Source organism: Nothobranchius furzeri, chromosome 12 (assembly GCF_043380555.1).
Source record: "Nothobranchius furzeri strain GRZ-AD chromosome 12, NfurGRZ-RIMD1, whole genome shotgun sequence".
Lineage (NCBI taxonomy): Eukaryota > Metazoa > Chordata > Actinopteri > Cyprinodontiformes > Nothobranchiidae > Nothobranchius > Nothobranchius furzeri.
In genome coordinates, this window is record NC_091752.1 from 55,935,915 (window position 1) to 56,003,454 (window position 67,540).

General features: G+C 43.4%; 2 protein-coding genes and 1 long non-coding RNA gene across 5 annotated transcripts; all 3 read right to left on the minus strand.

The window, feature by feature from the left end:
* Nucleotides 1-12,613: 12,613 nt before the first annotated feature.
* On the minus strand, nucleotides 12,614-47,083 carry tbc1d16 (TBC1 domain family, member 16). 2 transcript variants are annotated; one of them, XM_015945667.3, is made up of 13 exons: nucleotides 46,902-47,083; nucleotides 38,071-38,283; nucleotides 37,534-37,696; nucleotides 34,565-34,873; nucleotides 26,988-27,182; nucleotides 26,764-26,911; nucleotides 26,515-26,679; nucleotides 25,948-26,096; nucleotides 21,244-21,378; nucleotides 19,938-20,124; nucleotides 17,605-17,784; nucleotides 13,601-13,747; nucleotides 12,614-13,095 (listed from the first exon to the last, which is right to left on the minus strand). In XM_015945667.3, exons 2-13 carry the CDS (start codon nucleotides 38,249-38,251, stop codon nucleotides 12,808-12,810), a joined length of 2,247 nt encoding a protein of 748 aa, XP_015801153.3. In that variant the 5' UTR covers nucleotides 38,252-38,283; nucleotides 46,902-47,083; the 3' UTR covers nucleotides 12,614-12,807. The 2 variants fall into 2 exon arrangements, with proteins under 2 accessions (XP_015801153.3, XP_054606530.2); XM_054750555.2 differs by lacking the exon at nucleotides 46,902-47,083 and having other exon boundaries at nucleotides 34,565-34,844; nucleotides 38,071-38,210.
* A 2,293-nt stretch (nucleotides 47,084-49,376) lies between these two features.
* On the minus strand, nucleotides 49,377-57,019 carry gaa (alpha glucosidase). Of its 2 annotated transcripts, none has more exons than XM_054750554.2 (19): nucleotides 56,262-57,019; nucleotides 55,728-55,879; nucleotides 55,459-55,624; nucleotides 55,286-55,382; nucleotides 54,832-54,951; nucleotides 54,563-54,681; nucleotides 54,142-54,273; nucleotides 53,862-53,972; nucleotides 53,653-53,766; nucleotides 53,427-53,511; nucleotides 53,202-53,319; nucleotides 52,660-52,793; nucleotides 51,550-51,701; nucleotides 51,218-51,339; nucleotides 50,999-51,140; nucleotides 50,817-50,915; nucleotides 50,503-50,667; nucleotides 50,283-50,435; nucleotides 49,377-49,731 (listed from the first exon to the last, which is right to left on the minus strand). In XM_054750554.2, the coding sequence occupies exons 1-19, from the start codon at nucleotides 56,790-56,792 to the stop codon at nucleotides 49,666-49,668; spliced, it is 2,778 nt and encodes a 925-aa protein (XP_054606529.2). In that variant the 5' UTR covers nucleotides 56,793-57,019; the 3' UTR covers nucleotides 49,377-49,665. The 2 variants fall into 2 exon arrangements, with proteins under 2 accessions (XP_054606529.2, XP_015801151.3); XM_015945665.3 differs by having other exon boundaries at nucleotides 51,218-51,366.
* A 1,863-nt stretch (nucleotides 57,020-58,882) lies between these two features.
* Nucleotides 58,883-59,675, minus strand: LOC139062174 (uncharacterized). Its single transcript, XR_011515757.1, has 2 exons — nucleotides 59,575-59,675; nucleotides 58,883-59,490 (listed from the first exon to the last, which is right to left on the minus strand). It is a non-coding gene; the product is annotated as an uncharacterized lncRNA (long non-coding RNA).
* Nucleotides 59,676-67,540: the final 7,865 nt, after the last annotated feature.

Consider the following 67,540-nt stretch of genomic DNA (forward strand, 5'->3'; position numbering starts at 1 on the left):
ATTTAAATAAAATTAAGTTTTTTTATTTAGCGCCAAATCACGACAAGAGTCGTCTCAAAGCACCTCAAACAGTAAACAGTCCAATTCAGTTCGTTAAGCCAATCAGAAAAAAAGTTTCCTATATAAGGAACCCAGCAGATTTCATCGAGTCACTGACTGGTGTCAGAGTCTTTACAGCAATCCTCATACCAAGCAAGCATGCAGCGACAGTGGAGAGGAAGAAGATGTATCTGTTTAGTCCATTTTACTCCAGCTAACATGACAGGAATTTCTCTCACAAAGCTTCAAATGTTTAATGTTACTGTAAAAGCTGCCGGAAACGCATTTCGTAGCATCAAGTCAAACTGGTTCATAATGCAGGAAACGATCAAACTGAGTGGCAAGCACATTTTGAACAATGGTGTTGTTGCATTTGCTCTTGAAAACCGTTTGCAGTTACTACACTTAAAAACCAAGCACTGCCTGAAAGGAAAAGATAGAAACCCACTCTATTGAATGAAAGTCTAAATTATTATAGGTTGTAGTTTTGTAGCTTTGGTCCTATTGCTGATGGGGACTTCCTCCTTCAACTACAAGTTTGTTTGTTTTTCTAAAAGCCTAACGCGTACCCTTATTTTGAAATACCAAGTTGTTAATGGAACAGACCAGAACTAAGAAAATGTTTAGAAACCCTAGTGATTCAGCTCATGAGCCATTCATCCTCTTCTTCATCCCTGGGGCTGTGAGGATCATGAACTCCCACTAGGAATGCTCGTTGCTGTCTTTTTTACTGATTTCTGATATACTGATATTCATCCATCCAAGCATTCATTTTCTTCCGCTTATTCAGAGTCGGTTTGCGGCGGCAGCAGCCTAAGCTGAGACGCCCAGATTTCCCACTCTCCGGCCACTTGGGCCAGCTCTCCTGAGGGCATCCCAAGGCATTCCCTGGCCGGGCGAGAGACAGAGTCCCTCCAGCGTGTCCTGGATCTTCCTTGGGTCTCCTCCAGGTTGGACGTGCCCAGAAAACCTCACCAGAGAGGCGTCCAGAAGGTATCCTAATCAGATGCCCGAGCCACTTCAACTGATTCCTCTTGATGTAGAGGAGCAGCGGATCTACTCTGAGCCCCTCCCAGATGACCGAGCTTCTCCTCCTATCTCTAAGGGAGACCCCAGCCCCGCTGCAGAAGAAACTCATTTTGACCGCTTGTATTCATTCTTTCGGTCACTTCCCAAAGCTTGTGACCGTAGGTGAGGGTGGGAACGTAAATCGACCGGCAAATCGAGAGCTTTGTTTTCCAGCTCAGCTCTATTTTCACCACAACAGACCAGTACAACGCCAGCACCACTACAGATGCAGCATCAATCCGAATATAGATCTTGTGCTCTATCTTTCCTTCACTCGTGAACAAGACCCAGAGATTCGTTAAACTCCACCACTTGAGGCAGGACCTCATCCCTGACTCGGAGAAGGCATTCTACCCTTTTTCCGACTCAAGACCACGGTCTCAGATTTAGAGGAGCTGATTCTCATCCCAGCCGATTCACGCTCGGCTGCAAACCGCTCTGGTGAAAAGTCATTTGGGGACTTAATAGACCGTATCAGAGGGCCTGGTACCCCATACTCCCCAAGTACCCCCAAAAGGGCCTACCAAGGGACGCGGTCAAACGTGGACTTACCCAAGTCGACAAACACATGTAGATTGGTTGGGCGAACTCCCACACACCCTCCATGACCCCCTAAGGGTATAGAGCTGGTTCTGGGGCCTCCCCTATTTATCCTATATATCCAGGGCCGGATTATCATTGCAGGGGCCCCTGGGCACAATGTGCTTAGGGGCACATTGCATCACCATAATCCATTGCTGCGTTATGGTGAAGCCATTTACATGCATGCCTCTCCACAGTGTCTACAGGCACTAGATACAGTACAATATGGAGCTTTGAGGTTCACTACAAATCTTAAACATTGACTCATCAATGCACATTGTACTATTGTGTTGGTCTGCTTTGTATCATCATAGATCAATTCAATTTTCAATTCAGTTCTATTCAGTTTATTTATATAGCGCCAAATCACAACAAGAGTCGTCTCAAGGCACTTCACACAGTAAACATTCCAGTACAGGTCAGTTCATTAGGCCAATCAGTAAAAAGTTTCCTATATAAGGAACCCAGCCGATTGCATAGAGTCGCTGACTAGTGTCAGTGACTTTACAGCAATTCTCATACTAAGCAAGCATTTAGCGACAGTGGAGAGGAAAACTCCCTTTTAACAGGAAGAAACCTCCAGAGGATCCTGGCTCAGTATAAGCAGCCATCCACTATGAGTCACTGGGGATCGAGAAGGCAGAGTGGACACACACACACACACACACACACACACACACACACACACACACACACACACACACACACACACACACACACACACACACACACACACACACACACACACACACACACACACACACACACACACCAAGTAGTGTTTCTATAGTTACATTGTGATTTCTTAGTAAATATTCTATTTGGTGAGAGATAAACTTTATTGTATTTATCCTACTGAATCTATAATTAAACGGGTAAACTAGTAGTAGCACATTCAATGTCAAAGAGTGTAAATGTTATTATCAGGAGAGGGAGAATGTTTGAGTGGTTAGCAACAGTGTTCAAGCCTATGGCCCCCTCCATGAGGCCACCACAGCTCAGCAGAACATTGTTGTTGCTTCTTCTGGGGAGAAAAACACTTAGAGAAAAAATAAAGTTAACAGCTGAAATAGCAGGAAATAATACAGTTAGGGAGAAAAGTGGTAGAAGAAAGTGTGGAAAGCTGTCAGTATGTCCTCCAGCAGTCTAGCAGCATAACTACAGAGATAACCTAGCCTTTTAAATGGAGGCATGTTGGAGGCAGGGCAAAGGAGAGCCATCTCCCACTACTCCTCCACTTGTCCGGATCTGGGCTAACATCATATTTTAATCATAACAGAAACCACTGGTATGTTTTGATCTATAAAACTATTCTTGGTTCCTTTCCACTCTACTTGCAGAACTACGTTTCTCAAAAGACTACTGGAGGCTACTTTGCGTCCACATGACTTGCTCCTTTTAAATGGACCAAGGGTTTGCACTGAGTTGGTGGAAAAGCATTTAGACACTCTGCTCCTTATTCATGGAATCAGCTCCAAAACCAGCAACATTTGAAAGATCTGGTCCCACTGAATGAGTTTACATGGGTTTTAAATGTTTTAGATATTGAGACATCTGGATGAACGTAAATGACATGATTCATGATATCTGTTATTGACTCTGCTGTTTTGCTGATTATCTTAATGTTTTTTTGTTTTTATGATGTGGTGATTGTTTTCTGTAAGTATGTCGATCATCGTTGCTGGGTGAGCTGCTGCCTGTCTTGGCCAGGACACTCTTGTTGGGTTTTCTTTCCTGGCTAAATAAAGGTTACAAACATACAAGACGTGCCGGTGGGATTGAGGAGGTGCTCGAAGCACTCCGCACACCAATGAACCGATATTCCTGTCCCCTAATTTCCAACAGTATATAAAATTCGATCCCTTAAATAATTTGTCTTCGTTTTGACATAATATTCCTTCTTTTAGTAGACAACTGTGGTATTAAAGATACTTTTTCATACCTGCTGACAGTTTCAACTGAGATTTCAGTCTTCCTCAGACTCAGACTGTCAGCCGACTTTCTGTCGTCGTGTCATTCATCAGTGCTCCCAGACCAGCTGGTTCTTGTTTTAGTTGTTTGTTAGCTGTCTAGCTTCATATTGCTACATGCTGTGAGGACAGCGTACGTTCACCACACAGGGCAAATTTCTATTTCACAAGCTGTGCAAAATAAACTAAGAAATCTCAAAAGCTTTACCTCAGATCTGTCATATTTTGACATTTTGAGAGAGGAGTAGCTGAATACTTTGATGAGTAATATGTGAAAGTTGTGTCATTAAAAGACTGAATGCTGATACAAAAATTTTCCCTTATTACATTTTAATGCTAATATCAGCCAATATTAATGGTAGACCGATAACAACCCTAAAGCCCATGTACACCGACGTTACACGTTTAGAAGCAGATGCAGTCAGGTTTTGTTGATTATCTTAAAAACAAGTCAGACATCAAGGTGCAGGATTGGGTTCACAATATTTTATAAATAAATTTGGCACATAATAAAAGGTATTTGTGTTTGGTTGATTACTTCTTTGCTGTAAAGATACTTCTTAACAATATTTGGCAGTGTGAGCGTCCTGTCACAGTGACCCGATTGATCATGCGCCCTAGCTACTTGGCCAAGGGGATGTCCCTTTGGCTGACTGGTTAGTGCGCGTGACTCTCACCCGGGAGTCTGGAGATCGAATCCCGTCCGGGCCCTCGTTACTCCACCTTGCCACAAATAGATTTACCTGTCATGTGAGGTTAAACATGACATGTTTATACATAAGCATGTGGGTAGTACACCAAACCCCCACAGTGTTAGTTGGGTTGGATGATTCTACTCTGCCACGAGAATAAAGGGGAGAAAACAAAACCTATCCGCCATTTCGACAGTTTGAAGGGTACCTCGGTAGGTTGTGAATGTTTATTTGGCTCCAGCAGCTTGGCTCCTCTTCATGCTGGTCACCATTCTGGTTGCTTTTAGTTGTGGAATTGTCTCAGGCAGCAGGTTTATGTGACAATGATGCAACAGTTTCCAGTCAAGTCCATTTAAGGCCTGATTATAAAGTGGTCTGACTGGTTTTAGTGTTGTCTTACAACAGTAGACTTTGACCATACCATCACATTCAGAGACACCATCAATGCCTTGACCATTTACACAAACATTAAGTCACTTGAAGACTCTTGTGAAATCATTAGCACCAGTCTTCCCAGCGTTCTGCATGAGACAAACAGTAGCTTGTTCCTCGTGTTTCCCATTTGAGTAAATGACAGCGGAGGTGGATCCTGAGAAATTTGATCTGTTTGCGTTGAGAATAAGAAGCTAGACAAGTTTGTTTCTGGTAAGCTCACAAAGATTTAATCATAAACTGCATAAACCACATACTGGACCATACAGTTGTAGTGTTAGATGAATTGGATACTTATCTCAGTATGTATATTTTAACTCTACTTGAGACCAATAAGCTGTAATACTCTATTTAAATATAGAATATCCCCTTGCCTGGTCTTTTGGTGGCTTAAGGATCAGGTCTTTGATATGCAGATGATGTGGTCCTGTTGGCTTCATCAGAACGTGATCTCCAGCGTTCGCTGGAGCAGTTTGCAGCCGAGTGTGAATCGGCTGGGATGAGATTCAGCTCCTCTAAATCCAAGACCATGGTCTTGGATTAGAAAAGGGTGGAATGCCTTCTCCAGGTCAGGGATGAGGTCCTGCCTCAAGTGGAGGAGTTTAAGTATCTTGGGGTCTTGTTCATGAGTGAGGGAAAGATGGATAAGTGGATTGGTGCTGCGTCTGCAGTGATGTGGGCGTTGTACCGATCTGTCGTGGTGAAAAGAAAGCCAAGTCAGAAGGCAAGGCTCTCAATGTACCGGTCGAGCTACGTTCCTACCCTCACCTATGGTCACAAGCTTTGGGTAGTCAGGGATAACTTCCATGCCAGTGCCTTTGGCTAACAATCAACTCACAATCTTGAGTAAATCACATTTCAATTAATTTCAAGTGTCAGTTTGTAGAAGTTTGAGAATGAGCTGATTTTCAGCAAATACTATCAAAACATTGTAAAGTCTCAGACAAGTGACTCCAAATTCAACTTACAACTGTTGTATATTATTCTTTAACCCTTACAAGTGGATCTAATATATTATTTATTAGAGTTTGTGTCTATAATTAGAGCCTAAATGATGCAAGGATTTACCTACATCAGACTGATTAGATCTGCGGTTCCCAAACTTATTTAGCTGCGCACCCCCTTCTATGTCCCGACCATGTCGACGCACCGCTAAACAGTCACTCGCAAAACAGGGTTGAAAAAAATATGATCAACCTTTGTCCCCATCACTTTCATTTTTTAAATAGTAATTAATAAATATTCAATACCATTAGAATTTCCTTTGATTTAATTTTAAATAAATATTTAGAGTGCCCAGGTAGCACATGAAAAATCTAATTTAACGGTTTTCTTAAAGTAGGAACGTTTAACCTGTGGCCAGCGCTCTCTCCTTCTTTCTGCTCTGCGTAAACCTGAGCTGATCACCTACTTGTGCGTAATCAAATGTCTATAGGGGAAAAGATGGAAAAGCTATAGCCATGAGGTTCACTTTTGCCTCAGACCGACTTATTGCTGTTTTATGGTGTGGCTGAATCTGTGATCCGCTGCCACGCGGACTGGAATAACAAATGCTGCAGTAACATGAGTTGTAGTCAGGTTCATGAGGAGTCACTAGCTGGAGCGGACTCGAATTTCATACGTCATCCCAAAATAGAAGCTTATATCTTAATTTGACCTTGAATGAAAAATGTTGTTATAAAACCTCTTGAAAGTTTTCATCACGGAGGAGGCAGCGCTCATTTCTGCCTTCAGTCTAACGGCGCAGCGCAGCGCAATGCCGGAGTTGGCGCAGCATGTGCTTATTGAATCTGTGTGTGTGTGTGTGTGTGTGTGTGTGTGTGTGTGTGTGTGTGTGTGTGTGTGTGTGTGTGTGTGTGTGTGTGCGTGCGTGAGTGCAGCACAGCTCCATGAGCCGCTCCAGTCACCGCGTCTCGTTATTGGCGCTATTTAAACCAATGTTGTAAAATAACTTCTGCCCAGCCCAGATGTGCTCACTTGTGCACCCGTGAGCCGTGGTTCCGCTGGAACGCGTCTGACCTCTGACAGACGCACTCTGAACTTCAGATCTTCAGCGCGCTGTTAATGGCCTGACACGTTTAGAATGCTGTCCCACAGTCAGTGTGCTAACATAATAATATAATAATGCTAAAATGCTCAGATGGGAATCATGTCTTGATTTATTTAGTTACATCCACAATGTTCTGTGTGTGAGGTTTACAATGTCAGAACACCTGCATGAGACAGGTGTTAATTACAATCTGCCAGAATGACTCGCCACCTTCAGATTTCTCCAACATCGTTAAAAATGATCAAATATGGAACATATCTTGCTACTGACAGCGTGCGCAGGCCAGAGCGCTGAAGCTCGGTGCATTATTATGAAGCTAGGGCACATGCGGAGGAGGACACACACACACACACACACACGCGCAAAATATCCTTGTTTTGAATTGCATTTATTGGGCCCACTTACTTTTTCTTAGGCCCACCCACAAATGTTTCTGGCTACGCTAATGGTGACATATGACAGACTTCTCTGAGCTCCGCAGCCATTAGACTTTTCACCTCGTGCACCCTCTAGCGGCAGCTCTCGCACCCCCAGGGGTGCGCGCACCACACTTAGGGAATCCCTGGATTAGATAAATAACCTGAAGGTTGTTGAACGCTAATAATAGTCTATTTTTTAATTTAAATAAATCAAATTTTTGCAGTTTTTTCTGAGTTTTTCCAACACTTATCACATCTAAATATTTCTTTTATTCATCTGGAGGCTTTTTGCAGCAGCTGCTGGTGGCTTTCTTATTGATTTGTCTTCAAGGTTCACCATAGAAGTCCTCCTCACAAGGACAGTTTCCATCCTCTCGAGGGGCTTTCAGCCTGCACTCATTATGAGTCAGTCAAAAAGATTTCTGCTTTTATTTTTCAGTAATTCTTTTGTGCTGCTGGATGAGTGAATTCAAATGATTGTTTTGCTCTGGAGTTTCTGATAAAAGCATTTCTGACACCCGCAGACATCTCTCATATTCACTGAATACATTTTAACCATTTTTATGCAACAATAACAAAGAATTAATTCAGAACATGTTTTTAAATAGAACAAGTGAACATATGTTTTTATTTCGTGAATAAATAATTTGAATTCACCCTATGCCATAGACAATTGTTTTATTATAAGCCTTACTTCCCTGCCTTAACATGCCTCCATTTAAAAGGCTAGGTTATCCAGTTATCTCTGTAGTTATGCTGCTATAGGCTTAGACTGCTGGAGGACCTACTGACCACTTTCTACACTCTACTGCTTTCTTCTACAATTAGCTCTTTAACTGTATTATTTCCTGCTTTTTCAGCTGTTAAATTCATTTTTTCTCTAAGTGTTTTTTCTCCCCAGAAGAAGCTACAATGATGTTCTGCTGAGCTGTGGTAACCTCATGGAGGGGGGCCATCGGCTTGAACACTGTTGGTAACCACAAACATTCTCCCTCTCCTGATAATAACTTTTTGCTTTCTTTGACATTGAATGTGCTACTACTAGTTTATCCGTTAAATCGTTAAATTATAGATTCACTAGAATAAATTCAATAAAGTTTATCTCTCACCAAATAGAATATTTACTAAGAAATCACAATGTAACCATAGAAACACTACTTGGTATATATGTTGTGGTGTGTGTGTGTGTGTGTGTGTGTGTGTGTGTGTGTGTGTGTGTGTGTGTGTGTGTGTGTGTGTGTGTGTGTGTGTGTGTGTGTGTGTGTGTGTGTGTGTGTGTCTACTCTGTCTTCTCGATCCCCAGTGAGTCGTGGAGGATGGCTGCTTATACTGAGCTAGGATCCTCTGGAGGTTTCTACCTGTTAAAAGGGAGTTTTCCTCTCCACTGTCGCTAAATGCTTGCTTAGTATGAGGATTGCTGTAAAGACTCTGACACTAGTCAGTGACTTGATGCAATCTGCTGGGTTCCTTATATAGGAAACTTTTTACTGATTGGCCTAATAAACTGGCCTGTATTGTCATGTTTACTGTGTGAAGTGCCTTGAGACGACTTTTGTCGTGACTTGGCGCTATATAAATAAACTTGAATTGAATTGAATTGTTGCTCATAAAAGTCTCTTAATCATGTTTGGTGTGTTCTTGCTGTGTAGAAATTCTAATTCCATCTTTTAGTTCTTTTTAAAACACAGACGGATTTTATTTTTATTTACCTGCAACGTTTCGTTTGTGGCTGCAAACTTCGTCAGGCTGACGCTGATGGTGGCGTCACTTCCTTCTCCGTTTATCCACGGGCAGCAGAGGGCGACAACGCCCTCTGCTGCCCGCTCTCCCCTCTCCGACGATGCAGTCCCATGCGCGATCCAGCGTGTAAACTCCATCGTCCCTGTTCATGGTCCCACATCCACGTCTCCTTATCTCTATAGCTTCTTTTATCCATCTTTTGTATTTCTGTTGTTCGGTGTTTATGATCCTTGTGTTGTCCCAGTCCATTATATGGGTTTCTCTTGTGCAGTGATCTGTTACGGCTGACTTCTTTATTGTGCTTTCTGCTTCTTCTTTTGCTGCTCTTGTGTGTTTTCAACTTGCTTCTTTCTCGCACTCCTTTCTATGTTCTATTGTTCGTGTGTTGAGTTGGCGTCTGGTTTCTCCTATGTATGTTTTATTGCAGAGTTTGCATGGGATTTTGTAAACAACTCCACATTTATGTCCAGCTGGTATCTTGTCTTTTGGGTGTACGAGTCTGTTTCTAACTGTTGTGTATGGTTTTGTTGGTGTGTTTATGTTGTGTTATTTCATTATTGCTCTTATTTTTTCTGCAACATTCACCGGTTTATCGGTCGATCTATGTCCCAATCCTCACCTATGGTCATGAGCTTTGGGTAATGACCGAAAGAACGAGATCGTGAATACAAGCGGCCGAAATGAGTTTCCTCTGTAGGGTGGCCGGGCTCAGCCTTACCCCTTCTTTCCACCGGAGCCGTCAGCAGCGCGAGTTGGCCGCGTCTCAGGAGCAGCATGTCGCGGCCATTACGCGCCGGTTCTATTTTCTACGTGCTACGCCTCTGAATCGGGTCAAGTTCAACATGTTTGGGGAAGGAAAGACAGGAAATCGGACGCGGAAACGGAGCGAAGCTTCCCAAGATTTTCAGAATAAAGAAACGAACTGCCTTGCGGTTGCTTTACTTAAAAAAAAAGTTACTAACTGTGCGGCCCCGTGAGAAGTTATCACCTAGCTAGCGGCCTCCTTTGTTTTTCAGGTCCGTATTGGCGATTATGAAACGGACAGACGATAAAACACAAACCTTTTGGAGCCATGTTGTAGTTTTCTCCTGCTTGTTGTTGTGTTTACTGACAAAGTCACTCGTGTGACTTCGTGCTCTGTCAGTGACAGCTGCTCCCCTGCTGCTACGCGTCTCATGGGAAGGGCCGAGCAGCAGCTTACGCGAGCAAGACGTGCTGCTGCAGTAACGTGCTGCTGACGGCTTCAGTAGAAAGGGGTTAGAGATAGGGTGAGGAGATCGGACATTTGGGAGGGACTCGGAGTAGAACCGCTGCTCCTCCAGATCGAAAGGAGTCAGTTGAGGTGGTTTGGGCATCTGGTCAGGATGCCTCCTGAACGCCTCCCTGGGGAGGTATTTCGGGCATGTCCTGCCGGCAGGAGGCCCCCGGGTCGACCCAAGACACGTTGGAGAGGTTACATCTCCAATCTGGTTCGGGAACGCCTTGGGGTCCTGCCGGAGAAGCTGGTGGAGGTGGCTTGGGAGAGGACGGGCTGGATCTCCCTAGCTGGGATGCTGCCCCCGCGACCCGGATAAGCGGAGGAAGACGACAGTTGTGTTTTATAATGCCCATCCTTTTTCTTCCTCCTCTGAATAATAATAAATAATAACTTTTTGAGCCATCAACGTGGTTGTTAGTATTGTTTTTATTAATTCCAGCAGTAAGAATATTTTTGCTGTGACGTGTGCAGCCATACATCAACACATTATAGAAAACAGCAACATTATACATTCATGACCACAACTCACAACAACCCCTTTAAAAAGGAGTAAATAAGGATTGTGAATGGCTGCTTTCGTGTAAACAATGTGATTTTAAATAAGTTCACGAGGTCATACTCATACACTGAAATGTCACTACTGTATTTTTCTAACTTGAGCCGTCTCACCTTCATGTCATCGAACGCTCAAATGGACGTAGCGGAAGAAGCAAGGATGTAGAAAAGTCATCTGCAAAGAGCTGACCGAATCAATCAGTGCTACAGATTCTGGTGTTACAGCAACTTGCAGATTTTACTTTCCTCAGAAGCTCTCAGAGGGGAAAAAACCTGAGTGGATACCATCTAAAAAAGATTGTTCAGATCTTTATGAACCTTTAAAATCTCACCTGATTATTAGCTCTATGAACAACCTCAGTTTGAAGAAATAGAGATTTGTTCTGTTTGGACTAATAGGCTAAGTACTAGTTCTAGTGAAGCAAAGTTGTCCTAAAATGATTCAGTATCAAACACTGCATAGCAATTCCTGATAGTCCTACAATGTTACCCTAGGAAAAAAAATATGCCAAAAGCATTAGCTAGATGCTAATTTCAGATGGAAAAACTAAGCTAGCCATAAAATGCTCAGTTAAAAGGAAAAAAGGTAGAAAACTTTTGACATTGGATTTGTTTTAAGACTACAAAAATGCACCTTGTAACTGGTTTTGCTGAAACTAGTCATTAGCTCAGAAATGATCATTATTTCAATAAACTGAGGTTGTTCACAGAGCCACAAAACAGGCAAGATATTAATATTGTTTCCACAAGAACCCACTTTTAAAGACCTGACCGATCTCTTTAAGACCTGAGGCAACATTAATATGTATTTTATGAATCCTAACACATAAATAACAAACTAACTGCTCTACTTTGCTTTCCAGATTCTCCTCTTGATAAAATAAAATAGAAATTAAAGTAAAAAGGGGCTTTAATGGATCTGCAGACACACACACATTTTAAGGTGTTACGGAGTGTGTTTTAGGTAAAAAGAAAGAAGAAAATAAACGATACATTCATGTGGACTCATTTTAGTTCTGAGTGCATTTTCATTCATTTAAAGTCAAAGTGATGTTTAAAAGAAAAAGAACCAAACGCTGCTGCTGGTTCGACAGAAAGTATGACATTTCAAGTCGAACAGAAAGCGATTGATTCCTCCGTCAGGATGAAAACAGAGATGGAGCCTTCTTTGGCGACACATCTGTCTCAAACATCCAACACCTCCGTCACAGAACCGCTCTTGTGCCGATGCAGCGCTCTCACGGTCCAGCAGGGTGTCAGGAAAACACTAACAGAAACTATAAGAACATTTTTAACCATCGGTCAAATTAGAGAAATTATGAGTAGCCCCGTCATGGAGAGACATTCGTGTTTTCAAAAAAAAAAATAAAATAAAAAAATAAAAAACAATGTTCCCTTTATATGTAAAGAACTGCTCATGCAAGTATAATATTGCTAAATATTCATAGAAGCATTCCCTTTCTGAAACCAAATAAAGATGAACAGAAATGTTATGCGTTCTGCTTAACCCTTATGTGTTAACACCAAAACTTTGCACTCCCGCTCAGATATGCAGATGCTCACACGGCTCTGCCACTGTGAGAACACATGAGCGTGTTTTAAAAGTTCAAGTTCAAGTTGTGTGAATGAATCTCCAGTTTCTTTTTGACCCTTCTTCAGAGTCTGAAAGAATTTAGCCCGGGTGACCCTGATGTGACCCCCCCGCCTCCCCTCCCCTCTCACACAGAGATTGTGGACGAGTGCCAAGCCAGCAGCATACTCCAACCTGAAGTAGCTCCAGACCAACACGCTGGCTGGTGATTGCCTGCTCTGCTCTGAGAGAACAGCACCCTCCTCGCCTCCCATTGGTCCGATGGCGAGCCGTCCTCTTCGCGGATTCATGTGATGCTGAAACATCCTGGTGAGGCGGTGTTCGACGCTGCACCACATGAAAAAGTGAAGTGAATCCTCGTTCACGTCGTGAAACCAGAGTTAAAGACAAACAAATGGAAGGGGTCCAATCTCAGGACTGCTTCCGGAAGGTGAAGATGTCCCGCTTTTTGGAGCCTCTCTTGCCGTTTGGTGGAGGTGTGGGGGTGTGGTTGGGTGAGGACGATGGAGAGGGTGAGGAGTTCTGAGGAGTGGAGGTGCCACCATAGGGGCAGCTCTGGGAGTCCGGGTGCTCCCCTGAACACTCTACGGTGGGGATGTAGCGGCTGTCCCACATTCCCGGGCCACAGAGTTTACAAAGGTCGTGCAGGCTGCACGGGATCCTGGGAAGGAGGCGGAACTGGTACAGGAGGCTGCGGGCCTGCAGGGAGCAGAGAGGACGAACCAAAATAAAAGAGAGAGGTCTCAGTGGACGCAAACGTAGCACAGTCGAGCATTACAATAAATCAATAGCTCTGTCTGTTGGCTAAAAGCTAACAAAGAGCAGTCAAGGTCAGAGTCACGGGGAAGTTCAGGACTGCAGCTCGAAAGCATGAATGCTTGCTTCTAAATGCAAGAAATAAAATCTCACACAACAACAAAAGGGCCTAGCTGCACGCTAACAAACATGCACTGCCTGTGGCTGCAGCAGTTCTAACGCAGCATACATAAAGATGAGGGAGCAGGCACTCCAGCAGAAATGGAGGTCATAAATCCTCCGCACGGCATGACAGCATCCCATTTCTGAGCTCAAGGCCTGTGAGGGCCGTTTACAGCACGTCGGTTACTGGGACCAACGCGAGGTTTTGACTAAATGAGAAGAAACAACCGGATGGTAGGAAACTCTAAGATGATTTGGATAAAAACACAGAATTCAAAAGTATTACCTTGCGTAGCACCAGCTCTCCGTTCATGTGCATGGAGAGATTGCTGAAGTGGAGCAGCATTTGGTCTGTGGCGAGCTGCTGCTCCGTCACGTCCTCCCCGTAGAGGACAATGATGGCCACGCACAAGAACAGGTGGAAGTAGTCCGTCTGCAGGTAGACGGGTACATTTTTCATTTACCTAATCTAGCATGAACACACGTAAACTGTTCCTTCTACTCATGCAAACCAACAACTGAAACTACAGGGTTCCCATTTAGGCAGAGGAATTTACAAAAACTAAACAGAAGCAAACAATAACTGCATTTATTTACTCTTGACACCAGAATGAGTGTGTGAACGTATTACTTATAAAATCACGTGGAAGTTGTAACTAGAAACTGCTTTTAAACCGCTCATCCCTTCATCTGTTCTTGGTGCAGGTGTGCTACAATTTATTAGGTTTCTTTAAGACGTGTCTCCACTTCGTGCCTGATTAAGGATCTGGTTCACATGATGCACCTTTAAACAGTTTGCATTGAAACAATTCAGACCACGACATCATAGCCTTCCGCTGAGACCCAGCACCACCCGACACCTCCTCTTCACACAAATATCCGATACCAATCAGAAGTTCAGGCTTACGGCTGATCGGGTACGCGGCAGACAACCGTCTGTGTGCTATCGCCTCCATCAGCAGCTGCAACTGAAGGTCTGAACAAGTAGCTGGTGTCTGAGCAGATGGCTCGAAAGGGAAACACTGATATTTGAGGCAGGAGGTTCGGCTCCTGATGAGTTAGTTAACTGGACTCTGATAAACACACAACAGTGGGATGAGACACATATAGTGCTAAGCATAAATGGGTACACCCCCTTTATAAAGTGCTAATTTAATCAGTAGCTCAGTGAATAAAAGGCTGGGTTTTACTGAACACTTGTTTAACTCCAGAACATTAAATTAAGGTTAATGATATAACTTAAGATCACAAAATCTTCAGTTTTACTCTAATCGGTTGAAGCAAAAATAAATATCCTGCAACAAAAACTACTACATCTAGTATTTAGTATGACCACTGTGATTTTTAAGGACAGTACCACGTCTTCTAGGCATGGAATGAACAAGTTGGCGACATATTTCAACATCTATCTTTTTCCGTTCTTCAGGAATAAAATCTTTTAGAGCCTGGATGCCGGATGGAGAGTAAAGCTATACTTGCCAATTCAGAATTCCCCACAGATGTTGGAAAAGTGCAAAAAGTGATGGCAGCATCTTCTACTTCAGTATCTGTTAGGTAATTTTATTTCCCATCCAGGGTTAGAGTACATTGTTGAGTTCACAATACCATCAATGAAATGCAGCTCCCCAACATAAGGAGCACTCACGCAGCCCCACATAAGGACACTGCCACCACCATGCTTCACTGTAGGCACCATGCATTTCTCTGAAATTCTCACCTTTATGACGCCAAACAATTTTGAAACCATTAGTTCCAACAACAGTGATCTTTATCTCATCACTCTAGAGTAGGTTGCAGTAGCTTTCACCTCTTTCAGCATGGGCCATAGCTAATCCTAGGTGTACTTTTTTTGGACACTGACAGGAGAGGCTTCCTTCGTGGAAGATACCCATGCATGCCATTCCTCAGCAGTGTGTGCCGTGTTGGTGTTACTGGAAACGATCACTCCAGTTTGGCTTTCTACTGCTTAAGCTAACTGCAGTGAACTTGCATGGCGATTTTCTCGCAAAGTTAACGCTCCTGTCGAGATGTTAACTTCCGTGGACGGCCCTCTGAGATGGTTGCACTTCCATCTTTCTTAAATGTTTGGATCAATTTTGCTACAGAATCAGAATCAGAATAAGCTTTATTGCCAGCGCTCCAGAGCATAGGAACTTGACTCCGCAAACACCACCTGACCAAGGTTAAACACACACACATGTGGACAAAAACAGGTACAGGCAGTCACGAGAGCAGCCAGAACGGCGCTCATTTCATTGGATGAAAAGGGTGTTACATGAGGATAATTGGGGTAAAGTAAAAAAGGCATAGCAGAGTTAGACCCAGCAGGGAGTAGCTCTATTATACAAAAAACTCAACATAGAAGCACGAACATCACAGTTACAAAACATCAGACTCCGATTGGGAGGCGGGGTGTGGCGGGATCCTGAATCCTCCAACGGGAGCTGCCAGTACGGCGCTCAGCCAGCTGCAGTCAAACAGGTGGGAGGGAGAAATGAGGGACAGAGAGCACATTGAGTTTCCTGCAGGTTGATGACCTCGAAGCAGAAGTCACAATCTGAAGGCAGGGGGGGAAGGTCGGGTCACAGCATCTGTCAGCATTCCTCCTTTCGTGGGGGTGTGTTGATGGCAGCCTTGGAGGCTGCCTTGACGTCAGATAAGGATAAACAAGACTTTGTTTAGGGCAGGCAGAGATAATTTTCCTCTCTGCCTTGGAGTCTATTAAGTGATCATTCATGTCCACCAGTGAAGCCAATTATACGTTCTAAACATCCCCACACTGTCCGGCGACCCTCTCCAAGATGACATCCATCTTGCGCACTAACACAGGCAACGCCGCGAGGACATTGTCCAGCTTACGGTTCACCTCGAGTAACGTCCCAGTCTGTGAAGTCACCGCATGGGCGGCACATTCCGTGGGTACGGGTCGCACTCCAATCGCTCCCGTCTTCCCAAATTTCCAGAAAATCAGATATCCTCCCACTCCAATCAGAAGAAATCCAGTGATCATCAGGGCGAATATCCACAAATCTTCCACGTCCTCGATGGACAACTGAGAGAGGCACACGATTCGCCAGACCTCCCAAGAATCGAGCGCATATCCCGCTGCGAATGTCCCCTCGGGACAGGTGGGAGCCCCCTTCTCCGTTCTCATCGTAGAAAAAATCTTATCAGTCGCGTTGAATGACCAGTTAATTAAGTCCATTTTCCAAAAAAGAAGTAGTGATTTCAGGAGAAATGCAGAGAAGTGCTCTATAGGCAGACAAGACAGAGAGCCTTGGGGAAGCAGATAAGGGAGCTGAAGAAAAAGCGTCTGTACTCTCTGAGAGCCGGATAAGAAATACAGTATTCTGACTGACGTGTAAAGTTTTGCTGATCTTCTTATAGCCTATTCACCTTTTGTGTAAAGAAATGATTTCCTTTCTCAGATTTTGTGACACTTCTCTTTCACGTGGAACCACTGCTGACAGCATGAAATGGGAAGGGCTTGTCTTTTATGAGTAATGCCCTTATATAGGGCGGGGCAGCAGTAGCTCAACAGGTTGAGCGGGTTGTCCAGTAATCGGAAGGTTGCAGGTTCGATACCGGCTCCGGACAGAGAATTCTGCTGTTGTGTCCTTGGGCAAGACACTCAACCCACCTTGCCTGCTGGTGGTGGTCAGAGGGACTGGTGGCGCCTGTGCTCGGCAGCCTCGCCTCTGTCAGTGCGCCCCAGGGCAGCTGTGGCTACATCGTAGCTCATCACCATCAGTGTGTGAATGTGAGTGTGAATGGATGAATGATACACTGTAGTGTAAAGCGCTTTGGAGTCCTTACTCTGAGAGGCGCTATACAAGTGCGGGTCATTTATCATTTATAGTCACCTGTCTGCTGGACACCTCATTTTTACAGCATGGGTTTGAATGGATTTGTTGGAAAAATCACTTTTTAGTGTTTTCAAGCAATGGCCCACATTTGTGGGAGTATTGGGTAGTTTGGTTCTCATAGAAAATGTTGATTCTGAAAGGAAACTAAAGGTTTTCTGGCAAATGTACTGAGGTGGACTCATTAATGCTGAGCAGCGCATATACCATTTTATTTTATCTATACAACAAAACCTGGAAGATTTCTGCAAACCGCAGAAATGTGAAAGAATGTTACGTTCCTTTTAGCTATTAGCAGGATCAGGTTTTTGCCTCGTGGAAAGTCAGCACAACCTTGGACATTAGCTTCACTGATCGCCTCTGTGAACCTCCACAGAGTGCTGCATTTAAGTTGCGTATGCAAGGGGCCGTCTGGACTGGTCCTGACCTGGTAGTGTGCCCAGCAGGCCTCCCACATGCGCAGGGCCTCGGTGTCGGGGAACTCCCTTTTGAAGCAGAGCAGGATCCAGCGATGACAGAACAGCAGCTGGAGGCCGTCCTCGCCGAGCCACGTCAGGTGCTGGTGGAAGCGCGGCAGCATGAGGCGCAGTAGCTCCCGCAGGTACATCTGGGAGGAAAAGGGGATTTTCTCATGCTCAGACTAAAATAATCAATTGAAGTGTTTTCCTTTTAATTTTAAATAAATTTTCCAGTAATCATCCTAAAAATATCCCAGTAAAGATGGTGGACTGATCTTCTTTCAGTAAGGTATTGAAGAAAGGTGGTTCAACCAATTAGTATTATCTTAGTTTTCAAGAGTTTGTGTTGATTTAAGTGTTGTTTGCATTTTACCTTTGGAAATACGTGTAAACAGATATTCTGGTTTCACTTTTTCAACAGCAGAAACCCTCAAGTCTTGTTATTTCTACACACCAAGACACATCACTTATTTATGACCATTTCTTTGAATGCACGAGTGAGGGACCACATGATGAGGCTCACTGTAGAACCTAAAAACCAACCTTAATCATACTTTTCATACATTTGCAGCGGTCTCCAGTAGGAATGAATGCCATTAAGCAGGGATTCACTGATATTCTGGGCCGATACCGATATTCTATATTAACATGAGTGTTGCCAAGCCATAGCAACCCCAAGATTAGGCTTAGCAACCCCATCTCTTGAACGCCCCTCTCCCTTACCCCCGCGCTCGCTCCGTGCCAACGTGCGCCGGCCTACAGAGTAGCGTGACCAGGCCCTGCCCCGCATTTTTGACAGTCTTCCGTTTCCTGTTTAAATCTTGCATAAACTGCATGGAGAAAACCGTGGCTGGTATCAAACCAGGAGGCGGGACTTTTAACGCAGGTCCGGAGCGTGTGGAGCGCTCCCGAGCCACCAAAACGAATGAGTTGAATGTGCTGTTTAAAAAAATGATGTCGTGATGTTTGTCTTAATCATTTCTCCGTGACACGGTGACGAGTCTGACATGAATCTGAAGAAAATCTAAGAGTCATAAACCATGTTGGTCAAAAGCAGGTGTCCCAGTGATTAGACAGGTTCAATCCACAGATTATAACACAGATGAGGTGCTGGGTTGAGAGGACTGAACAGAAGCCTTGACCTAGTCTAAGACTTCTGAGAAAGTAAGTCAGGATAAACTGGTTAAACCTGCACATTTTTATTGAATTTGACTTACATTTTTAAAAATTTCACTGTTTTAAGATGATTAGCTAAAGTTACTCAGAGCCACTGTAGAAGTGCCTGTACAGCAACTGCTGGTAAAGAATCCTTGAGCCGCCCATGCATATTAATATATATGTTAATAAATGACTAGTATCGATGAATATCGATGTCGATGCTGATTTAACGTGCATCGCCACCTTTAACTCGTTCTCTGGGGAAAAAAGCTCAGATGCACTTATTTGAGGTTGTAGATGTGAGCTGGAGGAGAAAGAAGATGGCAGGATTTGAAGTCTTATTTCCTGATATTTGGACATCTCGTCTCTGATTGGATAACAGCAACATGACTCAACCACTGACTCCATTTGCTCTGCAACACGGATGCTTATTCTTCACAAATAACACAAGCCCGAAGGAGTTCTGCCGTGTGGTGGAGTTGCTAATGCTAACATTAGCTTCTACTAGCTGAGACGTTCTCTGCCGTTTCCTGGACACCAAAACAACATTCTTAAACCCTAACATTTCACCGTCTACCAGAAGGAAATAGGTGTAGAAGATTAGAGACAACAAACAAGAACCTTCTAGAAGTTCCAAAGACTAGATAGAAAAGTCGAGGTGATCGCTCTCCAGGCTGTTGCACCCTGACATTTGGATGAACTTCCTTTAACCTAATGTAGTACGATGGCTTTCACTCAAATCTTTAGTGTTTTTTTTTTCTTTTTTCCAACTTTCTTTTCTTTTTTCCATCTTTAAAGTGTTTTTTATTATATTTTATTTGTTTTATGATATGTTTGTAATTTTATGACTTTCATTTAAAACTGCTTCTAAATAAATTTTCTGATTTTATTTATCTTTCATCTTTTTTATGATATTTTGTTTTTAGGATAGGATAATCGTTGTTGTGATGTTTCTTTTATGTGATAAGTGCTATATGATGAAACTTTATTTACTATTTTCACCTTCAGCCTGCACGATGAACTCAGTGACTGATCGTTTTCAAAAATAATAAGTAAAAAAGAGCTTCTTAGTGAAAGTGCTCTTTAAATAAAATCCATGGACTTTACAGGAAGGGATGTTCCCAGTGTTTCAGGAGCGTCCTACCAGCTGCCGCTCCATGTCTTCATCCCGCGGGGAGCTGATGAAGATGGTGTTCTCCATGAGGCCGACAAAGCACCAAAACGTGTCGCTTTCATCCTGGATCTCCGTGAGCAGCGGCGCGACCAGGTCAGACATGCCCTGGCAGTAACCCATGTCGGGATTAAACACCGCATAGTTGAGCAGAATTCGCCTGAGGCGGGAACAAACACGGGGCTGTTGTAACATCTTGACAGCACTTCTCCTTTCAAGTGGGTTACACTATCAACATTTCACCTTCAGGAACGTTTTCAAATAAAAACCCCAAAAACTCTGAATGAGCCAGAAGGTTTCAGTATTTCTAGTTAAAAAAATAAAAAATAAAACCTCAACAATATCTTAAGCTGTTGCCATGACAACTCCTCTGGTAACCAGGGAGCTAATTAACAATTTCTTTCTTTTTCAGACGTGCACTACTTTGAGAAAACTTCTCTGGCAGTCCTCATGCATTAATAAGTATCGTCTAAACAAAGACAAAACCCAGAGGAGTGTGAATTGCTGTGCGGCAGCAGTGGGATGATTTTTCTGAAGCAGCAGCTTCGGCAGATAAGCACGTGTGTGATGTCGCTGCAGTTGATGTGCGGCGATCGGGGACGATGCCGGCCAGCTTCAGACCTAATTCTAAAATAAATATCAGGAGCCTCCATCAGAGTGGCTAAACTAACATGCTATTTAAATCTTCTCGCCCCTCGTTTAGAAAGCCATTAGCTCTGAGCATGCATCGAAAGTAGTCAGATGGCTTAGTCAGAGTCAATAAAGCATGAAACTCATGCGCAGCTCCCTCAGGGTTCAGAATCTGAAATTAATACTGCAGCTACATCGAGCTGAGAGAGGGGAATGACAAGGATGGACCAAGACAGGAAAACAGATTACAGGTGTGGATAAAAACGATTGGGAGGAAAGAAAAACTCACAACTGTCAATAAATCAGCTCAAATAAATAAAACACTGGAAACTAGCTCATGAAAATGAGACATTGGTTTAAAATGAGGTTAAATAAAATAAAAACAAAGGATTCAAATCTTCTCAAAATGAACAGATGCTAATCTGACCAGATGCAGCAGAACAGAACTGAACCAAGGCTCCTCCAGCATTCTTCTCTTTTCATCCGATGGGTTTAGTAAATAATCTCAACAGGACTCCTCTACTACCTTTATTTATGTTGGATTATTCGATTTTCAGAAACATTTTCATCATTACTGGAATCAGTGCAACAGTTTCATCCACGTCTACAAACCAAAGGGACGTGAGTAAAAGCCCGAGGAGAGTCTGACCTCATGATCTCCACGTTGGGGTTATTCTCTCCTCTAAAGAACTGGTTGCTGCGGTCCGTTCTGACCACGTCTTTGTCCACGGTGAACTGGACCTTCCTCCAGAACTCACTGTGCTCCTCTGGGCTCATGGACAATCTGCAGCACCACACACAGATCACACAGAACTCACACCTCAGTTACGCTTCTTTTCCTGCAGAGTAACCATCTAAAAACATACAAAGTCATTACGAAACGCCACTCCGGTGTAATGTTCAAACTGTGTGGGGGGTGGGCGAGTGATCAGTGGAGAAGAGCTCCCCTGAGAATTAAACCACAACCATAACCCCCCCCCCCCCCCCCCCCCCCCCATCCGCCCTTTTAGATGTTAAGGAGAACATTAACAGTGTTCTCGGAGCAAGGCGCTGATGTACTCGAGTCCTAACAAGCAGAGGGGATTTAATTAACACTGTTTGTTTTCCACAAGGCCCCAGCAGGAATAATGCACACACCTGATGCAACTCCACGCAACTGTTCCCTTTTAGCGCTAGCTGTTTGTTTGGCTGGACCCTCCCCAGCCACCGCCGTGCCTCTCCGTTTCTCAAGAGGACGCCGCTCCCGAGTTTGGATCGTGTTTTTAATCACTTTATGGTTCAGCAACAGTTACACGCGAGCAGTGCCGGCTGACTCCGAGACCCGATCCGTGTCGTTAAAACGATCTAAATCTTTTTAAAGGCCTTGCAGAGAACTCAGCACATTATAGGACATAAGTTTTAAACTCTTTTACCTACAAGAGGAGTTTGTTTCCTAAACGTCCTCATACGGTCTAAAACTGAGACATAAGAGTTTTCTGGATGGTCTGAAGACCACTGGCTGGAATCGGACTGGATTTTGTCACAAAGTCTTTTTTATTTCAAGTATCTTATGAAAAACCTCCAGACTGACGTGGCGACGTGCGCTGGTACAAATGTGATGTTGTTGGGGTTTTATACCTCAAAGGCAAAGAAGTTTATTTATTTATGAATAAAGTTAATCACACTTAAAATTTAGGAAACATCCAAGTTGAACCTGAAACAAACAAACAAACAAATCAGGAAAGGATTTTCTAAAAGAAATTATGTTCAAAACCAACTGAATTCAATTCAAGTTCAATTCTAGTTTATTTATATAACACCAAATCACGACAAGCGTCGTCTCAAAGCACTTCACATAATAAACATTCCAATTCAGGTCAGTTCATTAGTCCAATCAGAAAAAAGTTTCCTATATAAGGAACCCAGCAAATTGCATCAAGTCACTGCGCAAGCATGTAGCGACAGTGGAGAGGAAAACTCCCTTTTAACAGGAAGAAACCTCCAGAGGATCCTGGCTCAGTATAAGCAGCCATCCGCCATGACTCACTGGGGATCGAGAAGACAGAGCACACACACACACACACACACACACACACACACACACACACACACACACACACACACACACACACACACACGCACGCACGCACGCACGCACGCACGCACGCACACACACCAAGTAGTGTTTCTATGGTTACACTGTGATTTCTTAGTAAATATTCTATTTGGTGAGAGATAAACTTTATTGTATTTATCCTAGTGAATCTATAATTCAACAGGTAAACTAGTAGTAGCACATTCAATGTCAAAGAAAGTAAAACGTTCTTATCAGGAGAGGGAGAATGTTTAAGTGGTTAGCAGCAGTGTTCAAGCCGATGGCCCCCTCCATGGGGCTGAAACATGATGGAGTTAAACTACTTTAGAGAGATTCACCCCAACAGTGATGTCGGAGATGGTGGAAAACGAAAATTTTACCTTCTGTAAAAATCACTTCAAACAGCCTCAGGTTGAAGAAACAGAGACTGGTTCTGATCAGACATTTGTCCAAGTGAGACTAAAGCCAAAGCATGTCTTTAAACATCTCTAATCTAATCTAATCTAATCTAATCTAATTTAATCTATTCTAATCACTGAGAATTAATCAATCAATCCATTAATTCTTGGGCCCACACAGCAGTGATGGAATGTAACGAGGTACAAGTACTTCATTACTGTACTTGAGTACACTTGTTTTATATATCTGTACTTCACTTTTATTTGAGGCCTACTTTTTACTCCACTACATTTTCAAAAGTTTCAAAAGCAAAAGTATCTTAATTAGCGTTTTATCCGACCCCCACTCACACCTGGTCTGATGGAGATCTGCAGCACGCCTGCACTGTAGTTCCACAAGAAATAGTACTTTATTTTGTGTTTAGCCCCCTCCCCCAGTCCAACAGCACACTTCTACTCACACTTTAAAGGTTGGCTAAATACTTTTTAGTACAACTGAAAATGCATTCTTTAATACTTTTACTGAAATAAAATAATTAGATACTTCCACTTTTACATAAGTATATTTTTTACCTTTTAAACTACTTTACATTCAGTTTCAAAGTAGCCAAAAGTAGGAATGAGAAAATGTAGCATTTAAAACAATCTAAGGCTACTCAAGCAGACATAAGCAAGAAATAAATATTTCAACATTATCCAGAAAAAAAATGTTGCTGTTGTCGCCAAACGTAAAAATCTTTTTTTTAAAGGCTTGAAAAGCATCCTGTTGAATGTGGCTGCAGCTCTGAACGTGAACAGACCACATCAGCTAAAATAAGTTTTCTTTTCCCCGAGCAAACACAAACAGACTAGACATTCAAGCTGACAAAGTCCGAGAGGAGACTTATCTTTCTGAGCGCTCCTTTTCTGTGGCCGTCTCCAAGTTTAGGTCCTCCACCACCTCTCTTACCTATGGTGTCCCACAAGGTTCTGTGCTGGGGCCTCTACTCTTTCTCCTCTATCTGCTTCCTCTTCAGCACATCCTGAGCTCCTTCAAAGGAATCTCCTATCATCTTTACGCAGATGACATCACACTGTACATCTCCTTTAAGCCCCATGAGATGTCTAAGCTGCAGCTGTTGCACACCTGCTTAGACTCTATCAAAACCTGGATGGCTGGGAGCTTTCTTCAGCTGAATGAAGACTGAGATCCTCATCTGTGCTCCAGACAAGCTGGTTCCCAAAGTCAGAGACTCTCTTGGTCAGCTTGCTTCTCACACCAAACCTTCCGTCAGGAATCTTGGCGTGACCTTTGACCCAGCTCTCACCCTGGATTCTCATGTCAGTTCTCTTGTTTGCTCTTCCTTCTTCCATCTCAGGAACATTGCTAAGCTGAGTCCCATTCTGCCTCGCTCTGAACTTGAGACAGTTCTCCACACCTTCATCTCCTCACGCTTAGACTACTGTAACTCTCTTTTCACGTGTCTGAGCAGAACCTCCCTGAACCGTCTACAGGTGGTTCAGAATGCCTGTGCTCGGCTTCTGACCAAGTCCTCCAAACACACCCACATCACCCCGCTTCTCCTCCAGCTTCACTGGCTGCCAGTCAACTTCAGGGTTCATTTCAAGATCCTGGTTCTGGTCTATAGGGCCTTACATGGACAAGCACCATCTTACATTGGTGATCTTCTTAGCCCCTACACCCCAGCAGGTCCCTGAGGTCCAGTGGTCAAAGCCTACTGGTTGTGCAGCGCACCAGTCTAAAGACCAAAGGTGACAGATCATTTGCTGCTGTGGCCCCCAGACTCTGGAACTCTCTCCCCCTGAGCCTGAGATCAGTGGACTCAGTGGTCTCCTTTAAAAAGCAGCACTTATTAAACGTTCGTAGAAACTGTCCTATATTCCCCCTTGAGACCGAAATTTAGAATGTGTGTATGAACAGTCAGAATACTGATTTATGAAACGCGCGGCGGCCTCTCGTATGCACGTTCCTACGCAATCGTCTGATAATAAATCCCACCTGTGCGTATGCAGGTGCTCGCGTTCGTTCACGTCATTTACAAACAGAAACGCCCTCAATTAACCATATTTGGTCACGCTACGTCCTCAGCACGTGAGGGGGTTCCCTGATTTTTCCCAGGAAAAATCAGAAAATCTTTATTGACAATTAAATCGAAACACTGGCTGCAAAAATAACCAAAAAGTTGAAGAGGTTATAAACTCGGTCAGGACAGAGGAGAGGCTCCTGTCAGGAATAAAGTCATCATGGCTAAGAGGAGGACACGAGGCTAGGAGACGAGGAGCCGATCCGATCGTTCCTAATGATCAACCAGTGGCCTTGGAGGCTGCTCCAGTCCGAGTGTCTTTAAGGAGGACTGTAATTAACCGACTCTGATAAAACCTGAGCTCTACTCAGAACAGTAACAAGCCACGCAGATGGAACCTGTCCAATTATCACGTTCATTACAGTTGGAGCCACAGAACGTGTGAAAATATTCACACACTTAACCTTCTGACGGTGGGGAGGAGATGCATGAAGCTTCCCGAGTCTTTCAGGAGTGTGTGTGTGTGTGTGTGCGCATACCAAAGCTGTGTTTTTTCCCCTCCCTCTGACAGAAGAGTATGATCTGATAAGCGCTGACATGTTTTTCCTCCAGAGACCTTTTATATCACACCCGGCACCTCCCCTTAACACTTCTCTGATTGTGCGTATTGATTGCTCAGCGCCTGGGATGAGAAGCCACAACAGACTCACATATGGTTTAATGTTTGACTGAGCATTTGGCAGCCCGCGCTGCAGCCGCGTGTCAGATTATCTGCAGCCTGACGGAGACGAGGACACCGCTGCGTCTCCGACTCCAAAGGGGCGTTGAATTAACCGCAACATATTTGTGCAGCCCACCTCCCCTGCTGAATGTCATGATAGTGAGCACGCTTCTGCATCCTCCAGGCCTCCCTCTCCTCGGAGGTGGAATCGTAGCTGTAGTAGTGCAGCAGGAAGGGCCACACCTCGCCGCGGATGGACGGGTCGATCCCGCCAAAAAAGATGGCCTGGTGAGGAATGGAAAGAGAGCCGATTAGAGAAAACGTTACGCATCGCTGCACAAAGACACAAAACTTCTTTAATCAGCACGTTCTGCAAAAAACTGAAAACAGAGCTGCTCCGTTCCTCCACTTCAGTCCGGAAACATCTTGGTGACGGTCTAACTGCCACTGAGTCATCACAGGACAGTAAACCAAGAAGTGAGTCAATTCCAGAGGAGTGAAATGACTCAGAGGGGTACTCTAACCAGGACCGACTCTTTCAGTGTTTACACAGAGCTGCGCCGATCGAAACTGAAAACTGCAGCAGCCTTTTCTAAATTACTTGTGGGAGCGATTTGGTACAAAACGTGTGAAAATCTGAAGCTCGGCTCTCCTATAAAGAACAAAAGCAACATATTCACTCCTTCTGGATGTATAAAATCACCTTCCGCAGCTTGTACTCCTCCTCCACCTGGCCGCTGTGGTTGAGGTGACGTAGCCAGGCAGAGACGTCCACCCGTCGGTAGAGCCTCTCCTCCGGGTGGGTCTCAGCTGACGGCAGAGTGGACCTCTGGATGGAAAACTGCATGCAGGACTTTTCGTCCGACACCTGAAAAAAGCAATAAACACAAACATCTGTCCAGAATTTCCATCCAGCAGACAAATGAAGACATAGAGACTAAGACAATTTCACCTGATCTTTCAGCTGCGTTTCCCTGCAGCACTTCCACTGCTGGAAGACCTCGGCCAGCTTATCCAGGCCAGCGTGGTGGAAGTGGAGGATCTTGTACTGACTCTCTCTGCTGGCGATCACAAGCTGCCCGCTGGTGCACGCCTCATCACTGAAACAAAGCCAAGGTGAACAAAGATGGCCATCCCTCCTGGAACCAACAGCAATGCTCAGGGCTCTCTGCTGACCTGAAGAAGAGTCTGAGTGACCTCATGTGACCCAGGTCCACCCTGAAGACTCCACACAGCTGCTCCAGCGCCAGCAGCTTCTGCTGCTCCTCCCAGCGCATGCCTTGTGACTGGCCGCTGCTCTCCGAGTGAGCGTGGCTGTCCAGGCTCGACGCTGAGCTAGCAGAGTGGTTCATGGACTCCTCGCCCATCTCCCTGACAAAAACATACAGAATTGAACTCATTTTAGGTTGGATTTTTTTCATGCCGGGTGCAACATCTAAAACTTTGTACACATTTACATTTAATGCTTCTAGTTCAGTTAAGCTAATGCAGAGAAATGAGTAAAATAACCACGATACCCGTGGACACGGCTCAGGAGTCATCTGGTGTTTGTGTCTCTGTGAGATCCCGCCAAGAGGCAGAAAGGGAGGAATGCATGAAGACTACTGAAGACACACACATGCACGCATACACACACTAAAACATGAACACACACACAAATCACACCGCCGTCCAATTTCCCTTGTCATTCCCTCATGGCAAGCCTGCCATTCCCGGCACTGAAACCTGAGCTGTGGGCTCTTCTGCTGAAGGGGATGCGCGAGCGCACACACGCGCGCACACACACGCACACGCACACACACATACACACACACAAGAATGAACCATAACTAATGACCATGATGCACTCTCAAACACGTCTCTAGACAAGCTAAAGGGGAGAAACAGAAATGTGTTAAAGCCTCCTGACATTTTAGAAGAAGACGTCTGAATAGTTTTTTATTCCCAAATGGCTGTGAAACCAAATCGGAGACATTTAGTTTGAATAAAAGTCGTCTCAAATCAGCAACATAAAAATTGATCCATTAAGGGTTAATTTTTGTAAAACTTCTGTTTTTTTTCTTTAAGAGAAGCACACACACACACACACACACAGGTTGTTAGCTACAAACGAGGTGGGTCTGGCTTGATCTTTTCCACCCTGGATCGGCCGTGTCTGGCTAATCATTTCCCCCGTTAGCAGATGGGAAAATAACAAGGCTGATCAATCCGGGTTGCACGGCTTCCTTATGTTATCTGGTGATTTATGGCTCCATTTCGTACGGCACCACAAACCAGAGGGCTAATGGGGGAATAAGACAGCAACAGAGCACGATCTGCTAGGACAGTTAGGACCAGTCAAACACGGACGGGGGGGTTCTTCACAATCCTGTCAATGTAGGAGTGTTTCCACAAACCCACTTTCCTTCATGCCTGGTGCACGTAAACGGCCAGGAATGGTTAACAAGCCGATTCTTTTCTTTTATTAGTGCACACGACATTTACTGTACAGCTGTAAACACGTTTGTTGTGATCAGAGTTGAGCCGCTGGAGTCCCACCAGGCATGGGTGAGAACACACACACACACACACACACACACACACACACACACACACACACACACACACACACACACACACACACACACACACACGGTTTTCCTCTGGAGGGGCAAAGCAGCCAGGTCATTCTGAGAACCAGGACAGAGTGCTGCGGGCCTCCCAGGACTTCCAGGTCCTTCAGCTAATCCCTAAAAGGAACACGAAGTGAAAGGAGAGCTAAAAACAAAAAAAAAAAAAAGGGGGGGGGGGGGGGGGTCCAGGCACACGCTGGAAAGTGTTCCTAGCTGATTTATAACCCCACAACAGAGAAATGAAGTCGTACTGGATCAATCTGAACATTTTAAAAACAAAAAGACGATAAAATGTCCGAAGAAAGCTGGAATGTTTCCTTTTTTCTCACAAGCTGAAGCTGCAGGATGGATTCTAAACGATTCATTAAACCTTAAAGAAAAGTGACGAGAAGCTAGACAGACACTGCAGTGGATTTATCATCTTTTTTTTTTTTACATCCGTCCTCTCTCCCCTTCTCTGCCCACTTTTCATCCACTCCCCCCCGTTTCCCATACACGGTTCTTTCTCTTTGAATGATTCCAAGTGACATGTTTCCAGTTCCTGGCCCCTTAACAGTGTCAATTAAAGCAAGCGAAAGAGAAAGGGAGATTGAGTGGGTTCCAGGGTTTTGGCTGCTACTCTGCTCTCTTCAGAGCTCTAATCCGGGGAGCTGACATTCAGCCCAGCACAACAACCCTGGGAGCACTGGGAATCAAAGGGCTTCACACAGACTTTAGGAAGAGAAGGGTAAAGAGGGAGGAGATGGGTAACACTCACAGATACAATGCTAAGGGCTAGGGAGGAAAAGATGCAAATTCAAGAGTTTGGATGTGACAGATGTGGGATAGAGTCCTAAAGAGGAAACTGTGGAAACGCAGGAGAGTGAAGTTAGAAGCTGTGCAGCAGAGAGAACCGTCACACGCTGACTGCACTCACAGCAAAGCTGGAATCAGGGAAAAAGGTCAGAAATGCCTAAAACAAACACACACACACACACACACACACACACACACACACACACACTCCGGGCAGCATGTCAGGCCAAATAGCTGCGTGAGGAAACAACCACAAAGGGAATCATAAAATTAAATGGCTCAGAGATCCAAACAGCAACGCAATCTCTGTCCAGATCCGCAGGAGCACGCCGCCGTCTTAAAGCTGTGGGGGACTTGAGGGAATCTGTGGCATTTTATTAAAACTCTAGGGACTGAGAGCTGCTTTAAATAAGTAAACACATTTTTCACGCTGAAGTCATCTACCTGGCTCCACTCCCCAGGGAGCTTCAGCCGTGGAGCAGGAGCCACCATGTGGCCTGCCTCTGAAACAACCTGCAGAAGCAGCTATTCTCTCCTCTCTGGCTCCCCCTGCTGGTGGATCACAGCAACACCCAGAGGAAGGTCTGATGACACGGTTAAAAATTTATGGATCTTTTTTTTTAATCTGAAACATTTATCACACATCTCCTGTATGCAACTAATCACTGACTTAAGTGTTTTTATAGAAACAAAAAGAATAAAAACCCAACACAAACGATAAATAATTAACACCTAACAAAATTTACAGATCATGAAATGTTATACAGGTCCTTCTCAAAAAATTAGCATATTGTGATCAAGTTCATTATTTTCTGTAATGTACTGATAAACATTAGACATTCATATATATTAGATTCATTACACACAACTGAAGTAGTTCAAGCATTTTATTGTTTCTAATATTGATGATTTTGGCATGCAGCTCATGAAAACCCAAAATTCCTATCTCAAAAAATTTGCATATCATGAAAAGGTTCTCTAAACGAGCTATTAACCTAATCATCTGAATCAGCTAATTAACTCTAAACTCCTGCAAAAGATTTCTGAGGCTTTTTAAAACTCGCAGCCTGGTTCATTACTCAAAACCGTAATCATGGGTAAGACTGCCGACCTGACTGCTGTCCAGAAGGCCATCATTGACACCCTCAAGCAAGAGAGTTAGACACAGAAAGACATTTCTGAACGAATATGCTGTTCCTAGAGTGCTGTATCAAGGCACCTCAGTGAGAAGTCTGTGGGAAGGACAAAGTGTGACAGAAAACGCTGCACAATGAGAAGAGGTGACCAGACCCTGAGGAAGATTGTGGAGAAGGACCGATTCCAGAACTTGGGGGACCTGTGGAAGCAGTGGACTGAGTCTGGAGTAGAAACATCCAGAGCCACTGTGTACAGGCGTGTGCAGGAAATGGGCTACAAGTGCCTCATTCCCCAGGTCAAGCCACTTTTGAACCAGAAACAGCGGCAGAAGCGCCTGACCTGGGCTACAGAGAAGCAGCACTGGACTGTTGCTCAGTGGTCCGAAGTACTTTTTTTGGATGAAAGCAAATTTTGCATGTCATTCGGAAATCAAGGTGCCAGAGTCTGGAGGAAGACTCGGCAGAGGGAAATGCCAAAATGCCTGAAGTCCAGTGTCAAGTACCCACAGTCAGTGATGGTCTGGGGTGCCATGTCAGCTGCTGGTGTTGGTCCACTGTGTTTTATCAAGGGCAGGGTCAATGCAGCTAGCTATCAGGAGATTTTGGAGCACTTCATGCTTCCATCTGCTGAAAAGCTTTATGGAGATGAAGATTTCATTTTTCAGCACGACCTGGCACCTGCTCACAGTGCCAAAACCACTGGTAAATGGTTTACTGACCATGGTATTACTGTGCTCAACTGGCCTGCCAACTCTCCTGACCTGAACCCCAGAGAGAATCTGTGGGATATTGTGAAGAAAAAGTTGAGAGACGCAAGACCCAACACTCTGGATGAGCTTAAGGCCGCTATCGACGCATCCTGTGCCTCCATAACACCTCAGCAGTGCCACAGGCTGATTGCCTCCATGCCACGTCGCACTGAAGCAGTCATTTCTGCAAAATAATTCCCGACCAAGTATCGAATGCATAACTGAACATAATTATTTGAAGGTTGATTTTTTGTATTAAAAACACTTTTCTTTTATTGGTCGGATGAAATATGCTAATTTTTTGAGATAGGAATTTTGGGTTTTCATGAGCTGTATGCCAAAATCATCAATATTAGAAACAATAAAAGGCTTGAACTACTTCAGTTGTGTGTAATGAATCTAATATATATGAAAGTCTAATGTTTATCAGTACATTACAGACAATAATGAACTTTATCACAACATGCTAATTTTTTGAGAAGGGCCTGTATTTGTGACTAAATCAGCTTTGAGAGTATCACGGTCTGCTCCTAACAAGTGTCTAAAGTCAGGAAACAACTAACAAACATAGAAATCATCAGATTTTAATGGATCCACTCTTTCACGAGGCAGCTGCTAGAGGCTAGAATAATCTCCCTTGTTATTTAAACCATGAGTCTGTTCTCATCGGAAGACTAAACTCTTCTCTTTTCTTGTTATTAGTCTCTTTTATTGTGTTTTATTGTAGCATAAATGTGCACATCTTGACACTCTTTTCGAAAATTTAAACAGCATTAAACACAGAGGGTTAATACAAAAGCACACCTTTTCCTCTTTAACACGTTCTTCCTTATATCTGCTCTGCAGGTTCATTTTATATCTACAGATTCTCATCCTCATAAAAGTGACTGTATATTTACTGGTTCATGGATTTAAAAAATATATTTAATATTTATTTTAAAGTTGTTATAAGGCTATCTGGTGATTTTCAAGCCGTTGATTGGTCAGTTAATCTTCTCGTCTATAACTAAATTCAGCGAGACCTGGGCTGAATTTAACTTGAGCAAAGAAACAAAAAGCGCCGTTATGTATCAATAAAAAGTGACATTACAGTTTTTATCTGTTATTAGAAGGGGTGGTGCTTAACTCTACACTTCTGCCTCCTCCTTTTCAAACATAACAAAATGATTGATTTATTTATATGTTGTTCAAACACTATGAAAAACACTGGATGAATTTATGTTCAAAAAGAACAACAAAAATCTAAACATTATTAGGTTAACAGTATTATACGTTAGGAAGGGTATTAATACAAAAATATAAAGATTTACTCGTTTCTGATTAGAAATATTGTTGAAAAATCTCAATTTTACCACTTGTGGGTAACTTTATAGTTTTGGAAAAAACAAAACAAGTAAAGAACACAATTTATTCTTGTTGCAGTCCAGTTTTTGAAACCAATTTTTGTCTGATTTTTATTTTGTTCATAAAACCTGAGGGAAAGAGCGAAAGGAGACTCAATGAGTAGAGGAGAAAAAACAGGCGCTGTACTTAAAGCTGCAATCCAGATTTCCATCCCCCCCCCCCCCCCCCCCCCCCCGCACACACACCGTCCAAACGGAGGTGATGAGCGCTGCTCTTGCAGCTGCACACCCTGAAGTGAGGAGAGTCCCAACCCTACCTCCCCACCTAGTGGACACTTATGTTGCGTAATGTCTGAAGTCTGTGTGCATATCTGTCTGAGGTGATTTTTTGCATAGCAAGGCTGCCCTCTCCGTGGAGGGTAACTCTGAAGTGCCTTTCTCCCCTCCCCCTGACTCTATTCTCATGTAAACCCTCTTGATCTATTGCAGTAGCGCGACTCGGGTTGCGAATGACCAAAGTCATCCAATTCCTGTCATGTGTCTATGTATGCATGTTTGATCTTAGAATTGTGTGTACTGAAACAATTGAATTTCCCTCTGGGATTAATAAAATATTTTAGAATTTTTAATTGAAATGAATTGAGTCATCTTAAAATTCCCTTAACTCTGCCTCTGCTCCAGACCTCATCTCCATTTCTTCTCCAGTTGAGAACACACACCCTGGCGCCCTCTGCTGTTACGGGTGTGTAATGACCCCAGACAAATAGCATGTGTGAAAGCTTAGACCCCAATTATAAGACGACCCCACATTTTGAAATTATTTTGAAAGAAAAAAAAACTCGTTCTATATTCGGGTCAATATGGTATGCATGATTTTTCTGAAATACATAAAATCAGATAGTCTTATCATATACTGTAGGAAATAAGTCTCTTTTTTTTTGCTAAGCCCACCCTCTGCCTCTAAAAGCAGCGCCGGTCAGCACTAACCAATAGCGTTAGACTACCGCTTACATACAGGCGTCTATCACAGAGCTGTTGGAGCGTTTAAAGAGCAAGTAACGTCTAAATTAACTTTCTTTTTGCTGATGAACTGTATAAATGAGTGTCTAATAGTGTTTTAAATGTGTGTATTCATTATTTTAGCATTTTGGTGCATTTTCTTTAAAAATTAAAATTTCTGCCTAAATACCACAGTGTAGCGCCACCTTCAGCTTAAAACATAGAGTTTGAGTCATTTTGATTACACTTTAGCCAATGCTAAAGAGAAAGATACTACGTAAACCAGTAGAGTACTACGTAGCAGCTCTGTGTCAAAGTTATAAAAGCACCGAGCGTCTCGGCCACGCCTTGTGACGAGTTGGACATACCTCGGTCGCTGCAGGTTGGCGACCATTCTCAGGGACAAGTAGGTCTTTAAAACATAAAAAATATGAATAACGTGAGCATAATAACTGTAAAACTATGTGCTTTAGCTCTGCTTCGTTGGCTAGAAGAAAGTGTTCATGAATGAGCGGCGTTGATGTGATACGCTTTTCTGCCACTAGATGGTGGCATCAGATAAAAGAAAAAATATGGACAGCTACTTAAGAAGGAGACTAGGCAGTTTTGGCTTGCTTTTAGCACCCCATAGTGTCCGTTTAGTTGAACCAAAAGCAAAACGTATCTCCTTGTACAGCTTTTGTCTATTTAAACCCTTAATCTAACAGCTGAAATGTCTCCCTAGCCTTCATTAGTGTCTACAGCAGTGATCCATCATTAAATTAAACAAATCAGCTCTTAGCGTGATCTAAAACATGCAGGAAACGTGCTGGACCCAGACTGCAGCACCAAGTATGTTTAGCTCCATTTTTTTCTAGGTCCAACAGACTGGACTGGCACTCTGAAGTTGCAAATGAGGTATTCAGGCCACAGTGGGCAGTGACATTTCATTAACCCTGTAAAGGGTCATTTTAACATTTGGGCTGAAGACAATGATTTAAAATATGAAAAATTTGCTAAACATCTCTTTACCTAAACTAAAGACTATGCTTTCTTCTACACAACGTTGGCTAAAACTTTTTTAAGATTCTAAACATAAAATAATGATTTCAGATAATAATGGAGCTCCCTGTTACTGACCTGCTTTCACTGTCCAGGAAGACAGATCCGCTGCTCTCACACAGAGCCTCGCTCACGGGGGACAGACAGAACGGGGACGAGAAGGTGTCCGAGTCCGAACCCATGGTGCTGTCCCGGCTCACTTCATCGGACAGCTCACAGGAGCCCTCGTCCCCCTCGTCCCCCGCTGACAGCAGCTGATGCTGGTGTGAGGAGGGATCCGAACCGCTCTCTCCCACCAGGCTTTGGCTCTCAGCCGAGGTGCTGCTGGTGATGTTCCTCTCCTCATCCTCGTCCTCCTCTGGAGCAACAGGAGGACGTGAGCGTGGCCTAAGGAAGGTGGCTAGGTCAGAACATAATAGCTAAGAGCACCAAACTATAAAACTAATCTGGTGAAGGTTCTCAGTCCTCCAGGTCTTGGTAGTCCTAGTGGGTCTGAATGAAGGCAACTGAATTCCTCAGGTTCCTTGAAGAGTTTCATTTCTCACCTTCTAGCTTTGTGAGGTCTAACTGGAATCGGCAGTCGAGCTTTTAAGCTGTAGAGCGGTTGCTGCTGAAAGCTGGGGTACATTGTTTAAGATTATTTAAGTAATCTCTAAAATGCTTCAGTCTGACTATCTGACCCTGTTCTATGATATAAAGTAGGTAACTTTAGATTCCCTTCAAGTCCTTGCCCTGGCCTCCAAAGTGAAACTAATCTTTCATGTGAGCTTAGAGCTTGAGTTTCATATCCACAAGAGGGCGATGTCAACCAGTGAGAATGCGTCTCAGTCAGCAGCACACCAACGAAGAAGAAGCTAGAGGTTTGCATCAATGTGGCAACCAAAACATTTACCAAAGTTACAGATTCCTCAACTGCCTTCAAGTTCTCAAAGAAAACCTAAATCATTTAAAAGTCTTTATGAAAAACTTGCTGAGATGTTCACGACAGCTGAGTGAATTTCCATTGGAGACGCTAAGATGGAGGGAGCTTCATGACACAAGGGCTCAAAACTAATGAAGTTAGCAAAGTTTCTTCAGATAAACACTAAATAATGCATTGTATTTTAGAGAAATGTAAACAAAAGTGTATTTAAATAAAATAATCAGTCCAGATAACTGCTGTATGCTACGTTTACCATGGGCAAATATGGTGTTAGCTTAAATGCTAACTGGACCTTCACTGAATTAACGTCAGTCTCTAAGGGGGTTTCTCAGTGAACCTCGCTTTGATGTCTTGGCCTTGCCCCGGTTGCCTACGAGATACGTCATCGGGAGCCGCCAAGACGTGTTCCAATGTTCATGTTCTACCGAGGCGTGTGTTCTCCATTTGTTAGCTGTTTAGCTAGCTGAGCAAGGATACATGGGAGGTGTCTTGTAGCCTAGCCTTGGTCAAAAATTACCCAGAATACACCACGGTATTTTCAAAACGATGGCGGATCAGAAGCTGGCAGCTACTTTGGGGACAATTTCCAAGTTTTAAAGTAAGTAAACTAATTTAAAATGTTTTTTTAGACCCAAAGAAGTTATCTATGGTTGGTTAGTTGCTTAGTAGTTGCAGCTTCGGTGGCTAGCGGGTAGTAACTCACTTATATTTTTTATTTAATAAATATATACACAATTTGAAAAGTAAAAGGCTCGTTATATATTTATGTTGAAATTAATATGTATAAAATATAATGTTATCTCCCGTGTCACGTGACGTCACGTGACTGCCATGGAAGCCACGGTCACGTGATGCAAGTCTTTTCCATTTAACTGTTTTCTTTGACCAAGGAAGGACAGTGTCCTTGTTAGCAAGGCGCCTGGCCTCGCAAGACATCGCTTCGCAAGGCCAGGCGCCTTGACATTGAGAAACACCCTAAACTTCAAGCTTACATGGAAAGAGGAGGGAGGCAAATAACGAGGGATTCATCTTTGTGTCTTAGAGCTAAGTGATTAGTGTAGTGTTCAACTTTATGCTACATCTGACTATTGTTGTAGCTCTCTGTTGACTCTGCTTATCCTGGTCATGTGCAGTATAACCCGTGGCTTTCAGCTACTTGGGGTGGGTGGCCTTTCAATTTTCAAAATAGCCTCCTCTGTTTCACGACATCACACTACGGACCACAGCTTCCATGAGATAAAGCTACACGTGATGCTGTAGTAGATGCGTGAATCTGCAGCAGCAGACATAAACCGGTGTTCTCCAGCTCTCCAGCTGTACTTTTCTCGTCAGCCCAGCCAAGAAAGGTGTATGATTGGTCAGTGGTCGTGCACATGTGCAGATTGTCATCGTCTCTCCCGGAAGAACGGTGCAAATGGGCTTTTGTTGCTAATCTGCAGGGAATATCTACAAGAAAGTTCTACAGAATGTGGCAAAGGGTCCTCAAATGTCGCTAGGTGCTTTTTGGGGAAAAAAAGTGTCGAGGGGGTTAAAAAGCTGTTAGAAACAGCGGCAAAGTCGCAACTCTGGGAAGGTGGGAGTTAGAGTGAAACTGTGTGGGGATTAGATCAGAGCTCCTTTATTACAATGGTGAAACCGGACCCCTCACCCCCACCACCAACTCAGTTTTTCCATTTGGGACATGGATGGCTTCCATTACTCCTCTGTCAAACCCTCCATCGTCTGTCCAAAATGGAGCATCTTCATGATCAAAAGTCTGTCCCTTGAGGTGTGGATGGACTTAGTCTTGCCCTGAAGAGGATGCTCTCATGTGCATGTGTATTTGTGATTCAGAAGTCTAGCGGCGTTGTATATGATGTTTAATGCACTGGGCACTGTTAATAGCTAACGGGCGGGGGGTATCAGGTTTCACCATTTCTCACACCTACAATGAAGCTTTTATCCGATTCTGAGACAGTTTCAGTCTAACTTCCAACCTCCTGCCTCCGACCAAAACACCTCAGTCCAACACAACTGGGCCGGACAACATCAAAGACTTCTCAGGAACTGACAAAGCTCCTCAGATGAGAAGCGAAACCAGAGAAGTCCAGCTTCCTTTATTCAGACCTAATGAAACGGGTTGTACCGTCTGCCTCTGCGGCGGGCGTTCCTGCGTACGGGGGAGCTCTCAGGCGTGATGAACCGCAGAGCCTCTTCATCCTGCCTCTGGATGCGGGAATTAGGCACCCAGGTCAGAATCAGCGTGGTGCCAAGGCTCTCATCCTTCTCCACGTGCACACACAAGTAGCCTATAGGGGGTGACAAAAACAGATTCCTGTCAGGAGGAATCGGGAGTTTTCTGTATGAGGAAATCAAAAAGTGTTTCATGTGCAGAGGGAGGCTGCAGCTTTTGGACAAACATGAGATCTGAGGAGAGGTATGGATTTAAGAGGTAGACAGGGGAAAACCTGAAAGTCGAGTTACAACAGAAACATGAACATTCATGTTGATCAGATTCAGCAATAACATGGTGTTGGCTGCTGGTAGTGATCAGGGTTTTGATGCATAAATGGAAGAATGGAGCACAGCCACGGTACACGTGGCCTAACCCTAACCCTCAGTCACAGAGACAACTCCCGTGGCCCGAGCCGTGCGTACAAAGACTGAATCTGTCTAGCCTAACCTGGGTGGTGCTCGGCCAGGCCAGGTAGGGGCTCCGCGGGGTGCACGCAAACATTATTTTTGGAGAAGATGATCTCGCCGTCCAGTCCGGAGCGTAACGACGAGCCTCCTGCTCCAGGGTTTAAGGTCAGGAGGTCGGAGGCTTTAGAGGAGGCGCGCCGAAGGAGCCGACCCAGAGACATCTCCTCAGGAATCGGGACACTGAGCCCATCCTCTGAAAGGAGAAAAAGAAAAGGAATGTTGCACAGCAGACAAGAAAAATTCAAAAAATTGGCTGCAGAGATCCTCAACCTCCCTTCACCTCCTCTGTGTCAGTATTTACTGCAGTGTCCTTCCTGCAGCGCTCCTCCCCACAATCCTCTGCTCTCTGGACTCCTTCAGCATTTCTCTACACCTGCTGTGTATGTGTGTGTGCGTGCGTGCGTGCGTGCGCGCGCGTGCGTGCGTGCGTGTGTGTGTGTGACTGAAATGCTTCCCACCTTTTGCAAACAGCAAATAAAGACAGTGATGTGTGAGCACACACATTCAGAGACACTATGCAAACACACTCCAGTCCATCTGTGTGAAATTCCAAACGGCCATCAGGAGCCAACAGATGCAATCAACTGCTTCAGACAGTGTGCATGTGTGTGTGTGTGTGTGTGTGTGTGTGTGTGTGTGTGTGTGTGTGTGTGTGTGTGTCCATAAGATGTAGACATTCTTCTTTTCAAAGACTTAAATGGATCTCTGCAAACTAAAAGAAAAGAAAACCTTTATTTGCTTTTAGTTTAGTCAAACTTCTTCTGAACGTTCACATCAGCCCTCTTTTGGCTGAACACGCTATCTGAGGAATGCTTTCTCCTCGTGAGGCGGGGGTGGGTGTGTGTGTGTGTGTGGGGGGGGGGGGGGTTGAGAATACCTCTGCTTGATTAAGCAGGCACCCCACTTCCTGCTGCCAGGCCTTGCACAGGAAGTCTGCTGGCATGAAATCTGGACATGGACTCAAACATAAGATGTGGTATGAGTTTGTAGGTCAGAGACTTATCACTGGTATCGATCCATTTTACCCCAGTACTTTGAGCTGAAAATGGTTATTTAATTTCTCCAACGTTACTTTGAACTTTCAGATTCTTCTTTTATTTTAATCAAATAAGAAAAGTGTCCTTCTCGAGACGTTGGAATGAGATCATACAAAAATAGAAAAGCAACTTCATTTAATTAGGAGATGGTCAGCTATTTGACAAAATGACCAATGTGCAACAGTGTTTTTGTCCGACTCAAAATCTTTCTTAGCAGAATATTTCACAAACCACTGAATGGATTTGGAAGAAAATCTCAGAAATTATGTATTACTTGTACACGTGCAATGTACTACAATTTGGAGTCAATCTGAATAAAGATGGCCACCACAGCTTTTCAGCATTGAAGGTCTTGTTAGCTCATGTTACCTTTGAGTAGGGTTGTGCATTGTTTGATTTTGAACGATTCCGGTTCCAGTTCCAATTCCTTGTTTTGATTCCGGTTCCTATAGATGCCCGATTCCGATTCTTTCAAGACATGACATGTTTTACATGAGCTAGCTAGCCACAGGTCCTACTTGATTAAATAATCTGAACTTCAACATGAATTTAAATTCTATGAACCACAACATCACCTTCATTCAGACAAAAACATGTTTTGGAGAAAAAAAGAAAAAGACTTGCAGCACAACCAGTGTGTTTGTTTCTGACCACAACCACAGTCTGGAAGAAGCCTCTGGGATGAGAGGCTAAATGTCTCCAACATATCCAGAAACGTCCAGCTGTTTTCAGCTAAAACTCTCAGGATGATCATGTCCATGACTGAGAACTACACCTCCATGCTGCAGCAGGGTTCAGTCAGAACAGAAAGTGAAACTTAAATTTAGCTGCTGTCAGTAACAATCTAACAGATTTTAAACATTAAAACGCTCAACATAAATAGTTAGAAAGGAAATAAAATTCTTTATTTATTATTATTATAATTATTTATTGTGGCAGAAGCTGTTGTGGTCCACCACAGAGAAGCTGTTCTAGCTTGATGACTTTAATTATTCTACAGGTTATTGTTCAGCCTTCTCTCACACACACACACACACACACACACACACACACACACACACACACACACACACACACACACACACACACACACACACACACACACGAGTGTTGGTGAGCGGCTGCGTCTGACTGCTGACGCTCCGTGTGTGTTTTTATTTCTGCAGTAAGACAAACTCACCTCACACCGTCCAGAGTTTGTTCTTTAAAGCTTCTATTAAATTCACCGTGTTGACGTATTTAACAAGTTTCCTCTACAGCGCATTTTTCGCTGCAGGAGTTAAAGTTTGGCTGCTGCGCGCTGGGTGGGGGGTTGGGGGGGGGGGGGGGGGACTCGGTGCTGCACACAGACAGCTGGTGTGATCAGCTCTGACAAGCATTGATCACAGGGATGTGTATTTTTGAAATTCTGGTGATACGATACATATCACGATACAGGGGAGACGATACGACATATCAAGATATATTGCGATACATTCAGTCAGATGTTGCAAGCAATTTTTTTTTTACTGAATTCATTGTAAGAATGTTCAAAGTCCAAAATGATACGTAACATGTTTAACATGAGGTATCTGAACCATGATGGAGGGATTTGTATTTCAATGGTGGAAACAAAACCTGTTGCACACTGCTGCCAACTAGCAAGTGGCGATTGAATTGCACAAAACGAACAGAAAATACACACACGTTTGCATGTAAATTCTTTCAAGAATTAGATACACGGCTTTTGAATATCGATGTAATAATCGCAGGAAAAAATATCACGATATATTGCCATATCGATATTTTCTTACATCCCTAGTTGATCACAATTTGCAGATCACGTTTATTTTTCACGGAGATCGGCCGCGGATTCCTCTTCCGTCGGCATTCTAGGAATCGAAACTAGGAATCGAAGAAAAGAACTTTAAACGATTGTGGGAAAAACTAACAGTTGGAACTGGTTCCAATCGATGCTGGATGCTCAGTGCCCAACCCTACCTTTGAGAGCAAAGGTAGGCACAGTATATGATCAAATATTAGCGTTGGCACTATTGAGATGTCCCATTCATCCATTTTCAGCCACTTATCCAGAATTGGGTCGCGAGGACAGCAGCCCAAGCCGAGAGGCCCAGAATTCCTACTCCCCAGCTACTTGGGCCAACTCCTCCAGGGTAATCCCAAGGCGTTCCCTGACTAGCCACGAGATGTGGTCCCTCCAGCGTCTCCTGGGTCTTCCCTTGGGTCTTCTCCCGGTTGGACGTCCCTGGAAAACCTCACCAGAGAGGCTTCCAGAAGGCATCCCGACTAGATGCCCGAGCCACCTCAACTGGCTCCTCTTGACGTGGAGGAGCAGCTGGTCTACTCCGAGCCCCTCCCAGATGGCCGAGCTTCTCACTCCATCTCTAAGGGAGAACCCAGCCACCCAGTGGAGAAAACTCATTTTGGCCGCTTGTATCCGCAATCTTTTTTTTTTTTGGTCACTACCCAAAGCTCGTGACCATAGGTGAGGGTAGGGATGATCGGTCATCACCGGTAAATCGAGAGCTTTGACTTCCAGCTCAGCTCTCTTCACCACGACAGATCGGTACAACGCCCACATCACATAATAGCTCTGTGTGTGTGTGTGTGTGTGTGTGTGTGTGTGTGTGTGTGTGTGTGTGTGTGTGTGTGTGTGTGTGTGTGTGTGTGTGTGTGTGTGTGTGTGTGTGTGTGTGTGTCACAAGATTATGAGGACACACACAGCAAATTAATAAAATAATGTGGTTCTGAGTTATCAAAAGCAACACAGCTCAGGTCCGCCTTAGTTTACCTTATAATGGAGGACACCACAGACTTTCCTGTGCGTATTAAACACCGCACACAGCCTCGGGGATTTCCGCATTCCTGAGAAGTACCTCGGATTTATACGTGAACGCTACACTACAAGACCGAACTCACGCCATCCAGCCCAACCAAACCCCGACCGTGCCAGCTCAAAGTCCACAGACTCTGCTTTCTCATTGGAAGACGTGCCGGTGGGATTAAGAAGGTCTTCAAAGTATTTCGCCCACCGATCCACAACATCCTGCATAGAGGTTAGCAGCACACCGTCACCACTGTAAATAGTTTTGGTAGCGCACTGCTTTCCCTTCCTGAAATGCCAAAGATGCCATTTATCTTAAATGCGACTTATTTTTGTCTGCCTGACTTTACAACTAACAGTATCTTAGGCAAGTCTGCTGTTGTGTTAGACTTGGTAGTGCGAGGTTTAAGCGCCTGCCTTTTGTCTCGTTCTGCCATGTGCTGACGTAGGTTCGACTCCTGGTGATGTCTGCAGTAATTTATTTAGCCAGCTGAAGCAGATTTTGTGTTTTGATATTTTAGTTTTATTGATTAGTTTCTGCAAAATATTTTGTGTTACTAAAGCAGTGTTTCTCCTACATAAACTCAGGTGTGGCGCTGCCCAACAGCTGAAAATCCAGCTCCACGCTTATAATTAAAACAGACACTAGGGGGTGCTAATAGCAAGCCAAACATGTAGATTGTTCCTTTAAGTGAACTTGTGGTAACAAACCATTGACACATAAAACATTTTACTGTCACCCAGCTTATGTTACTGACAAGGTTTTTCTGCTCATCCCACCAGGTCCGTATAACCGACATTACCTTGTCTTCTATACAAGGACTTGTCCATCCCCTCCACTCCAGCAGCAGCTGCCGCTGCTTTTGTTCAAACTAGACACAGTTTGACAAAATTAATGCACAATCACAGTTGGCCGGTAAAGTCTTTACGGGTGGTTCGATTCATTTCATTTCTATCTGATACTGTTTATATTGTGCATTATTACTAGGGAAGTGTATTGGCATAAATCTGGCGATACTATAAATATCACAGTAAAGGGAAGACAATATATCGCGTTACTAAAATCTAGACAGTACTTACAATATTTAAGACAGATGCTTCTAAGACAAGTCCAGTGTCAATGCAAGATTTCATTGTTTTTTCAGAGTGAGTGCAGTAAAACTGCTGCCACCTAGTGGACGGAGATTGAAAAACAAACGAAATACAGTAAATGTTAGCATGTCAATTCTTAATAAAAACATTGATACACTGCTATCAAATATTGATTTGGTGTCATAACACCAAATATTGTGATTTTTCTGTGTATCGATATTTCCTTACATCCCTTTAACTTGATACAACTAACTAAGATTTGGTGTGTTAGTAGCATTCAGTCATTTCCAGTCAACTAATGTTGACTTTTCTTTTAAGATTTGAGCAAAATTGGCTAAAACTCCAAGTTTTTCAACATTAAATGGTATTTAGTTTGAACTTCTCAAAAAAGATAGTGGCGGATATGATTTCCTTCAAACAATGCAAGGTATTTGATTTGATTCGACTTATTTGCCGAGTCTGCAAACATAAAAAAGTACATTCAAATATGTGCTTCTCGTTTCCTCCAGAAAAATAAAACCCATTAGGCCAAGAGTGAACATCCGCTTGGAGCAACTTTCACTTGAAAAACACCAAATAAATCTGCTTGTAAGTTAAAACAGTAAATGCAGCAGCTGCGTGTTTTGCATTCCTGCAAGTCTCCACCAAGAGGAACTAGTGACCTTGTGTAAACTTCCTGCACATCATGACAAGCTTGGATGGTAGACATTGTACAGAGCTGCTTTTCTGTAGTGATACCACCTTCTCTGCTGTGCTTGAGTGCAGCGGTTATTTTGGTGTGCATGTGACTGCAGGGTGACTCGGGTCAGTTTCATGTTCAGGCTGGCTGATTAGGAGAAAGTGTTCTCTCTCTGCTTTCCTCACACTTCATCTTCAATCCTGTCAGCGCCTCAGTCTGCCTCTACCACCTTTTTGCGTTTTAAAAAAATGACTCCTTGTTCTTCTTAGACCCGCTCTAGTTCCTCTGTGACTTAAAGAACCACGTTTCCACCAACAAGAAGCTGACGTCATGTAACCGATCACACTAAACCTGTGCTGCTGCGAGTGCAGCAGCCACAAACATGCAGGGTCTCAGCTTCTCACCTCTGGGCTACAATAATGAAGTTGTCATGTTGACATCTGAATAGAGGAGCCAACACTAAACTCTCCTCCCTTTCATCTGGACGCCTGCGGCTTTGGTTGCACAGAAGCCAGATAGTGATGTCTGAGTGAGTTGTCACAAAAGCTTTTGGATGTTTTAGTGCAGAGCTGAGGAGACATACCGCCGTTAATGACATTTAGAACTATGAGAAGTTGTAAAATAGCTTCACTTAGATGTTTAAATACGTTTTATTTTATAAATCAGTGTTGTTAGTATAATGCTTTAAGAGACTAATTACGTTATTTTATGAGCAGTGGCGGTTTTACCATTAGGCATAGGTCAGCAGCCGCCTGGGGCCCCCTTATGTTGGGGGCCCCCCCAGCCCTGACTGCAGGCACCCCTCTGTTAATGCCACAATGGACTATTCCTTTAAGATGCCGGTGCACAAACAGGAAGTGATTGGTAGTCATTCCACTCTAATTCAGTTGGTGGCAGTAATGCACCAAATTGTTGTTTGCCAAGTGCCGTAAGACCACAAATAAGAAGAAGAGAAAGCAGAAAAAGAAGAAGAGAAGCGGGAGCGTTCGTAACAAACTCGAAGCGGTAGTCAAAACATTAAGCATGAAATGGAGTTATCCTAGTGGCTCCAATAAGAGAAAGAAGCAGCTTGCTTTAAAAAAGCTTTTATCTTCACTTCCAAATGTGACGTTTTTCAATGTAAACATCAAAAGGAAGCAGAAAAGGAAAGGCAATGGAAAATGTTTAAAGGGAGGAAAACATAGACCAAAATGGAAAATGGAAAAAAAAGAAAGGCAAAAGCACAGGAGCACTGACAGGAAGAATAAAGCAGAACAAATATTGAAAGCACTCAAAGGGAAAGACAGAAAAAAAAGAGTAGGACTAATAAAAAGTGAAAATAACTCATGTCAGAAGAGGGGAGAGTTTCGCAAATCCAGTTAAAGATAAGATTGTCGAAAATGTAGTGTAAGGGGGCCCCAGTCTGTGTTCGCCCTGGGCCCCCAAATTGCTAAATCCGCCACTGTTTATGAGCATTTTATTGTAGTTGCAAGACAGAAACATCACAACAGTTTGAAAGAATTATATTAGAACTAATTTTCGTACAATAATGATGCACTTGACACGGTTGCTGTTCGTTCTAACTGCAAAACACTCAGACATGTTTTTTTTTAATCGTGCATTTTGTTTCTTCATAAAAAATGCATTTCAGAAATAATTAACTTTACAGAAAATGTGTCAGCTGGGTAAAATGAATGTTGTCAGACCTGCGCCGATTCTGGTTTCTGGGGCTAATACCAATTTCAGCCAATTAGGTTTTATCTCAAAGAACTAGAGTTAACAAAATATTTTTATAAATGTTTCATTTTTTCAAAAGTGTGATTCAGGAAATAAAAACCTCCATATATTATTGTTAGTGTGAATAAGTGCTTAGCAAGCAAGTGTTAATGGATAATGAAGATTTTTTTATGGTGTCTCTACAGCCCAATGATTGGTGTCAAAAATCAGATTTTTGAATTTCAAATGAGTCAATCACCTCTCAAGCTTGTCCAACTGACTACGGGCCGATTCCGTTCAACAGATTCTCTAAATCTGTTGTTTTTAACGAACAAATTTGTGATCGGTGTCCCTGTGAATTTTCTTTTAGAAAACAACTTTAGACTTTTTAGAGTTTCAGATTTCTAAGTCAATTTTTGGTCCACATTTGGTTTCCAAGTTTAAATATTTTGTTGATTAAACTTTTTTCAAATCTATATTATTTTGTCCAATTTTGGTGTAAGAAAATAAAAGTTCTGGTGCTTATATAGGTGAAATATGTTTTACACCGTCAATTTTTAATGAAGAAACTCTGAATGGAAACACCAAAAGTCTTTGACTAGGAATGTAAGAAAAATATCGATATGGCAATATATCGCATAATTTCACCAATACATATCCTTATCTTTGACATTTTCTGAGAATATTTAGAACAGATGCATTAAAAAAATTGGTTGTTGATCAAAATAGGCAGTTCTTACATTTGATTGACTTAATCAGTGATCAACCAATTTGAAAAATTAGACTTTATTGTTTTTGAACCATGGAAACACCAATGCCACGCTGCAATGGACCAGATGTTTCCTGTCCATGAACTCACCATTGCTGTGTGGTCATTCCCCCTGGATGTACCAAACCTTCAATACGGAAGTTTTCCTTAAAAAAAACAAACTTTTCAAGATAATCGAAAACAATATTCTGATAATGATTGTGGTGTAAGTTGCATTCGGCAAATTGAAGCTGTAAAAGAACCAGAAGTCGGTATCAAACCTGAAAACCAGAATCGGTGCATTTTTTAATTAAAACAAAGGGAAACAAATAGGTACGATTATTTAGGCTTATTTCTAACAAGCATTTATCAACAGCTATTTCAAAAGCGTCTCAGAAATTAAGTGAAGTCAACCAAAATAAGAGTAGGGTATCAAACGTGAAGGTGGTCTATGTCCCGAGTCCTGTGGAGGACAAGCCCCAGCAGCGTGGCTGGACCAGGCCTGTTTACTCTGGGTTTCTAGTCCCAACTCTCCACCTTCAACATGCGTATTTGAGTTTAGTTCATGCACCACCACGCCAGAAGGCGCTGGTCATACATAACCGGTGACCCAAGCAGCACTAAGTTATTTCTCCCGTGTTTCCTGACTGACAGCTGGCATTCACCTTTACCAGCAGCTGAATTCAACGAATTGACAGCGTGTGGAGAAACGGGGGCCAAGCCGGGGAGCTCTCACCTTCAGTCCCGCCGCAGAAACCTACAGCCCGCACCGGACAACCATCTCCGCTTGCAGCCGCGGACCGAGCACCATGAGCCGGGCTTGTTCCAGCTGCTACCTCACGGTTTTATCTCAGGTTACCACCAACTCCGCTCTTGTGTTTATCGCAGTGCTCTCCGACTGTACCGCACACCTGGAAGCTGCTGCATGAACGCAGAAATGCACCTACTTCCGTTCTGACCTTTCAAAATAAAGTTACCTACTACGAGCGCGGCAGATTAGAGTTTAGAAGGAGCTGACGCTTTATTTTCTAAAACTAATGTGCTTCCGTTGCTTTAGTCGGACTGTTGTTGTTACTTGACTTCACAGCTCCACACCAACCCTAAATGCAGCTGTTTCCGGCACGTAAAAGGCTTTTCCTCTCAGCTGATTTCATCCTGGAAACACTGAGGTGAGATTTGAACATGACTGCGTAGAAATAAGTCCCACAAGACACAGTCATCACCTACCGATTCCATCATTTAAGCCGAGCCCCTTTCATCATAAGTGACGTCTCAAAGGTCACTGGCAAAGGCTGGAAAGCGGTTGGTCCATCATCAGGACCAGAGCTGGAGTCAGAGCATCGTCACACAACATCACTGCTGTCTCCACCTGCCTGTTCAAAAGATTAAAAAAAAACGATAATGCTAATCTACAGCTAAGATTGTTATTTAGTCATGTAAAAGTATATTCTTAAACTGACATAATAGATAAAAAATGTAATCTTTTTTTTTCCTATTTAAAAACAAAAATGTAACAGATTTTTATCCATTTCAGTTTTATAAGACTAATACAGTGGTGCTCAGTGCTCACTGGTCCTAGAGAGTGCCACTATCCTGCATATTTCAGAGGTTCCTGTTCAATACACCTGGATTTAATCAGTAGTGATTAACAGGCTTCTGCGGAGCTTGATGACCTGATGAACAGATCATTCAAACATTCAGTCAGGTGTGTTGCAGCAGGGAAACTGTTGGACACCACTGTACTAAGATATCTTTTACAATAAATCATTAACAGATGAGTGTATTTTTATTTTGTAGGGTTTGGTAAATTGAGTGCTTTAAGAGCTCCACAGATATATTACTTCTACTTATGACCAATGTGATATAGAATGTCACCCTGCCTGGTCTTTATTGTGCTTTAATCGGAAGATTCTAGGATTCTTTATTTATTAGGGGATTGTACACACTTTGTTTTGATTCAGAAAACAGTCAGGTTTATAAAAGTAAGAATTTATTTGACCAACAATTAAAACATGACAAATTAACTAAGCATTTACTGTGATGGATGGAACTAGATGTGATGTATGAAACCTATGTGTGAATGCAATGTTAGTCAGAACTTCCGTATCTAGGAGAGCTGCGTTCTGGATGTAAAACAATTTGGTTTGCGTTAAGCTATTGAGTTGATTATTATCAAAGCACATTCAGACGCAATCTGTCATGTCTACTTCACCCGTTTTCGGAGACCCTCTTGGTGGATCCGAAGGTCAGAGAGGTCGGATGACCTCTGGCACCGGAGGGCTGTAGAATACCGTGGCACCAACCCTTCAGTCCAGTAATGTCTCGGGTCACGACAGATGGATGGAACCGCACGTCTCTGGTGGACTCTTAAGGAGTCTAAACAGTATCAGCTTGTTCTGCAGGAACTGTTCGCTTTATCAGCTTCGCAGGTGCAAAAAGGTTTTGGCGACGTGTCAAAAGCTTTGGTGGTTAAAGAGGAGTTGCTCCAAGTGGCCGGTCTGGAGCTTTCTCTAGAACTGATGAATCACCAGAGTGATCTGGTTTTAATATTCTCATGTTGATTGTGTAGCCAACCAGAGGTTGACAAGTTTGAGAAATATTACCAAGAATCTCAGAAACACATGCTCTTTGACACCGGAGGCTCTGAACTGGGGTAAAGGCTATTTATGTGTCATGGGTTTAACTTTACCTTACTTTGTTCTTGTGTGAGTGCAAATGATTATGACCTTGTCAAGTAAACATGCAATCAATCAAGAGCACTCGGCTGCTCTTTGAGGGACCTTGAGGAGAGAATATTATTGTTATAATTTCATTATCTCTGTCAGAGCTGCAGGCTCTGAGCTCCAGCTGGTGGGATGGAGGCAGGCTGATTTAAAGGGAACACGTGCAGTCTCGTGTCTCCATTTTGACCAGATGTTGGAGGGTCAAACAGTACCTAAAAACTGGCTATTGCCGGACGTTACAATTTGTTATGCATTCATGTATTTATTTGGTCATTTACAATACATTTCTTTAGCAAATAACCTCCTAAGACCCTGTATCAAATGAAGGTGTTAACTTCCTACTTTCTTTACTTGCATTTCATCTTAATTTTGCACTTATTTATTATCTAACAGAAAATAAACACTAACACCAAACACATGGATTAACATGAATTGCGGGGTGGGGGGGGGAGGGGGGGAGGGTCAGAGCATGATTCAGAACAGATCTGTCTCCGTTGACATTTTTTTTATTTAAATCTTTTTTAGTAGATTTCACAAAACCAAAGCGACGGCTACAAATAATACATAATCACACAAAAAGTGTACAAACTTGCAGGACTAACCCACCAGATACATCAACGTCTTCCTTTTAAATCATATTATTTAGAGCTGATCATTTCAGAGCTTGTTAACTGTGATGATTCCAACGGATCAAAGGAAATCCATTTTAGATTCTTTAGGAAAATACAGTTGACCCCTTCAGCAGCAGCTGACAAGGCCAACAATAACAAAGCTGCATCAGAGAGCCCACTGGACCGTAAACATCTCAGACATGGGTAAGGCCAGGCTGGTCACTGTCAGAACCTAGAAGAGACAACAGATGTTTGTTTTATCTCCCCATTAAACTGATTCCAGTGCTTAACTGGAGCTAGAGTCTACTAAACACCAGTTCTTTGTGTTTGCACTGCTGGAAACTCAGAAAACTCTCCGCTGGGCTAAAGAAAATAACTGCTTCCATTGGGAGCATGAGGCAGGCTAAAGGACAACAAAAAGGTTTTAAATCTCTGAGTTTGTTTCACTTTTACCCTGTCTAATTAGGGTCTAACTGTCTCCCTACCCTCTGGTCCACTCAGAACACAACAGGGGGGGGTCAAACATTTACAGGGAAAGATGATTTGCATAAGTTTATTTATATAATAATCACAGAAAAAATATCACAACAGAAATGAGGTGATGAGGTGGCTCAGTAATAGCTCACTGGTTCTAAACTGAACCAGTTCTAAAATGTCTTCAGTGGAAAAACCCTGAAAGGTGGTTTGGATAGAAGGATGAAAAAGCCTCACAGGTAAAATAGCCTAATCAGGTTGCTGCTTTAAAATAATCAAAGAAAAGGTTTCGACTTTCAGAAAACTCACCTTAGAGTCAGCACAGTATGTAAATTCACTGGCTTCCACCCCGTTTGCCAACACATGGAGAGGTGGTGAGGGCACCCCGAACACCTGAAGTCCCCCCAGAACCAGAGCGTCCAGGTCCCCGTTCAGCCTCTGAGGGTCACTAGAAACCTGGGACTGAGGAAAACAGGTTGATAAATCTCAAACGCATATTTTATCTGAACACGTCTCGTCCCTTACCTACCTCGCCAGCAGTAAATATCAGATAACTATAATTTTCCATTTCAAATGTGTCCAGACTGTCTCCATCATCCCAGAACAAGACCCCCCTGGCTTGACCGCTGGCTGACAGTGCCACCGTCAGGAAGAAAGCGTTCCCGCGTGAAACCGTGGTCGTCAAAGCTGGTTCCTTCACAGGGAAACGATCAAAGACAGCATGACGTCTTTTCAACAGGTTTTAAGTGTAATCTAAAACACTTGATCACAAGACAGCTTGTCAAAACCAAAAGTGAAACAAAACGTTGATGGACTCTCGGAGTCTCTAAAGCTGACACCCACCTGCTGGGGGATGATGTGGCCCTCCCTCACATGTACATTGATGGTTTCCAGAGGTGCTGGCAGGAGGAAATACTCCCCCTTACTGTAGAGGGGCTGGCCCTTGACACAGCGGAGGTGATGCACGAGAATATTTGTGTCAAGTGTTGCTGCAGGGATCCTCAAACATGTTGGATGTTACTCACGTTCTGAAGGCTGTACCAAGTACCGGCTGGCAGGTACGCTTTCACTTCAACCGACCCTTCATCTAAAACTGGACTGATGAGAAGTGAACTCCCCCACAGGAACTGCTGGTCTATAATCCGACAGTTAGCATCAGCGGGAAACCTACAGAAACAGAAAAAAGGGTTAAACGGTGTAAAAGCTAAAGAATAAAAATGAGGCAGAGACAGAAAAAAACGTACTCCGTGAAGAGAGGTGTGGCAACTGTGGCAGCAGAAGTGTGTGCATGATGGAAGAGTGTGTAGAGGTAAGGGAGAAGGGAGTACCGGAGGTTTAACACACTACGCATGGCTGCCTGGGCTGCCTGTCCAAACACAAACGGCTCCTGAGGCTGATTGACAAGACAAGAGAAAACACATGGACGAGGAGAAGAGACATGGCACAGATGGGCTGCTCTGCTTCAGACTCACAGAAATCAAGAGCAGAGCTCTACCTCGTCACAAACGTCTTGACAGATGTTGCTGAAGTTTAAACAAAAATGTGGTCCAAATAAAAAACAGCATGTGAGTCTCACAGCATTGGGTTTGTCGTTGTGGTTCCTCATAAATGGGTAAAAGGCACCAAGCTGCATCCATCGCACACACAGCTCCTCAGTGGTGTTGCCTCCAAAGCCGCAGATGTCCGCTCCCACCAGAGGAACCCCGAACAAGCTGAACTGCAGCACCGCTGAAGGAGGAAACAGTGCAAATGTTCTGAATCTGTGCCAACTTAAAACCAAACATGTAAAACACAGAGGACTGGGTCAAGTTTGTTAATTCAATCTAAAAGATAAAGCTTTAAACTACAGAATGAAATGACAGCATTTTTATATTTAATTTTTTTTTATTAAATCAAGTGAAACTCTTTAAGTCTGCCATGTGGGGTTCCTCAGGGTTCACTCCTTGGACCCGTCTTGTTTTATTTTGCCTATTCTTCCTCCAGATATGATCATTACACAATGTCCTTGATCACTCTTTTCATTTCTATGCTGCTAACTTTTGATTCTACTTAGATCACTGAATAATCAGAGCATCGATCAACGGTCATTGACAGTTTGTAGTTGAATTTGAACACAACAGATACAAGTGAAATGAAGCTTTAGACTCTTCAGTTCAGATACACCCCATAAACCCGGGTGTTATCTGTATATAAGTTTGTTTTCTGTAGCATTATCCTAGAAAATTAAATAGGAACCGCTTTTTCATTTGAAAAATATATAAAAATAATGTAATCTAGTGCAATTAATGATGATTATTCATGCTTAAGACTACTATAACAGCCATGATTGCTTCCAATGAGTCCAAAAACACTGCTTTTAACAAAAGATGAAGCAACATATTGGACACTGTCCAAGTCAAAGATCAACTGGGTTAAATTGTTCAGTATTAACCTAAATATTGAGGATTATTAATTATTTTCATATTTAAGCAGCCCTAGAATTTACACCCCTGTTAGCACTGCACTGATTCTGTTGAATCTTTCAAACACCAGATTTAGACTGGAGTATGTTGGTTTTATGTCCCTCTGTTAAAAAATGTTATTTGCGTGCTTACATTTTATTAGTGTTTATTTTGGGTTCTTTTGAAGTACTTTGGGATTTTAATCTAGTAAAAAAGGTAATTTAGAAATACCTACTCATACTCACCAGGGATGGAGAGTCGAAGCTGCTCCCAGTTGCTCCTGACGTCCCCCGTCCACACTCCAGAGAAACGTCCAATACCAGGAAAAGAGGAGCGAGACAAAACAAAGGGTCTCTTCCTCCGAATCTTCTGGAGAGCACTGACGATCACAGCACACATATTTACACACACACACACACACACACACACACACACACACACACACATATATATATATATATACATATGTGTATATATACATATATATATATATATATATACACATATGTATATACATATATATATATATATATATATATACACACATATATATATATATATATATATATATATACACACATATATATATATATATATATATATATATATATATATATACATATGTGTATATATACATATATATATATATACACACATATATATATATATATATATATATACATACATATATATATATATATATATATATATATATATATATATATATATATATATATATATATATATATATATATATATGTGACCACAGATAATATTCTGGTCTAACCTGTGTGTTGCGTCCGCTTCGGTCAGTCCGTAAAGATTGTGCAGGTTGTAGTGAGTGGACAGCTTCTGCTGGGCTGACATGCAGATCGTTCCTGTGTTCAACTGACCTCCAACTACTCCTGTTAGTGTGACATCAGAAGAAGCTGTAAATTAATGCACTTATATTGAAAAAGTCCAATTAGTAATGCTTTTTTAAACGTCTGTCATTTTCACCCAACACACTTACTGGGAGTGTATGGTGGTCTCTCGAGCTCACTGTCTGGACAGCCGTCCACTGATCCCTGAATGAAACTGGAGGGTTCATTCATGTCCTGATGGGAGCATTTATAAGATGTTTTATGCAATATTTGAAGGTGAAACAGAAAAACACACAATCTAAAAGCCTGTACTTTAGATTTCACTCATAGTTTAGCTAAATAATCAGTTATCTGTGAGTATTTGTGTAAACTCACAATCCACAAACCATCAACAGGAACTTCAGAATAAAAGTCTCTGATGCAGTCCTCCCACCACTGTCTGGTTTCTGGGTTGGTGAAGTCGGGAAATGCTGTTGGGCCAGGCCAAACCTGAGGAAACACCACAGTCATGGGCTTAGGAGCAACCACATCCAGTTTAATCCAGTTAAACACACAGAGTCACCCCTGCCATAAAGTGGCCTAACCTTCCCAATTAGAACCTGCCCGGTGGCGTTTTTAATAAAGACGTCTTGTTTCAGTCCATCTTCAAAAGGAGGATAAGTCCCAAAGGGGCTGGTGCTGCTGATACCCGGGTCCTAAAAGCAACAAACCACAGAAGTCAGACTAATGTGTGTGTTTGCTGCCATCTACTGGACAAGGATGGTTAATGACGGGGTTTATTTTACAGATCATCTAAAGAATAGAAACAAAGAAGCTCTGGTGTTTTGTTTTTTTATTTTGCTTTAGAAAAACGATGTGTCCCACCAGAATTAGGATGTACTTCATGCCTCCTTCATGAAACTCCTGCACCATCTCTGGCAGATCTCCGAATCGCACACGGTCAAAGGTGAACACCCTGCGCTTATCGGCATAGTCCAGGTCGTTCCACTGAACATCCTGGGAATGGAAAAAAAGCTGTCAGTAACAAGGATCAGGACTGATAAAACCAAATGACTCAGTCATTACGGCACAATTATGTTTGTTCAAAGATGAAAATGAAATCAATCTGATAGCTTTATCATTTTCACAGATAAAGCTATCAGATTTGCACAGATTGTAGATTAGATTTTTAAAGGAAATCAGTCGTTAATGTTACATTGTTTTTATTTAAAAAAAAAAGATATTCGTAAATAATCAAATGCATTAAAAAGGAGTACACAAGTGCAAATTATCACTGGTGGTTCACCATTGGAAAGTTGGCACTGTGCATGTGTTGTGCGACCATTCGGGTTGCATTAGTGGTTGTATAACCCCAGCGACACAGATGAAAGCCCAGGGACCAATAAGGAGGCATCATAGGATATCCTGGAAGAGAAAAATGACATGATAAAATAATAGTTTTCAGCTTGCGCTGATATACTTTTTCATGTATTATCCACTTAAAGAGTGTTTGCCTCTTGCTGTTACAACTTGGAGAAGTGTTACTGACTATCTACAATACAGGGAAACACCTGCCGATGATCTGGAGGTACTGCTGTATCACACTTTGAGGGTCAGGACCAAGAAAAATATACAGATCCAGGATTCCACCAATGGATACCCAGGTGAGAGCTGGAGTCGGCTGCAGCATCACTTCTACAAGAACATTAGAAACACTTAAATAGATACAGTCGCACAGGGATCAACCTCTACATCAGCTCCCCGGCTCTAAAAAGAAATATCTGCATGTGAAACGTCAAATAAAATAATTTACAGTTAATTTAGGTAACAGATTTTTTTAAACTTCATTCTTAAATGAAAAAGGAGGGTTTTGCTAAAAAAGTAAGAAAATATAGCTGCAGAAATTTGTGTCTAAAGTTGTAACCCAACAAAATAAGCTATAACTGTAAATGTTTGCAAAAAAAGTAACACTGTGCTTTCACATCTTCCTAAAAAGTGAACATAAAAACACTGCGTTAGAGGGAAGTACCAATTGCATTGCTGTTAAGAAGGAAAACTCCGTGTGCTAGGCTGTCATCTTCCTGCACGATATAAAATGGATGGGAGCCATAGAGGTTTGCGTCAGCCTGCAGAGGAACCCAGAGTTAGTTAGCATGTTTTAGCTTCATTAGCGTGTCCTTGCGGGTCACTGGAACCACTCACATGAGGTGCCATGTCCCTGTTCCAAAGAGACAGAGAGGTCCAGTTGAGGTCCAGGATGAGAGGGGTGTAATGTTCTCCAAGGCCAGACACAAAGGAGGAGGCCAGTGAGGTGGACAGCTGCAGGTACTGATCAGCAAACAGCAGAGGGGCCACCGTGGTGTTCATTCTTGACACAGACAGCAAAAACATACTCTGAATCACGTCTTCAGATCCGAATCACAGTGATGGTAAACATGAAAGGGTTCATAATAACAGACGGAATATCTTACATGATTGTTCCGCTGGATTTACGACTCACTATGAAACCAAATGGATCAGACTGATATTCTGTGGTGTAAAGAACATTCTGGCTGCTCGCTTTTGTGTGACGAATGCCATCAAGAAGAGGAACTTCATACCGCTGAGTGGAAGGGTCCTTTAACTGAAAAGAAAAACTGGGTCAATCCAAACAAAATTCACATCCGGATAGGTCTGAGACAGCTGTGTTAAATATTTTCAACACACTGGCCAGGATGTGCAAAAAAGTACACATGGGCCACAAAACAGATAAATGAGACATAAAATGGCCTCAATTGTTTACTATAAACTGTTGTTATCAGAAACAAAAACAGGATATTGGTTAGTTAATCAGCATAAAATCTAGTCAAGTTAATGTAGACAGTCGTTTTATGAGTGGTGCTCATAGTTTCATTAAGTCATGGGGGTTTGAGGTTCTATCTACCATGACACAGATCACAAATTTGTCACATCTTTAAATAATCTTTTATTATTATTCCAGGTTTTAAGGGCAACTGGGTACTCACAGTGATGTGCAGGCAGCCTGCAGTCTCCTCTGTGACTTCAAGGCTCAAGTTGAAGATGTCTTTGGGGAGATATGATGGTGTGACTCGAGTCAAGCTGGCAGTCTGACCTCTTTTGGTGGGAGTGATGGGACTCATTTTATAACCCGGATACAGAGAGGGGTAGAAACACCAGGGTGGTCCTGATGATCCAGGTAGAGGAGAGTAGCAGCATCCTCTCTCTTCACACTCGTCCTGACTCAGAACCCTGTCCCTGCCACAGTCAAAGCGGCTCTCTGAAGCCATGCTGCATTCACTTCTTCCAGAAACTCCATTACTTTGATGGCTTCCCGGGCGGCTCTTTAAAAAGTTTTGTGGTTTTGTTGGATAATATTTGAGCCATTTATCAGCTGCTATGATAATCCTGCTGGGTGTGCGAGGAACTGATCTAACCAGTCTGCCTTTATAGATTAACAAAAGGTTGCTATGCCAACATGCTAACAGAAGCAAGGCAAGGACGACAACAATAACGCTTAAACTAGGCAGACCTGCCATACTGCGAAAAGCATCAACCCATTTCTTAAGGTAGACGTACTAGCTAGCAGCGGAAGCTAGCCACAAAGTTCATAGTTCTGTCGGAAGCTATTTTGTTAAACTAAAGTGAAGTTACAAACATGACAGCATAGCAGAAAAACAAGGTTACATAAAATAATGACCAGTGCTTAAAACTAAAATAAATAAGTATAAAAGTCATACTAGCTAAAACATGTAAATTTATCAAGGCTAAAAACAGTACGGCAAACAAACTGGGACAAAAAGGTTCTAAACTACTTTGGAGGCAGCACTAAGACGTTTTTTGAACCTAGTTTCTAGATTCAATCAAGTTTACACAAACATGTCAAAAATGCACAGAAACAGAAAGATTGCGTTTGTAAAGACCCAATTATACAGTTAATTAGCACAAATAATTATTCTGGGGTTTAGTTACTCAATTGAGTTGCCGTATACCATGCTAACTGTTACCGGAACGTGTCCTTTCAAAATAAGACAGACTGAAATTAAAGAGCAAGTCACCCGTAACGGAGTCTTACTCCACTCCCACTTCACGTTTGAAAAATGCAACAAATGCTCTTGCCTGGCAGACCAAGAGGGTGGGGCCGCTATCAAACACTCACAAACAGGCTCACAACGACGTTGTGACGTCATAATGTACCAGCTAACGTCATAGTGTACAACGATGGCAGATTTAAATTGAAATGCAGTGCAGAGTTTATGCCTGACGACGACGCAACACTGACAGTTTTAGGCTGAATGTTAAAATTTGAACTAAGATGCTCTAAAGTGCCAGATTATTGACTACACATGTCTACAGCACTATAAGACACTCATTTATTTAGTTTGTTAGCAAAAAAAAATATTTGGAGGTGACTTGCTCTTTAAGCTCTGGCACCAACAACAGCTTTCCTCATTTGAATGCGGTGAAACGACCAGCTGCACCTCTCCACTGTGAACTTGTTTCCAGCTTCACAGACGACCATGTAAGCAACGTTACTTACGAAGCTAACAGGCCAGGCGAAGCCATCCGAGATCTGCAGCATCGAGGCTGCAAGGCAGCAGTGTCCAGGGAACAATATCACCATGGCAACATCTTTTGTACATTCTTGGAACCATGGCAACATTTCCGGCTACAGAGACGACCACGTTTCTTTTAATTATATAGATACGTTCGTTGCAGTCATGTGATCCTAAAGTTAACTCTGTAAACAGTTTAGCACTCATATTACACACCGAGCAAAAAACATCTCGTAAGTAATATAAATCAAATATTACCGTGTTTGACAAGTGTGACCAGAGTACAAGCTGTTAAACTATATAGTCACATCAATAAAGTATTTCATTTTACATATTGACTATGTTAGCAGCTGTAAGGTAGTTTAAAGCTATTTTAGCATATTCATAAAGAGGGCAGCATGTTATTTATATGGGTCCATCCCAGACAAAAGCTGATATATAATTATACTTATGAATAATGCTGATATCAAGGGCAACATCAGTGGACTGAAACCCTGCAAATGAGGATTAAATACAAAAAATGTTAAGATGTAAATCCAATTAGAACTCAGTTTTAAAAGTTTAAACTCAACATTTATTAATTATTTAGCCATCAAGAACAAAGCTGAAGCTGCTGCTACCGCTGTGGGCCAGCGGTGTTGCTAATTCACCTCCTCCGCAGCCACAGACAAAAAAAGGTGACATAACTTGCCTCGTCCAATCACATTCACATAGCGTCAGGAAGCCTAGCTGCTATTCTGCCACTGAGCAGGTTTGTTCTCCGGGATGTGTTACCATGGTGACTGGGAGGAGTTTCAGGCTAGCCACATTCGTAGAACCGATTTAGGGGAGGTTACACCGGGAACCTCAAAAGAAAACCTGGTTTTGGGAAAATCTCGCTTTCTGGAATACCCCCAGCTGCTCCCTAATAATTAGGGCTAGGTGGTTTTCATGCAGTGAGTCCTCATTCAGCTTCTGATTCTCATTGCTACCAGCTGGGAGCTTCATTGTGGAGCCAGGTGCATCAAAACAGCTCCTTTCACACAGGAGGGGTAAAAACAGGGGCGTGAGAAAGGACACTACAAATGGCATCAGCCATAACAGGAGTTATATGTTTATTTATTTGGCAGACACTTTTATCCAAAGCAACGTACAATTTTTAACTTGTAGGGCATGTTGTGATCTGTAGGGGAAACCGGAGTACCCGGAGAAATCCCACGCATGCATGGGGAGAACATGCAACTCCACGCAGAAAGGCCACAGCCGATTTTCGAACCTGCAACCTTCTTGCTGCAAGTCAACAGTGCTAACAACTGCGCCACCATGCAGCCCATACACTCTGCAGAAAGGATGAATGACCTACTGTGATTCCGAAGGGTCTCAGGCTCCTCAGGAGGTGGCTTTGGCCCTTCTTAAAGGGAGCATCTGTGTTGTGAGACCAGTTCAGTTTACTGTTGAGGTGAACACCTCCAATGTCTGCTCCCTGGATGTTTACTGGTGAGTGAGGAGGAATGTTTCTCTGGAAGTCGATCACCATTTCCTTTGTCCTACTGGTGTTCAAGTGAAGGTGGTTAGGCTCACACCAGTCCACAAAGTCCATGATTACTGACCTGTACTCCAGATCATTCCCCTCACACACAGCCGACAATGACTGAGTCATCTAAGAACCTCTAGAGGTGACAGCTGCTGGTGTAGGTGACGTCTGAGGTGTAGAAGGTGAAAAGAAAGGGTGAGAGCACCGTACCCTGCACAGCGCCAGTACTGCATAAAACCACCTCAGACGTACTGTTGGTGAGGTAGTTGACTATCCATGCAGTCAGATGTTCGTCCACTCCTGCCCCCCTCATCTTCAGTTGCAGAAGACCCGGCTGTATTGTGTTGAAGGCACTTGAGAAGCCAAAGAACATAAAAGTCTTAAGATAAGTTTAATGGTCTGTCAAGGGGACACATAGTATATGTAATAGGTGCATATTGACAAGAATGTTACAGTATCCAAGGATATCAATCAAGACAGCCTGATCCTTTAAGAATGACATCACTCACCTATTTAGGCAAATATTTTATTAAGGGTTGCTACATGTCTATATGTAGCTTATTATCTTCTCTAAGTTTTGCACTTATTTGTTCAGTTGAATAACTTTAAAGAATTCAGTATACCAAATCTGTAACTGTTGGTGGTTTTTCTTAGCCTGGCCTGCCAGACTTGTCCTCTGTTTAATTCTGCACAGAGAAAGAGTCTGGTAACTCACAGACAGAGAGGCACTTGAGGGGCGGGACTAGCCAGCTCAAAAATGATCAATCACAAAAAAGACGGAAATGCTGACTGTACCGCTGTAGCTTCTTTTAGCTGTAGTGAACAAAAGGCGTCTGGCAACGGCGCAAAAATCTTTTATTTTTTAGAAGAAAGGCTAGGGCTTCTACTTTTTGTGGTTTTAAAATTATTCAGAACAGAGGAAAGAGGCGCAGCGTACTCCGCCGCTGTCTTCGTTGTTTATAAGAAACTGAGCATCGCTGTGTGTGACGTCCGTGATGCTGTAGTTTTTTAGCTGTGGTCAAAAATGGCATCTGGCGACAGCGCAAACTTTTTTTAGAAGAAAGGCTTTTAGCGCTTCTACTTGTGGTTTTAAAGACATGTCCGAGTCATTTTGACCAAAGGAAAGATCCGCAGTGAAGTCCGCTTCAGTCGCCATGTTTGACAAACTCGGCATTATGGTGTGCGACCATCGTACGCTACTCAGCGCTGATTGGCTCGGTTAGAACTCTCACGGGGTGGGGTTATTTGAATAGGAGAGTTCCCAGACCCTTTCTCTGTGCAGAATTAAACAGAGGACAAGTCTGGCAGGCCAGGCTAGGGTTTTCTCTGATCAACTCTACAATATACAGGTGATGGTCATAAAATTAAAATATCTTGACAAAGTTGATTTATTACAGTAATTCCATTCATAAAGTGAAACTTGTAATGTAAGGGTTTATTGATGTTGGTGTAGGACCTAAATTGCAGTAATCCTTTTTTTTTTTTTTTTTACCGTGTCCTGTCTGGCTGTGAAGCAAGCAGAATTGATGTCTGAATGCTGGTGACAAGCCTTACAGATTTATTCTCAGGTGGAGCATCAAAGCGTTTGCTTTTAATGTCACGCCGGATACTTAAAACTTTATTGTTATTGTTGTTGAATGCTTTGTAATTCCGACCAGACACGGAGACAGAGGTGAAAGAGAAAGGAAAAGAAAAGGTGGGGAGAGGGGGGGGGGGGGGGGGTTCCACAAAAATAAACAATAATGAACAAGAGTCTGCTTCTAGACCTGCAGAAAAAGACAACAAAAAAAACAAAAGGACACAAAAAAGGGACACAACAACAATACAACAAGATCTACCTATCACTGCGTCAACTTGATGAAAAAAAAAAATATATATATAATCAACATTGCTTAACTGAAGAATCACGATAATAAATCACAATGCATTAAGTGCCCACCATAGTCTTAAGACCTGTGTTTAACGTGCCCAAGCCCATACTTTTGAGAGCACCATGTGAGCACCTGTGTGTGTACACGCGCTTGTTTATGTAAGGTTTCTCTATAGGAGCGTCCAACAGAGAGTGTGAGGGACCACAGATCCACCCCCCAAAGATGCGCAGGAGACGGGGGGAGCTCCAAGTCCCAGAGATCCAGGCGTTGCCCCAGAACGCAGGAACCCCAAGGAGACTGCAACCTGGAAGGCCCCCGCCCCCCTCGAGAGGCACAGAGGATCGCCCCGGGGGGCCACAACCAGCAGCCGGCAGAGTCCCTGGAGATATCAGCGGCAAGCCCACAGGCCCGCCCGCAGCCTCCCACCCCCTAGCCGGCCGAGCCCGGGACCCAGCGACCCGGGACCCAGGGGCAACCACCCCCGCCGGGGACCCAGCAGAGCCCAGGGACCCAGACCCCACCAGGCAGCCACCGGGATCTATCAGGCAGATGCCAAAAGCTTAAACCCGCAGACCCGGTTGCCACGAACACTCAGGCAGACCAAGGCACAAGCCCCCACACAGGGTGTGGCAGGGGGAGAGGGGACAAAGATCTATATCATCAAGAGAAGTTCCAGGAGAGGGGAGGACCCAAAGGCCCCACCTGACATATACAGTCATACACAAACACAGTCACACGCTCCCTCCCTCATGCTCACACATGCACATACAACCCAAGACTTACAAAAATGCACGCCGGACACCCACTCATGCTCCCCATACACACCCTATTCACTCTGGTCCCCGTACTGCTGCACATTGGGTACAACCATCACCGGTAACCAGAGTTTGACCCTTTCTGCTGGGGTGCTGATGAGCAGGCTCCCCCGCCCAACGCTGAGCACAGCAACCCACCACCCCAGACCCCAACCAGATGGCCAGATCTCCCTCCTAGCCTCCAGCCCCAGGAAGCCTAGCAACAACAGAGGTGGCTAAGACCCCTAGTCTCCCTCCGCCTGCTCCAATATAGTGTTGTGTGATCATGAGGTGTATTCCATGGCTGTGGTGAGTGGGCAGTGCGGGCATCATCCGGCATATGCCAGCTGATGCCACCGCACCACCCCACTTACACCCTCAGCCATCAGTGTCTAAGTGCGGTTTAAAATTGGAAGTGGGCACCGGCACTCGGGAGGAGGCTGAAATATCCCCCTGCCAAATGCTGTTGAATGTGCTCACTCCCAAGGCCCTACGTGTGTGTTTGTGTGGAATGTCGTCAGTGGAAATGTATAAGGTGCAAAAAAAATTGCAGTAATCCAAGAGCAGCCGGGTAAGGTGGTAATTCAATCTATACAGGTGCTGGTCACAAACTTAAATATCATGAAAAAAGGAGCGTTTTACAAGAACCACCGCTAAAGCAACCTACTGTACTTTGTACCGGAAGGTTTAGCGGATTTTAGGACGCAGAATCGCTGCGTCGGAACGGTTTGACAGCTTATCGGGACGCGTTCCCGAGTCTAAACCGGGGTGGCTAGTTAGCTCGGCGGCTAAGCTAGCGAGTATCTGGAGCGACCAGAACAAAATTGCCCGATTAACCAAACGTGCCTTAGCGACGAGGTAATTTAGGGACTTTAGCGTCCGCACTCTGGGGTGCAGATGCGCTCTTCGGTGTCTAACGTCGACTTATAGCGAATAATATTAGCAAGTTAAGCTAACTATTATGCTTGCGAGGTTACCGGTAATGGACCGACGCGGATCAGACGTCGTCCGAACGGAAGTAACTTCCGACGGGGATAAATCTATCTCCAATTTCACAAATATGTGCATACAGTGTCACAAACACAGCGACAAATAATAAAACAGACAGTTTTCAACGTACCAAGACAGGAAAAATATACCTTCATATGTAGGCCTCAAAATGGCCGCTAGCCACGTCAGCTTTAAGGTGTTTTGATGAAACAGCGCCTCCCGTGGAGGGTGATGAATGTGCAACCCCCCCTTCAAGATAAAAGCTCTGCCTCACCAGCTGAATGAGAAAAGCTCACTTTTTTCTTTTTTCTGAACTCACACTGAACAAAATCCAAAATATGTTTCAAAATCGGCACAAAGTGTAATAAACTGTGCAGATATCAGGCTAGGCTCGCCAAATGTAGTGATCTGTAGTTTGTATATTTATACACTGTAATTAGATCTAAATATTATAATCAGAAGTGGTTGTTTTTATCATCAGGGAGTTTACTTAAACACTCTGTATTGACTGAGAGACAAGAAAAGAGAGAGTTGGGATCATTTAAGAATCTTTAATTTCTATAATTATAAATTCTTACAATCTACCAGGAATAACTCAATGATGAATGCATATGGATCTGAATGTTATCGTGTTGGTGTGTGTGTGGGTTCAGGATCTCTAGGCTGACGTAGCAAATCTGGTTGTTATGACTAGGCTACCACGAGGCTTCAGAAGCTGATGACATGAGCCGCCATTTTGCCGCAACTACGTACCATGTGGAGCCTCCCGTGTAGATCAGGAAATGCCAGGTCCTCGGACCTTCAGATGTGCTGAAGCTGGTGAAACAGCGGTCGCAGCACTACAAAGCCCGTCTGTGGGTCGACTCCCGGTATCAGCGGCAGGCGGCAGCGAGTTAGCTCTTATTTTGAAGGAACGTCGTCTTGTTGTTCAAACGACGGAAATCTCCAGCTTGACAGTTCTCAGCTTAAAGTAGGAAAGTGCAGCTGGCCAGCCTGCAACTTTCTTAATGATGACGATGGAAATCCTTAGGACCTCCAATTGAACAGAGCTGAGGTTAAAATGGAACTGAGTTTAAAATGGCGTTGCCTTGTTTTATATCTCCTAGTTGTTTACAAATCTTAGTAAACCGGATTGGACAACTTCATTAAACAACCCAGATTCTGCTCTACGACAGACGAAAGTTCTGATTGGTTGAAAACAATGTGCCATGCGTTTCCATGTCAATGCAGAGCAGTCTGTCTGGTGCAGTCCTGTTTATTCATTAAACACATAACTCATGACATCTTTATTTCACAGATCATTCACCTGATTATTAATGATCAACATATGCTCTGATTAGCTTTATCACGAATAAAGTACTTTGATTAATTAATGGAAAGCGTTCTTCTTCTCTTCTTCTGTCTCTTCTCCTGGAATGTAAACATACTGAAACCAGCATCCAACCTTGGCGATTCCTAAACGTTGTTACTGTGTGAAGGGGCAGCTGTTAAGGGCAGACAATAGGATCTTAATAACGCTACAGTGGGATGCAAAAGATTGGGCAGCATAGTTAATCTTCATGATTTTCCTGTATACATCGTTAGTTGTCCATCCATCCATCCATTTTCATCCTCTTATCTGCAGTCTGGTCGGGGGCAGTAGCCTAAGTTGAGAGGCCCAGACTTCCCTCTCCCCAGCCACTTGGGCCAGCTCCTCCGGGGAAATCCCAAGGCGTTCCCTGGCCAGATGAGAGACATAGTCCCTCCAACGTGTCCTGGGTCTACCTTTAGGCCTCCTCCCAGTTGGACGTGCTCGGAAAACCTCACCAGGGAGGCATCCTGACCAAATGCCCGAGCCACCTCAACTGGCTAGTCTCGATGTGGAAGAGCAGCGGGTCTACTCCGAGCCCCTCTTGGATGACCCAGCTTCTCACCCTATCTCTAAGGGAGAGCCCAGCCACTCTGCGGAGAAAACTCATTTTGGCCGCTTGTATCTGCGATCTTGTTCTTTTGGTCACTACCCAAAGCTCATGACTATAGGTGAAGGTAGGAACATAGGTCGACCGGTAAATCGAGAGCTTCGCCTTCTGACTCAGCTCTCTATTCACCACGACAGACCAGTACAATGTCCGCATCACTGCAGATGCAGCACCAATTCGCCTATCGATCTTAACCTCCAGTTTTCCCTCACTTGTGAACAAGACCCCGAGATACTTCAACTCCTCCACTTGGGGCAGGACCTCATCCCTGACACGGAGAAGGCATTCTACCATTTTCCAACTCAAGACCAAGGTTTCAGCTGATTCTCATCCCAGCTGCTTCACACAAGGCTGCAAACCACTCCAGCGAAAGCTGAAGATCACGTTCTGATGAAGCCAACAGGACCACATCATCTGCAAAAAGCAGGGACCTGATCCTCAGGCCACCAAAACGGATGCCCTCAACACCTTGGCTGCGCCTAGAAATCCTGTCCATAAAGGTTATGAACAGAATCTGTGACAAAGGGCAGCCTTGGTGGAGTCCAACTCTCACTGGGAACGAGCCCAACTTACTGCCAGTGATGCAGACCAAGCTCTGACACCGGTCATACAGGGACCTAACAGCCCGTATCAGACCGAGGGACGCGGTCAAACGCCTTCTCCAAATCCAAAAAACACATGTAGATTGGTTGGGCAAATTCCCACGCACCCTCCAGGATCCCCCTAAGGGTATAGAGCTGGTCCAGTGTTCCACGGCCAGGACGAAAACCACATTGCTCCTCCTGAATCTGAGATTCAGCAATCTGACAGACCCTCCTCTCCAGAACCCCTGAATAGACCTTATCAAGAAGGCTTGGGAGTGTGATCCCCCTGTAGTTGGAACACACCCTGCGGTCCCCCTTTTTAAATAAGGGTACCACCAACCCGGTCTGCCAGTCCAGTAGGACTGCCCCCGATGTCCACGCAATATTGCAGTGCCGCGTCAGCTAACACAGCCCCACAACAACCAGAGCCTTAAGGAACTCTGGGCAGATCTCATCCATCCACAGAGGAGCTTTTTAACCACCTCATTGACCTCAGCACCAGAGATTTGAGAGCCCAACTCAAAGTACCCAGACTCCGCTTACTCACTGGAAGACATGTCGGTGGGATTGAGGAGGTCTTCGAAGTATTCTGCCCACTGATCCACAACGTCCTGAGTAGAGGTGAGCAGCACACCGTCCCCACTATAAATAGTGTTGGTAGCGCACTGCAACCCTCCTGGTGCCAAGAGCACATATGGACACTTTTTTTGTTTGAACATGGTGTTCATTATGGATAATCCATGACTTGCACAGAAGTCCAATAACAAAACACCACTCAAATTCAGATCAAGAGGGACGTTCTTCCCAACCACACCTCTCCAGGTCTCACTGTAGTTGCCCACGTGAGCGTTAAAGTGCCCCAGCAGAACGAGGGAGTCACCGGAAGGAGCGCTCTCCAGCGTCCCCTCCAAGGTCTCTAAAAAGGGTGGCTAGTCTGAACTGTAGTTTGGTGCATAAGTACAGACCACAGTCAGAACCCATCCCCCCCACACATAGGTGGAGGGAGGCTACCCTCTCATCCAACCATCGTTGGTTGTTACAAAAACAATTACTCTGTTAAGTCATTTAGGAGACACACACACAGTGATATTTGAGACGTGAAATAAAGTTTATAAGATCTACAGAAAGTATGCAGTAATTGTTGCAACAAAAGTAGGCAGGTGCATAACTTTGGGCACTGTTGTCATTTTATTGATTTCAAAACCTTTAGAACTATGTATTAGAACTCAAAAATGGTTTGGTAAGCTCAGTGACTTCACCAGGGGTGGACTGGCCAATCTGGCATTCTGACAATGACCCGGTGGGCCGCTTGCCAACTATTTTGTCCATGTCTGTATTTACTAAGAACAAGACAATTATATTTGAATAAAAGTTTTATTGGATTTAGTTGGATGTCTTACATAATAATGAACAGCAAAAAACTTGCATTTCTTTATTTAAAGCTCATTATTTTCAGAAAATTTCAGAATTTCTAAAAATACACAAGAAAATTTGTAAAAGACAAGTAAAGAATATGAATATACTAATGTACTTTTTATTCAACATTGTTAATACACTCAATATTAGTAAACTGAAGTATAATACATTTGCATTTTTTAATAACAAAGAATAACAAATCTACTTGTTATGTATTCCAAGTCAAAATGTTTGTGGCATTTACATGCTTATATACCACAATTTGTGAATCAACATTTCCATATTGTATAGAACATTTGTATTATTGTACCCATCAACATAAGAGGAAAAGAAACATCCGAATGCAACATGGGAACTGAAGCAGAAAAAAAAAACAAGGGTCCCCCCCAGTTCCTTGTTTCAGTTAAATTGGGCCATTTTCCTAAATGAAAAGTTAAAATACATAGGTTTTTGTTCCAGGTACTGATGCCCATTGATTTATGTAGGTCTCACCTTCTTGTGTGTTTCTTTTGAATTTAGTAATAAAAAGTAGGGATGTCCAGTTACGATATTGATATCGGCCCAAAAACACTGTATCGGATGATTTCAAACTACATCATAAATGT

Excerpts from the sequence above, each read along its gene's own strand:
- gaa (XM_015945665.3), bottom strand. The coding sequence starts at position 56,792 with ATGGCAGGTCTGCCTAGTTTAAGCGTTATTGTTGTCGTCCTTGCCTTG. Across the intron at positions 53,512-53,652 it reads CTGTTGATGGTTTGTGGATT|GACATGAATGAACCCTCCAG; the intron begins GTGAGTTTACAC and ends TGCTCCCATCAG. Across the intron at positions 51,702-52,659 it reads GCTTCGACTCTCCATCCCTG|CGGTGCTGCAGTTCAGCTTG; the intron begins GTGAGTATGAGT and ends TTCCTCCTTCAG.
- tbc1d16 (XM_015945667.3), bottom strand. The coding sequence starts at position 38,251 with ATGTCTCTGGGTCGGCTCCTTCGGCGCGCCTCCTCTAAAGCCTCCGAC. Across the intron at positions 26,912-26,987 it reads TCACTCAGACTCTTCTTCAG|TGATGAGGCGTGCACCAGCG; the intron begins GTCAGCAGAGAG and ends GCTTTGTTTCAG. Across the intron at positions 26,097-26,514 it reads AGGAGTACAAGCTGCGGAAG|GCCATCTTTTTTGGCGGGAT; the intron begins GTGATTTTATAC and ends ATTCCTCACCAG.